This window comes from Podarcis vaucheri (genome assembly GCF_965113315.1).
Source record: "Podarcis vaucheri genome assembly, chromosome: 13".
Lineage (NCBI taxonomy): Eukaryota > Metazoa > Chordata > Lepidosauria > Squamata > Lacertidae > Podarcis > Podarcis vaucheri.
In genome coordinates, this window is record NC_138751.1 from 1,228,938 (window position 1) to 1,298,488 (window position 69,551).

Sequence of the window (69,551 nt, forward strand, 5' to 3'; positions counted from 1 at the left end):
TCCGAGCAGAAGCGCTGCAGGACCCCGGCCACCCCTTTCCCTCGCTCCCAGGGGGCCACGCGGAGCCCCTCCACCAAAGCCGTCTCCCCAGCGTCAATGATGTAGACCGACTGGAGACCAATCTGGTTGTTGGGTTGGGGGACGGGGACGGGAGGGGAGGGGGAGATATAGGGTGGGGGGAGGAGGAGGGGGAGGGGAGAGAGCAGAGAGTTTAACCCTGAGTGCGCTGCACCAAGTCACCTACAATCTTGAAAAAATCTGTAATTGGAAAAAAATGGTGGCGTTAATTAAACAAAGTTAGGTGAGGGAGGGGGGCAGGTGGGGGCGGGCGGGGGGGTTGGGCGAGGAGGGAGGCAGAGAGAGAGGTCTGGGGTGGGGGGAGACCACTGTTCAAATGCCAAGCGTTGGCATACATTTTTAAGCAATTACACGAAAAGAGAACAACAACAAAATATATATACAGGCATATAGAGGGGTTTATATATATAGATATATATTTATATATAGGGAAGATCACAGAGTAAGCTGATCATACTAGTACCATTGGACGGGGCCCTTTACGCTACGGGGGTCTCAAGAGCAGAGACACAGAAAGAGGGAGACATTTATTTTGGAAACTTGGGTCCTGAGGCCGAACTGTAAGGATTTAGGATCCGCGCTGCAGCAGCCCCTCCACGGTTCCTCCGAGGGAGCCCCCGCCACCTTCCTGGACGGGGGGCCTGATCCCCCACACACCTACGTGAATAAAATCCAGCGAAAATCATTCGGTTTTTATCCATTTTTTTTTCTTTTTATTAAAATTATTTTTAAAAATAGAGAGAAAGAGAGAAAGAGATAGGGAGGCAGAGAGAGAGAGCGAGAGAAAGGAAAAGTCCAGAATGAAGCTGGAAACAGAATCCCATTAAATCATCAGTAGACGGGAGAGAGAGAAAGAGAGAAAGAGGGTGAGGAACGCCCAGGCACCGGAACTGGAGGAATTGCAGTCAGGAGGGGTCCCCCAAAGGTCATCCAGCCCAGCCCGGGAGTCACCGTTACGCGGCCTGCGGGTTGGGGCCGAGGGAGGGGCGATGGAAGGCGTGCCAACTTCTTTCCATCTGCAGGTGACCCCAGCAAGCGAGCACTTTAATGCCCAACCCTTGCCTTGGAGGGATACAGCCTCCTCAGGACCTAATAATAATAATAATAATAATAATAATAATAATAGGATCATCTAACAGCCCACAGAGAGAAAGGCTATAAGCCTACAGTTCTCCCCCAAACAGTCCAGACTAAGACTTTATGTAGGATGACCCATATGCGTTTGAGATTTGCAGATTTTGGGAAACATCCCATAATTTTTGGGGGGTGCCCCCCCACCACGCACACACACTGTCCTTACCAAATGCAATTAAGGCTGGGGGGGGGGGTCCAATCGCATCCATCCTGTAGGATTTAGGCTCCCACTTAAATTGGCAGAATCGGCTGGTAGCAGATTTTGAATGGAGTTTGGCTCCATTTCTCAACCATTCCTCCCCCCTTTCCTGGAAATCTCCCCCCCCCAGACGAGGAGGGGGCGAGTGCGAAAACCACGTCCAGTTGCGGTGCCAGCGTTACACACGCGTGTGCAACAGACTTACCCATAAGCTCCAGGCTCCCCCAACTTCCCCACCCCAAACCCGCCGTGTGTGAAGAGTGCGATCTGGGGGGTGGGCCACAAAGGACCCCTTTTCTCTCCCCCCCCCTGAAGCTGGCACCAGGGGCACAGAAGTGGGAGGGGGCGCCAGGAGGTCTCGGGCTGCTGAGGACCCTGCTATGGAGCAAAAGGCGCGGAAGATCGCGGGAGCAAGCGCTTCCTCGGACGATCTGCCTGGATCGGGGACGTGGAAATGCAGTTTGCCTCCCCCAGGCGCAAGGAGGCCAGGAGACCCCTGAGGAAGCTGGGTCAGGCCAGGGGGGCCCGACTGGTCCAGCAGCTGGGGGCCAAACAGGTGCCACAAAAGGAAACCCACAATCAGGATTCGAACACAGGATCCGAATGCCCTCTTGCAGATTCCAGGAACTGGGATCCAGAAGGCATGAATTTCTTTTAAAGCCATCCAAGTTGGAGGCCATAGTTTCTCTGTGCCCTGTATGAAAAACGGCTTCCTTCTCTCTGCCCTGAATCGCCAGCACCAGATCCCCTGGGTGATCACGAGTTCCTGCGTTGGGAGAGAGGGAGGAAGGCCTTTTCCGCTCCACTTTCTCCTCGCCCTGCATAATTTCACAAACTCCCTCACCTGCTCTCTAAAGTCCCAAACACAGCAACCTTCCCTCTACAGGGGAGTCGCTCCATCTCCCTCAGTTGCTTTGGCTGCTCTCTTCTGAACCTTCTCCAACTCAGCGATATCCATTTCGGGATGAGGCAGCCAGAACGCCACACCGTATTATTTCAAATGTGGTTGCACAATGGCTCTTTTCCTATTGATCCCGAGCTTGCGAGAGATACTATATCATTTGAATCGCCTCCATGGTGGTTTTGTGGTTATAGATCACCTTTTTCCTTTTTTTTTTTGCAGAATCGCAGAGTTGAGAGGGACCCCTAAAGGTCATCCAGCCCAACCCTGGCAGTGCAGGAGCTGAAGCTCCTGGCCTCTCCTTAAAAACCTGCAATGAATCGTGGGAACCAAAGAATTGGAAGGGGACCCCCAAAGGTCATCTAGCTCAACCCCACCCTGCAACACAGGAGCCGAAGCTAAATTTCATTTGCAGGCTCCGAGGGTTTTTGCTTCTGCTTACTGCCGTTCCTATTCCCTTGCAGGAAAACAACAACGGCAAGGCTAGAAGCGTAAGAGTTGCAAGGGGACCCCATGTGGTCATCCAGCCCAACCCGCTGTCAGGCAGTGACTTGACTGGGCCCTCCTTAGTCCCAGTTGCTCCATAGCAGCACCCACCAAGACAACCCTCCCCCCCCGTCCATTTCAGCCCCCCAGGTGGCAGAGGTCCTCTCCCCCCAGCCTCCCAGGGACCACCGTGGGGGCCCTGGGAGGGGGGAGAGGATGCATCCGGCCGGCCCGGCCCCCCCACCGCTCTCACCACAGCTCCGTTCTTCTTGGCCAGCACGACGGTGCGGTTGGGCTCCCGGATCCAGGCATGGTAGCGGCTGGGGAGGTAGTCCAGCCCCCCGTAGATGCCCTTCGACATGGCCAGGATCTCCTCGAACTCCTTCTCGGTGGCCACCACAAACTCCAGCTGCGAGTCGGCGCTGGGGCTCTCCAGCTTCATGTCTACACGCGAGGCTACAGACTTGTGCGGCTGCAGGGAGATAAACCTCCATGAAAACCACCCTGGGGGGGTCTCTGCGCTGGCCGGGGGTCCCCAAGCGCCAGGGGCCTCTGAAAACAAGCCGGTTAGACAGACACAGAAGGGCAAGGAGAGGGGGGGCACCCCAGGCGCTTTGCTGCCTGGGCAGGGAGGGGCAGACGTGCCCCCCACCCACCGCAACCCACAAGTCCCAAATCCAAAAGGGGACCGGCCTGGCAGTGGCCTGGAGGGGGCTGGGATGGATGACCCTCGGGGTCCCTTCCGCCTCCACAGTTCTGAGATCCCTGATGGATCAGGCGAACGGCCCATCTAGAATTGGAGAGTCGGAAGGGACCCCGAGGGTCATCTAGCGCAACCCCCTGCGAGGCAGGAATTGTCCAGCCTCCTGTTCTCTCGGGTTATGGGATCCGAGTGCGAGAGCTGAGCTCGCCCCTCTCCAGAGACTGGCATTTGCTGCCTCTGACTGTGGAGGGAGACCGTTGAGCCCATGGTGGGCTTCTCCTCCTCCTCTATGAATTTGTCTGATCCTCTTTCCAAGTTGGTGGCTCTTGTGAGAGGGAGTTCCATAGTCAAATTAGTGCTGCGTGAGGAATCTTCCTGGTATCTGTCCTAAATCTGCCCCCTTGGGAGATCAAGCGGGGGGGATGTGGGGCAGGCCATGTTTAGCACTGCACCCATCCCAGGCTCTGGGCTTCTGCCCCCCACTGCCTGGGGTTGGTCAGTCGGTCAGTCAGTCTGTCTGTCTGTCTCTCACACACACTGCAAAAATATTTGGCTTTTGGAGGTGATGGGGAGGGTTAGCTTCTAGACTATGTTTCCTCCCCATCCACCCAAAAAAATCTTGTTTTCTCTTCCCTGCTTACAGTTCCTCTCTGTGGCTCTTCTCTTATTTCTACCTGGTTGTTTTGAGACGTGCCCCCCCCCCCGAGAGCCACACCTTAAGATGCCATTCCGGACCGGAATGTTTTTTAGGATGCATACAAAATACAAACAAGCAGACGTCTTATTATGGGCTGCCTTTGTTCCTTAAGGCCGGTGTGTCAAAGCCAAACCCTTCGCTGTTGCCGCTTCATCCAAATCGTGTTTGCAGGAAAAACAAACGTTTCAAAGGCAAAAAAGTAAAGTAAAAGGAAAGGGGGGAAAGTGTGTTTTTCCGAAAGGTGAGGTCAGCAAAGGTAAGGTCTCTTCACGGAGGTATAATGTTCATCCATTGACACCCACCCACTCCAGAAACTGGGATTACTGGGGAAACTAAGATGGGACATCACATGTTTCTGATTTTCCAACTCTGTGCAGAATAACGAGACTCAAACCGTGTGAACAGGACTCAGCTGGGATATGGAGATGTGGTCTTCCTGGTCCTTCTCACCCTCCCCACAAACTCTCCCTGCCAATTGTCCCGTCAGGTGAAAAATCGAGGTAACCCTGGAAGCACCGCCAGGGCAACAAGCGTGGGGGGTGCAGGGGGGGCCGGCCGCACCAGGCGCAACATCTGGGGGTTAGCGTTAGGGGGCGCAAATCCATGGGTTAGGGGGTGCAAATTACTTGCCTTGCCCCGGGTGCTGACAACCCATGCTATGCCACTGGCAACAAGATCCATTTTACCTGAAGTGTCACGACAGAAAACCCTCCCCTCCCCAAATCAGATGTGCTGAGCCTGCGTCCCACATGGAGCCCCCCCCCCAATAACCTGGGGGCCACTCTCCTGATCTAACCAGTGCAGAACTAGCCTCTCTGCGTTCCTGCAAGCTTCCCACCCCCAGGGAGAGGCAGGGAAGGGTACCTTCAGAAGAAGGTCAACACAACCTGCTGGATCAGGCCCAAAGCAGCCCATCTAGTCCGGCATCCTGCCCTCACAGGGGACAACTCAATGCCTCAACTGGGAAGCCCCCAAGCCAGGACCCGAGTGCAAGAGTCGCACTCTCCGCCCCTCCCAAGGTGGTTTTCAGCCACTGGTATTCAGAATCATTTACCGCCTCCGACTGTGGAGACAGGAAACAGCCCTTTCCTCCTCCATAAATTTGCTTCCTCCTCTTTCGCAGCCATCCAAGTTGGCGGTGCCCATTGCCTCTTGTGGCAGGGAGTTCCGCAGTTGCGTGGAAAAGGGCTTGCTTTTCTCTGTCCTGAATCATCCAACATTGGACGTCCACAATAATAATAATAATTTATTATTTATACCCCGCCCATCTGGCTGGGTTTCCCAGGCCACTCTGGGCGGCTTCCAACAAAACACTAAAATAAAGTAACCTATTAAACATTAAAAACTTCCCTAAAGAGGGCTGCCTTCAGATGTCTTCTAAAAGTCTGGTAGTTGTTTTTCTCTTTGACATCTGGTGGGAGGGCGTTCCACAGGGCGGGTGCCACCACCGAGAAGGCCCTCCGCCTGGTTCCCTGTAACTTGGCTTCTTGCAGGGAGGGAACTGCCAGAAGGCCCTGGGAGCTGGACCTCAGCGTCCGGGCAGAATGATAGGGGTGGAGATGCTCTTTCAGGTATTCTGGGCCTTTGAGGCCGTTTAGGGCTTTCAAGGTCAGCACCAACCCTTTGAATTATGCTCAGAAACTTACTGGGAGCCACAAGTTCTAAATGACAACACTTTCTCTTCCGTTGGCCTGCCAGCTATGCCGAAACATAGTTCGGCTACATGCTGCCTGAACCTTTTCCCCGCCCTGAATCTTCTAATGTTCTCACACACCGGCTGGTTAAGTGGGCAGCTGTAACTGCAGCCAGACCAGAGGAAGCGAGAATGTTCTAATCTGAAGGGTTCTGTGTTATATGAAAGGGGGCGAAGGCTGCAGAGGCCAGAGGTGGGTGGGCAGAGTGAGTTTTCGGACTGTCCTGAGTGGGTGTGGGAAGGAGAAAAGACCCAGCTTGTTGATTTAGGCAGCCTTCCCCCTTGTTTGGGGAGTTGAAGCAATGCCCCCAGCCCTTGTTCCACCACAAAATGAGCATCGATCCACAGGAAAAAATCGGGGGAGCCTTTTCTCACCCAGGAAAGGACTAGCCTGCTCTGCACCCCAGTTTTCTGGTGGAAGCAGTATTAAGTCAAGGGAACAAACAGCTCCTATCCTATCGTGTCCCGGCCACAGCCCGACCCCCCCTTGCTTAACTCCAGTGGGTTTACTCAGAAGTAGGTGCGCTGTCAGCTGCAGCTTAGGAACTTGCTCCCCCAACCCCACCCCACATTTGCCAAGCGTGGGAACTTAAGAGAAATTGAAAAATGCCTTCAGAGCCCTCCAGCCCCCCATCAAAGAAGTGCTTAGGAAGGGGGCGCCAACTATAGCACACCCACAAAACTTTGGTGCCACCCGAAGCCGGGTTCTGAGGCTGTGGGGCGTATGACATCATGATCCCCATAACCTGGGGACCAAGTTGGAGCTCCTGCACTTAGGCGAGGGTCCCCCACCCCATTTATTCCAGACAGTACCCAAGTCCTATCAAACCACCCATTTTGCCGCTGGCACCTCAAAAATGAAGGTGCCCAGTGGGCAAAATCCATGATAACTGCCGGGGGATGGTTCCATTCCATGTTGTGCATTAAGAAAGCGGGGTGCCCCCAGGCTTCCCTTTTCCCAGAAGGGGCTTACAACTAGACAGTTTGCCCCCCAGGTATGTTATTAGGAAGCAAAACATGCAGTCAGGGGAAATGTCCCCCCCCCCACAGGGGAGACTCTTCTTCAAGGCACAGCAAATTACAATCCTGACTCTTGCAGAAAAAAGCCCCATTGATGTGGCCCTAGTGCTGTTCGCTGTCCCTCCCCCAAAATCCAGAACTGGCCCCCCTGCCCTTCCCCACAGCCCCCCCTCCCAGAGTCAGCCGCTGTGCCTTGAACCCCCTGTTCCCGCCGCTGCTACAGCCACTTGTGAGAAGTTCGACACCAGATGGAAACAAAAACAAAGGAAACCTCTGCTTTACGGGTCGTTGTTACTTGGCTGATCTGCTCCCAGGGACGCTCTCACTGGTGGGGAACTGGTGGTACTGGTTGTACTGGTGGTGGTGACGGTGCTCCTGGCTCTGGCAGCCTCTGGCCTCAACCCAGGCGCTTTGGAGACAAAATCAGGACAACGAGGGAAGGGATTTTGATTCAGTCTGCCTTGGGGTGGGTGGGATGGGGAGCAAACAGTGCTCCCAGCTGACTTTAAAAACACAAAAAAGGTCTATGCTTCCATAAGGCCAACCTCTCTCTCTCTCTCTCTCACTCACTCACACACACACACACACACACACAAAATTTCACCACTCTGCCATGGAATGATGCCTTGGGGGCATGTAAGCTCCCCACTCCCCTCATATAGTTGATTGTACAGTTGGGACACCCCAAGGGTCATCTAGTCCAACCCCCACACAATGCAGAAATCCTCACCAAAGAATCCCTCCCAGCTGGCCCTCCAACCTCTGCTTAGAAACTTCCAAGGAAGGAGTGTCCACCACCTTCCAAGGGAGACCGTTCCACTGTCAAAACGGGTCTTAATGTCTTCCAAGTTCTTCCAGACGTTGAGTCAGAATCGCCTTTCTTGTAACACCGAAGTCCTACAGTCCAGAGCAGGAGAAAGCAAGCTGGCTCCTTTTTCCATGTGCCATCCCTTCAGATGACCTCTCTGTGGGAATGTTCAGGGATGCAGGAGAGGATATATTGCCTGATTATAGCCTTTCCAACTTGTGTAAACAAGTTCACAATTTAGCAGAGTAACATTCCCCCTTTTTAAACTCACAGCGGATGCGTTTGCTCAGGCTCACTAAAGCCTCTGTAATAACTGTTCTGGTATTTCCCCCTTATTCCCTCCTAAAAGATAAGACATGACACTGTCTTTTATAAAAGTATAAAAAGAGTTTACTCACTCACATTCTGTTCACAATTGTATCCCAGAAGGCAGACTTATCTTAGAAAAGTAACATACACCTGGAAACTATCTCATAAGGAGACAGTCCCTTTGTACTCTCTTGGCTGGAGGCCAAGAGAGCATCTTTGGCTGAGCTTCTTGGATACATGTATGGCTACCCTGCCCTGTGCTTTTGTCATTACCTGTACAGGTGAGGCCACGCCCACCTCTAGTCACATGCAGAGGAAGTCTGTCCCAGCCCAGAAGGAAACAGAAAGTTTACCTGCTGGCTGGACAAACATTCCTCCCCATGTGTAAACATGTTCACTCTAGGAACGTAGTACTTGACTGCTCTTGTGTTTCACATCCCACACTCTCCGTCTTCTCTTCTCCAAGTTAAACACCCCCAGCTCCTTCAACCATTCCGCACAAAGCTTGGTTTCCAGACCTTCCATCGTCTTGCTTGTCCTTTTCTGCGCTCCTTCCAGCTTGTCAACATCCTTCAACTGGGGTGCCCAGGACCAGACACAAGACTCCAGGTGGGGTCCCACCGAGGCAGAAGAGAGCAGCACTATGACTTCCCTTACTGATGGACACCATCCTCTCTCTGCCAGAGGAACTCGGAGAATCTCCCACGCCTGAAGAGGAACGGTTGAGGGAGTTGGGTCTGTTTAGGCTGGAGAAGAGAAGACTAAGAGGTGATATGAGAGCCATCCTCAATCATCTGAAGGACTTTCTCGTGGAAGATGGAGCAAGATTGTTTGCTGCTGCTTCAGGAACCCCCGAACCAAGGGGTTCAAACTAGAAGAAGGCAGATTCCGACTAAACATCAGGAAGAACTTTCTGATGGTAAGAACCCCCCAACAATCAAATGGACTCCCTTGGAAGATGGTGGACTTCCTTGGAGGTTTGGAAGCAGAGAGGTTGTGGGGGCACCTGTCACAGACCCTTCCAGCTTTACAATTTGTCATTCTAATAAGAACTGCAGCTTCGCTGTCTCCTCAAATTGTGACCTCTGGGGCTGGCAGGGGGGTGGTGAGTGAAGAGGTCAAGGAGGAAGACACCAGGACCTCAGCAAGCAGAAGAGGGGCTGATTTTGTGGGGTTGTGGCAAGGACAGACACACGCCCTGTGACCACAAGGAACACTGGAAACCCAAGCTCAGCCTTGGCTTGCAGGACCTGATCTCCGGAAGCCCTTGACCCAGGTAAGGACTCGCACCTGAGACGCCGGGATCGCGTTTCCTCAGCAACTGATCATGAATATTCCATGCTGCGGAACTCGAGGCCTCTTCAGCCGGGAGAGGAAAGAGGCCCCGGGAGAAACGAGGCCTGGAATATAAAACCGGGCGGAAAGACTCGAAAGACCGATATTTTCCATCTCCCTGCAGGTGGGTCAGAGGGATCCGTTTGCTCCTGCAGCAGGAGGGGCTTCACGTGAGGGAGATCTCAGGTTCTCCCCCCCCCTCCCCAATGCTCTCATCTCCAACACCACCAGCCAAAGAACCGCGTTCATTGCCAGGTCTTGGCCTTGGAAGGAATCATGTGACACACGGCAAGAAGGAAGGATTTCTGTTCGCCTGCAAAGGGCACACAAAGGAGGTGCCTCTCTGCAATTCTGGGCATCAGGGGCAAAGCTGTCTGCTTTGGGAATGGGCTACTTATAGGGGCACTTGCACCCATGCAAGCCTGCCCCCACTGCACCCCTGGAGAGCTGCATCACAGGCCTGCTTAAGTGCCCCCCGCCAGTGAAGGAGATTCAGCAGACAGGCCAGCCTCGCAGCAGGGCCTTCTCAGCAATGGCCCCACAGGGACTAATAATAAGCTAAGCAAACGAATTCAGTTCCTGAGGAGGAGCCTGTCTACCTCTTCTCCCCTGAGCCCCACGGGGACACCTCCGCTGCCAGACTCTGAGGTCCACAGAGGCTCCTTTGCGCTGATAAGATCGAGAGAGCGCTGAGAGTGGCATCTCCACAGCTGGGAACCCCTTTGCCCCTAAGGAGACAACGGCTGCCAAAGGTGGACCTGGCCTTTTAACAGCCAGGAGGCAGTCAATGAATGTCCAGGCCTCTTATGAAACTCAGCCAGTCTCTCTGCAGAATCTTCTGAGGGCAACTTGGCTGTTTGCCCTCTGCTGGTGGTCCTGAACCCACGCAGAGACCGCCCCTTTGTTGCTGACCCTGGCCTGGCCTGAGTCATCACCCCCCCCCCCAGTGGCACAACACTGGGGCTTGGATTTTGACCATTGTCGGCACCCGTCTGTCTGGAGAGACAATGGAGTTTGCCTCCAGGGGTGAAGTCAAACGGCTGCATTAGCAGCCCCAAAATGACCTCTCTGGGGCAAAAGGTGTGTCGTGTGTCTGGGGGTCCTGGGCTGCCCAGATGACAAGACCCCCCCCTCTCAGCCTCACTAGTGTGGTCCAAAGGAAAAGTGACCAAAACATTGGGCACCGATTTGGCCGCAGGGGCTGCTAGGAGGCGAACAAGGAACAAGGAACATTCCAACCATCACTGTGGATTTGTCCAGGGTTTACTCCCGAGTAGTTTCTTCTCCTGAAGATATCCCACAAGGCAGCGGAGGTTGAGGATCAGAGTTTTCCTCCTAGGATCAGGCCTACTGGCCCCTCACTTCCCTCTACAGCAGATCCAGAAACCACCTTCTTGGTCTCATGGACCGAAGGTGGACAAACTACCCCCCAGAATGATGTCCCTCAGCAGAGGCCTTTCCTCTGGCCTAACACCCCACACCCCCCACTTTGATTATATGTGTGCGCACACAGCTATAGACCCACTTTGTGGCGCTCTGTCCTCAAAAGGCGTCTAGGAGATCCGCTTTCCATGAACAAATAAATAAATAGAGCTTCGCCGCTGGACTGGCCAAAGGGCTCCCGTCTGGCCCAGCAGCTCAGGATGGCCAGCTACCCGCCCCCTCGGGCGCTCCCCCCCCCCCCACCCCTTGCGATTCCTAGAAACTGCCCTGGCGCAGAGACTTTCGCTGCGTTATCTGATTCCGGCAACAGAGGGAGAAGCAGGAAACACGGCCGCCTCTTCCCTGAATTCGCCTGGTCCTCTTTCGCAGCCGGCGAGGGCGCTTCCTGCCGGAGGGAGTTCCGCAGTTTATCTGAAGAACTGCCGCCTTTTGTGCGTCCTGGCCATCGGGTGACCCTGTGGGGTTGCGCTGCGATGGGGCAGAGATATGTGTGGGGAGGACGTGGGGAGAGGGGAAGCTGCGCCCCCCATACCCTTGGCGTGACCTCTGGCGCCGCGCTCCCCAACCCCCCACCAATCAATCCCTATCGATCTTCACGGGGATTAATCAGGAACTGCCAAGACTGACGGGAATGGAAATTAACCAGGGGGGCCAATTAAAACGATCACCTCACCAGACTCCGCCCCCGCCCCCGATTCCCCAGCATTGAACCAGTTCCATATAAAGCAGATGGTGCTGGAGGGGGGGGGGCGCGGGGAGGGAGCAAGGAGCTTTGCAGCAACGCAGAGAGATCCTCATCGCCCTCCCCACCCCCCAAAGATCTGACGTGGGCTGGGGGGGTAGCAATGAGGCCCCGCTCCTCCTCCTTCATCTTTCCTGACCACCCTCCCTCCATCTCCCATCCCTCCCTCCCTCGCCCCCCCTCTGGGCTCCATCTGTGCCGATGACGCCCCCCCTTCCCCGTCACATGCCCAGCCCTATAAATAGCAGGCACGAAGAAAGGAAATGTAACACCACCCCTCCCCTGGAAGTGGGGCGGGAGGGTGGGGGGGAGAGAAAGCGGAGCGGGAGGGGGGCACCTGAGAATTCAATGGGGATCCACGCCGCCGCCAAGCATCCCTGGGCGAGCCGGCTGTTCGCCGCCTCCCCCCACCCCCCACAGGCCCCCTCCCCAGGCAAAGCCACAGGCCCCCTGCGGGGAGGGGCTTCTCTCTGAGGAGATGGGAGGCGGTGACCGGAAGTGGACCCCCTCTTATCTCGGACCATTCCCGGGAGGGGCATTAATTGGCAGAAGAGGGGCGGGGGAGGGCATAGCCAGGAGCGGCTCCCCAAGAGATTTTGCAGTGGGGAAGTGATGGGGGCGCCTGACGCGTCTCCCTCCCAGCTCACTTCGACCGGGGGGGGTGGGATCTCCCATCGGCAGCCGGGAAGAAGACAATGCCGGGAGGGTCCTGCAAGACTGGGGGGTGGGGGAGAGAAATATGGAAGGAAGTCCTCGCTCAGCCCCCCTCCCTCTCAAAGATCAGGGCGGCTCCCAGGCCCCCTCCCATCTATTCTCCCCAGGCGACCCCTTTCGCGCACCTTCCCGCAAATCCTCCCTGAGACCGATCTCCGTAAAAATGGGTGGCCCCATAGAAACTCCTTCCCCCTCCCGGAATGAAAAAGGACGCGGAGATTCTGGGCTGGTGGAGGTGAGCTGCGCCCCCCCCCCCAACCCAATCCGCAGTACCTGCTGCGCGCAAGGAGAGAAGGAGAGCCGGGCGGACGCCGGGAGCCGAGGCTGGGTCGGTGTGTCTTCCTCCTCCTTTTCTTCCTCCTCCTCTTCTTCCTCGGTCCCTTTTCGCCCAGGCTGCGCGCGGAGAAGCCTTCTCCGCCTCCCCCTATAAAGATGGAGAGAAGCCCCGCCCACCGCCGGGAAGCCCCGCCCTCTCCTGGCCTCCGGGGCGGCGGGGGGTTCATCACTCCGGCGCGGTGGGGGGGGACTCTCTCCCTCCTCTCCCGACGTCAGAGACGAGGATGGAGGAGGCGAAAGTGGGGAGAGAGGGCATTTGGGGACAAGGGCGCAGGGCGGGGGGAGGACCCAGAAAGGAGACGGAGCTCACGACCCTCTTCCCCCCCCCATGCTCCCGCGCAGGCTTCGCTGGAAGGACGGCGCCCCCCCCCCACCCGAATTAGCGCCGGAGACAGAAGACCCCCCCATGGCACCTGTTATGCGCCCCCCCTCCAGAGCGCACCTGGCAGGTCGCGCAAGAGAGGAGTCCCCCAACAGCAACAAGCAGGCGCGCAGCCGCGACGGAATCGCGGGACTGTAGCGTTGGAAGGGACCCCCAGGGGTCATCCAGACCAACCCGCTGCAATGCAGGAGGGAGAGGCCGCTTTGGACCGGCCACCCAGCGAGGGCGTCGCCTTCAGAAGCTTCTCCTGAGCCTCTCAGACCCCGCAGCTGAAAACTCGCTCTGTTCCCTGTCCGGTCTGGGTGCGGATTTTTTTCTCGCCTCTGCTTTTTCTTTTAAATTAAAAGTGAGGTTCACTGTACAACCTTTAGGCGCCAGGCGGAAAAGTTCCTCTTCTTCCAAGCCTTTGACATCCCTTTTAAATGATGGGGAGGGGTTTTGAAGGGGGGGGGTATTGCATTTTGTGTGGGTTTTTCATCTTGCATTCTTATGTTGTAAACCGCCCTGAGATCTGCGGAGGGAGGGCGCTATACAAATTGAATAAATTATTTTTTTCAAACCGTTAGTCTTAGACAAACTCGCGGGAGGCGCAGGACTCGAAACCCGCAGATCCCAGCGCGCTCCCAGGCAGTGGCGTAGCGTGGGGGGTGCAGGGGGGGCCTGCCGCACCGGGCGCAACATCTGGGGGTTAGGGTTAGGGGGCGCAAATCCACGGGTTAGGGGGCGCAAATTACTTGCCTTGCCCCGGGTGCTGACAACCCACGCTACGCCACTGCTCCCAGGTGACTTGTAGGTTCACACACGCGCGCGCGTTTCTGCACGCGCACCCTCTCTTGCAAGACCTGCGCTGCCTCTGGGTCAGGCCAGGACTGGCGCGGTGCGGTGGCCGAAGGCATCATCCCGAAGCCCTCCCGCTAGCAACTTCCAGACCAGCCTCTAGGGGCGCCCCTTTCCCGACTCCCCCACGATCCCAAGTGGGCCCTTCTCCAGCCAGCACCACACGGGACCCCCGGGTGACGGGGGATTCCTAGACCTCCTTTCTGCTTCCCCTTCCACTCCTCTGCCCTCCGCTTCTGCCTTTCCTCATCTGCTTGAGCCTGATTCCGCCCTCACCTGGCGTATCATTCCTCTACGGGCTCTTATTTCCTCTCTTTTTTCCTGCTCTTCCTTCCTCGCTCGGTGACTTTGGCCCTTTGTCGTGCCGGCCGTGTGCTCTTCCTCCCTCCCTCCCTTCCTTCCTTCCTTCCTTTACTTCCTTCCTTTACTTCCTTCCTTCCTTCCTTCCTTCCTTCCTTCCTCTCTTTCTTTCTTCTTTTCTTTCCTTCCTTCCTTCCTTCCTTCCCGGTCACTGCCACATGGCAGGGGTTGGACTAGATGGCCCTTGCGGGTCCCTTCCCTCTCCACCTCGAGACTTGCTCTCCTTCAGAGTCTGTTCTCTACGCATCCACGTTCCCTCTCTCCTCTCCTGTTCCCCCCACGGTCCGCGAGCAGGTACCTGTTCCGGGAAGCCCCTGAGCAAAACCTCGTTCTCCTCTTTATCTACTCAGTGAAAGCAGATTTTAGCGTGGATAAAAAGATTGTTTATAAATATGCAACCTTTAATAACGATATAAAAGTATGGAATTAATAAAGACAGCCACACAGAGCATTCATAGGGGAATCACAGCTATATTATAATCCTACCCTATATTCAAAGTTCTTTCGAGCTCTTTTGGATGCAGACTTATCAATTATTTCATTAAATTCAGTCTATCATTTTCTATGCAGAGAAGGCTTAGATCAGAAAACTGATCTTGATGAGGCCGCAGATCATTTTTTTAAAAAAAAAAATCCTTTTTTAGTCTGCTACAAAACAGTCTGTCACCAGCACACAGGAACAATATGTCAATTCCACATTTGGAAACGCCACCCGAATTTTCTCCAGGAATATTATTGGATACACCTCTTGGTGGCTGAAATTTTCTTTCTCAAGGTGAGCTTGTTTGACGCGCAGGCGGAAGTGCAAAAGTTCTTCGACTAGACTAGGGTCAACAGGCTTTGGATATTCTTGCATTAACGTCTTGACGCCATTGTGAATCCGATCCTTGGTTGCTCGCAGGTTCACCAAAAATGGAAAATTGCCAGCTTCCCTCCTCCACACCGTTGCACGTCTGTCTCGGTTGGACACAAGAGCATCCATGACAGGGATAAATGGATTTACCCTAAACTTGCCTCTTGCAGAAAGTTCGTCTGAGGCTTCAAAGCTTGTCTCAGCTTTCTTTTGATATTTTTTTCGTACTCTCTGCCTTCTTTTGACAGTTTTTGTATTCTGCATCCGGTAGAGTAAATGTCGCTTGCTGTTCGACTTCATCAAAATCAGCCTGTCTGATACGAACTGCAAGAGTGAGCTGTAAATATTTGCACATGTGCTCCGTGAAATTTGCAAAATGGGCCTTGCTAACTTTATGAAATCTGAAGCATGGAAATGAATTCAAATTCTCCCATTTTTTTGCAGAAGATTTTCCGCCTCCCATCTAGTAGCTCCTTTCTCAATTTCATCACAGCAAATATGCTTGAGGGCTTCCACAATAATAGAAACCATACAATTTCAGAGTTGGCTTGAACCTCCCATCTTGTGTCTGATTAAATGTTTAGGAACTTATAACTCAACAAGCAAATTTTTTCCCCAGCTGAGAAAAAAAACAATAAAGCTCATGTATTGTTGCAAATCAATCAATCAATCAATCAATCAATCACTGCATCCAGGCATGGGTCAACTGCGGTTGGTCCAACTAGATCTAGGGGGATTGTCCAGAACATGGAATAAACTTGGCAAGCTTGTTCCTTCCCCGATTTTTGTTGTTGAATGCCCTTATATTTTCCAATCAAAATATTGTACTCTACATTTACTGAAATCTATTTCAAGTTCACGGAAGTCGTGTTAGCTGCTCAGCCATACTTTCCCTGGTGTGATCTTCCAGCTCGATGAACCTCAGAAAGCATTCAACTGGTAATCCATCATCGCCAGGAGAAACAGATCTAACAATGGCAGGAAGTTGATCGATATTGGAAACATATCAGGGGTTGGATCGACTGATAAACTAAAAGAGTCTGCCTGTCGGATACATCCCTCTGGAAGGATCGTTTTGCCTTGACCAGATTTAGAGTCCTGTGTCCTGTTCTGGGCACCACATTTTAAGAAGGATATTGACAAGCTGGGAGGGGGGCAAACAAGGTGACCCAGGGTCTGTGAACCAAGCCTGATGAGGAACGGTTGAAGGAGCTGGGGGTGTTTAGCCCGAGAAAGAGGAGACTGAGAGGAGAGATAAGAGCCATCTTAAGTTATCTAAAGGGAGCAAACTCGTTTTTCCCCTGTTGGGGGAGAACCAGAACCAATGGAGTCAAAGTACAAGGAATGCGACGTGCGAGCTGTTCGACGGTGGAACAGACTGCCACAAGAGGCGCTGGACTCTCCTTCCTTGGAGGCTGCATGGCCACCTGTCATGTATGATCTAGCTGAGATTCCTGCATTGGAAGGGGGCTGGACTAGATGACCCTCGGGGTCCCTTCCGACTCCGCAGCTCTCTTCTTCTCTCTGCCTCTTGCCGCCTCAAGGAAGGAGAGCCCAGCTCCGGAGGAGGAGGAGGAGAGAGGCTGGGAAGAGAAGCGCCGCCGCCGCCGCCGCCGCCTTGCAAGGGCCTGCCCGGAGCGCCTGGCATGGCTGACCTCGTGGCGCAACGGTAGCGCGTCTGACTCCAGATCAGAAGGCTGCGTGTTCGAATCACGTCGGGGTCAGGAGCAACGGGCGCCCAGCGGGGGCTCCTTTTGCGCGGCTGGGGGGGGGGGACACGCAGCCGAGGCGCTGCTCCTTTTCAGCCCGGGAGCGCCGCCTGCCTCGAAGCCTTGGCGCGAGAGAGGAGGACGTCTCTGCACATGGTCAGAGGCGCCCCTTCTCTGCTGGGAGCTGAGAAGGAAACGCAGGAGTTCGGCGCCCTTCGGAGCTGCCTCGAAGCCTATGCATGGAAAGGGAGCACTCTGCACATGGTCAGAGGCGCTCCTTCTCCTCTCGAAGCCTATGCGTGGAAAGGGAGCACTCTGCACATGGTCAGAGGCTCTCCTTCTCTGCTGGGAGCTGAGAAGGAAACGCAGGAGTTCGGCGCCCTTCGCAGCTGCCTCCAAGCCTATGCATGGAAAGGGAGCACTCTGCACATGGTCAGAGGCGCTCCTTCTCCTCCACGCCTATGCGTGGAAAGGGAGCACTCTGCACGTGGTCAGAGGCGCTCCTTCTCCTCTCGAAGCCTATGCGTGGAAAGGGAGCACTCTGCACATGGTCAGAGGCGCTCCTTCTCCTCCACGCCTATGCGTGGAAAGGGAGCACTCTGCACGTGGTCAGAGGCGCTCCTTCTCCTCTCGAAGCCTATGCGTGGAAAGGGAGCACTCTGCACGTGGTCAGAGGCGCTCCTTCTCCTCTCGAAGCCTATGCGTGGAAAGGGAGCACTCTGCACGTGGTCAGAGGCGCTCCTTCTCCTCTCGAAGCCTATGCATAGAAAGGGAGCACTCTGCACATGGTCAGAGGCGCTCCTTCTCCTCTCGAAGCCTATGCGTGGAAAGGGAGCACTCTGCACATGGTCAGAGGCGCTCCTTCTCCTCTCGAAGCCTATGCGTGGAAAGGGAGCACTCTGCACATGGTCAGAGGCGCTCCTTCTCCTCTCGAAGCCTATGCGTGGAAAGGGAGCACTCTGCACATGGTCAGAGGCGCTCCTTCTCCTCTCGAAGCCTATGCGTGGAAAGGGAGCACTCTGCACGTGGTCAGAGGCGCTCCTACTCCTCTCGAAGCCTATGCATAGAAAGGGAGCACTCTGCACATGGTCAGAGGCGCTCCTTCTCCTCTCGAAGCCTATGCGTGGAAAGGGAGCACTCTGCACGTGGTCAGAGGCGCTCCTTCTCCTCTCGAAGCCTATGCGTGGAAAGGGAGCACTCTGCACATGGTCAGAGGCGCTCCTTCTCCTCTCGAAGCCTATGCGTGGAAAGGGAGCACTCTGCACATGGTCAGAGGCGCTCCTTCTCCTCTCGAAGCCTATGCGTGGAAAGGGAGCACTCTGCACATGGTCAGAGGCGCTCCTCCTCCTCTCGAAGCCTATGCGTGGAAAGGGAGCACTCTGCACATGGTCAGAGGCGCCCCTTCTCCTCTCGAAGCCTATGCATGGAAAGGGAGCACTCTGCACATGGTCAGAGGCGCTCCTTCTCCTCTCCAAGCCTATGCGTGGAAAGGGAGCACTCTGCACATGGTCAGAGGCGCTCTCGCTCTCTCCTTTGCAGCTTGCAACCTTGCGGAGCTGAGAAGGAACAGAACCGCAAAAGATCTTCCACCCCGCAGCTTCCTTCGGGGCTCGGACTCCCAGACCCCGCCCTGCGTGTGATGTGCAGGATGGCAACCGACTGGAGTTTGGGTGCTGGCAGCCGGCGCGCCCCCCACCCCGCGCCCTGTGGGTGGCCCCTTAACCAACCCTTGGCAGGCGATGGCAGGCAGGTCATTAGCGGGGGGGGGGGGACCCAAGAGCAGCCAGGAACATTCCTCACCCCCCTCACCCCCCTGCGCGCACACAAAGCATCCCTCCACGACAAGCGCCCCATTGCATCACCCCGTGTGGCCTGGCAGGGGGCCTCCCGCTCGTTAAAATGATGCAACGGAGTGGAAGGAGGAGGACGGGGCTGGGGGGGCTGGCAAGGGGGGGGGGAGGAGAGGGGAAGAAGGGGGGCGTCAATTAACCCAGCGGGCAGCATCCCCCCCCCCACCTCGCAGCCCCGCGGCGAATCGCAAAAGGGACCCCCAAAGGTCATCCAGCCCAACCCCCGGCAGGACAGGGGGCGCAGCTAAAGGATCCCTTTGAGATTGCTCCACAGCGAAGCAAAAGGCAGGCCGGGGTGTATGGGGGGGAGGTGAGGGGAGGTCTGGCATTTCCCCTGCATTCCCTCCGTTGCCCCCAATATTCCGATTGCAGCCTCATCGGGGCAGGCACTCCTTTGGACATCTCATCTATTGCTTGTATTACAGTATTTTAATATTTTTTTGGAAGCCGCCCAGAGTGGCTGGGGAAGCTCAGCCAGATGGGCGGGGTATAAATAATAAATTATTATTATTATTATTATTATTATTATTATTATTATTATTATTTTGTAGCTGGGTTTGGAGCCGGGAGTGGGGTCCCTCTCGCCTCTGCACCCCCCTCCCGCCATTCCCGGTATTGATCCTCTCTCTCTCTCTCTCTCTCTCTCTCTCTCCTGCGCAAAACAGAACAGCAAGAAAGTACTCCAGTCCGGGATTTCGTTCTCCCGCCTTCCGCTCCGCCCGGATGCGACCCGCGCCGGGTCTTGCGGCTCTCCCTCCGCCCTTGCCATGAACAGCTCCGGCCGCCGAGGGGGAAGGCAACGCGCGGCGCCGTGGCTTAGTTGGTTAAAGCGCCTGTCTAGTAAACAGGAGATCCTGGGTTCGAATCCCAGCGGTGCCTGATGCTGCTGCCCTTGAGCGAGAGGAAGCGCCCCACCTTTTCCCCCCGGAGCGAAGCAGCCTCGCCTCTTTTAACCGCGTCGTCTCGCTTTTGCACGCCGGAGAGGGAAGGAAGGAAGGAAGGAAGGCGGCTCTCGCATCCTAACCCTCCAGAAATCCTGCGCAGGGGCTGAGCGCCTCCTGCAAAGCCGGCCGAGAGCGCGTGGATCTGCGTGGCAGGGCCGCGCAATGCAGCTCACCACCACAATACACGTGTCTCCCCGTTCACACACACTCTAGACCCATTTCAGCGCCCTCTGCTGCCTTGTGCATGCATCGCGGGTGGGGTGGTTAGGGGCTCCACGTGGGTCTCGTTCCAGCCACGGAACCAAAGCAACTGTTCAGGCAAGAGTTTGGGAGTAACCTTCGACGCCTCCCTTTCCATAGAGGTGCAGGGTGCAGCCACAGCCAAGGTGGCATTTTTCCGTCGCCGCCGTATTCAGCAGTTGGCTCCTTACCTTTCTCGCCCGGATCTGGCCACAGTGATCCATGCGATCCACCTGCGATCCAGGCTTGACTACTGTAATTCGCTCTATGTGGGGCTGCCCTTGAAGCTGTCCCAGAAACTCCAGTGGGTGCAGAATGCTGCAGCGAGGCTCCTCACGGGGTCTCTGCCAGGGGAGCATATTCACCCGGTGCTTTTCAAGCTGCACTGGCTCCCGGTGGAGTACAGGGTCAGGTTCAAGGTGCTGGTTTGGACCTTTAAAGCCCTTCACGGCCTAGGACCCTCGTACCTACAGGACCGCCTCTCCTGGTCTGCCCCATGGAGGACCTTAAGGTCCACAAATGACAACACCTTGGAGGTCTCAAGTAGCAAGGTGGTTAGATTGGTCTCAACTAGGGCCAGGGCCTTTTCAGTACTGGTCCCGACTTGGTGGAAGTCTCTGTCACAAGAGACCAGGGCCCTGCGGGACTTGACATCTTTCCGCAGGGCCTGCAAGACAGAGCTGTTCCGCCTGGCCTTTGGTTTGGACTCTGTCTGACCCTTATGTTTCCTTCCCCTTATGGTCTTGATTTATCGGCTACTTTAAAATGAGGCTGCATTTTAAATCGCATTTTAACCTGTATTTTAAATTGGTCCCCCCCCCCTCCTCATTATGTTTTTACTGTAATTTTACTGGTGTTAGCCGCCCTGAGCCCTGATCTGGCAGGGGAGGGTGGGGTATACATAAAAATTATTATTATTATTATTATTATTATTATTATTATTATTATTATTATTATTTGTTGTTGTTGTTGTTGTTGTTGTTGTTGTTGTTGTTGTTGTTATTATGCAAGCCCAGAAGGTGATTGCTTCGGGGCATGCACAGAGTGCACACGACACCCACGGATGGGCAAAATGCTGAACCACAGACTGGCTCCCCCATGCCCTTTCAGCCAGAAGCTCTGGCACACCCCTCACCCCGTTGCCCACCCATATTTACGTCCCCACCAACGCAGAGCTTTTTCCCTTGCAAGACTTGACCTCACGCCACCCGCAACCCTGCAAGGAATATTTCTGCAAACTCCACACCCGGAAAGGCATCATCTTTGTTGTGGCCCAAGGCAGATGGAAACCATTGCACGTGCTTTATTACCCTGCTCTTTTCACACGGTAAATACCGGTATCTAAACCCCGTGCAGAAAGAAAAAGGTCAAATTGCTCTGACTTCTCTGCGGTTTCCTTTCTATGGAACAGCCTTAGGCGAAAGTATAAAGGTAGCAAAATTTCTGAGAGATGCTATGAAACTCCGTCGCTATAAAGGAGAGACACTTTTTAACCTTATTGCCTTGTGGTTGTTGTTTAGTCGTTTAGTCGTGTCCGCCTCTTCGTGACCCCCTGGACCAGAGCAGGCCAGGCCCTCCTGTCTTCCACTGCCTCCCGCAGTTTGGTCAAACTCTGGCTGGTTGCTTCGAGAACACTGTCCAACCACCTCGTCCTCTGTCGTCCCCTTCTCCTTGTGCCCTCCATCTTTCCCAGCATCAGGGTCTTTTCCAGGGAGTCTTCTCTTCTCCTGAGGTGGCCAAAGTCTTGGAGCCTCGGCTTCAGGATCTGTCCTTCCAGTGAGCACTCAGGGCTGATTTCCTTCAGAATGGAGAGGTTTGGTCTTCTTGCAGTCCATGGGACTCTCCAGAGTCTCCTCCAGCACCAGAATTCAAAAGCATCCATTCTTCGGCGATCAGCCTTCTTGATGGTCCAGTTCTCACTTCCACACATCACGACTGGGAAAACCAGAGCTTGAAGTAGAAGGACCTTTGTCGGCAAGGTGATGTCTCTTGTTGCCTTAGTTTTATCTTAAAGAATATCGTTTTATAAGCAGCCCCCTATTTTATGCTTTTACTTATATACTTTTGTGGACTCTCTGCATCCCAGTTAAGTAGACTGATTGATTGATTGATTGATTGATTATTGGAAACTGTGTGTACAGATGGGGATGGGGGGGCAAAGACTCCCGTGTGTCTCCCCCCATCACAACCTTGTGTCCCCTGATGCTGCTTCGGGTCAAGTCTGGGTCCCTCTAGGTGATGAGGAGCTGCTGGGAGGCCGGGAGGCCGCAAGATTCTTTATGGGCGTCAAAGAGCTCCTTCAGGGCCTCGACGTAGAGAGCGTGGAAGCTGTTCACCTCGTCCTCGGTGGGGCGCGGGCGGAGCGGGACTGGGATAGGCTTCCCCACTGCAGGAGGGAGAGAAAGAGGGGTGGTTTGGAGGGGTCTGCTCTGCCCCTCGCCCCCACCCATGGCATCCAGGGCCTCCCCACCCCAGCAGCTTTGCACCCTGGCTTGGGATTCAGGGGTGGCTTAGGTGCAGGAATGGAAGGGACCCCAAGGGTCATCCAGCCCAACCCTCTGCAATGCAGGAATTCTTGATTGGTGGCCAGCCAACCTTTGCTTAGAAACCTCCAAGGAAGGGGAGAAGGAAGACGGGGTGTGTGCGCGCGCACAGGGCCTTGCAGAGCCAGGCAGAGGCCCGGGCCAGGTAGATAATGTGCCCCCCTTTTTTACCCTGGGGACAACTGAAGTCTTTTAAATAAGTAAGTATATAAATAATTTTCACAAAAGCTATGCTGACAAATAATTTTATTTCAAGGCTTTATATCTGCATATAAAGACAAAATGGAAAATATAGATATACAATAGTGTTCTTTAAAAAATACATACGGAAAAGGATTATTTTAAGTATTTACATTTAAAAATGCTTTCCTAGCGATTGTGAATACGCTGACCGAGGCCCCCTTTGGAATCGGAGGCCCGGGCCAAGTGGCCCATATCCCCCCCCCCCCTGTGTGGGGGTGCAATCGCAGCTCCCTCCATAGCAAGCCCCATAAAACGAGGCGGCTCGTTTGATTCCTGCCTCGCAGGGGGGTTGGGCTAGATGACCCTCGGGGGGCCCTTCCAAGTCCACGGGTCTCCCGTTCAGTTGCAGGGGGCTTTGCGCAGGCAGCGCGCGAGAGAGAGGCGCGCCAGAAGGTGCGCTTTGCCCGGGGCTGGAGAGTTGGCGGCTCTGCAAGCAGGTGGGTGAGTCGGGGCGGCAGACAAGAAGCTGAGGAAGGGATGGGGAGCCTGGCGGGTCCTTGCCCCGCATCGTGATGGGGCCGACATGGGCCACGATCCACCAGCAGTAGCTGGAGAAGATGAAGCGGACCTGGCCAGTGCTGCGGATGAAGCTGCTGTCGCGGAAGCAGAGAGGCGAGTAAGTTCTCTCCGAAGGCGTAAACGGGCGCCAGGTCAGCCCTGCGCGGAGGGAAAGGGAGAAAGAAACAGCGTCGCTTGTCGCAAGTGAAAATGTTGTCCTGCCTGGGGTTGGGGCTGCCTCTGCCGCCTCCCTCCCTGACCAGCCTCCTGGGGTGGGGGGAGTTGGGGGGCAGCAGGGTCTTTGCAACGGGGCTCCAGCCAAGAGCTGCGCCTGCAGGTGTGTCCAGCACAAGTGACCTCTGACCTGCGCCCCAAAGCCCACCTGCTCCCCTTCAGCCCATCCCTCCTGGGGAGGGAAGCAGCAGTTGGGGTGACTTGCCGCATTTATTTATTTATACCCCGCCCATCTGGCTGGTTTTCCCCGTCCCCTCTGGGCGGCTCCCATCAGAATATTAAAATGCAATAACCTATTAAACATTAAAAGCTTCCCTGAACAAAATGTTGTCCTGCCAGCGGCTCCAGCGCAGATGTCTCCCTCTGCCGCCTGCACTTTGGTCCCCAGGTGAGTCTGCGATAAGGAGGCTGCTGTCAGGCAGGTGAGGCAAGGGGTACCTGTCTGAGCTCTCCTCCGAAAGGAGACAAGGCGTGTTATTTCATTCCCGGTCTCTTTCCACCCTGGCTCTCCTCCGGGGAGCTTAAGAAGGTCAAAGTTAGCATCTCCCTGCCTTGCCCTACAGAATAGCTTATTTCCTTAAGTCGGAGTGTGTGACCCACTAAGGAAGACAACAGTCTGATAAAATTCAGAACAGCAGAAATTAATTGCACGACTATTCAAAACCATTGTGCTGACCCATTGCCCTCTGCCAACCTTGCCCCAGCCTTTGCGGCTCCCACAGTTTCTCTTGCCAGTGCCAGTCCAGGGCGCTGATGGGAGTTGTAGTCCAAAAATTCCGGAGGGCGCCAGCTTGGGGAACACTGGTCTCTGTAACCTGCCAGAGCACATGTCTGGCTTCTGCCCTCGCGGGGCGCACTGCAACCAGGGATGCCCAGATTTCAAGTCACCTTGGCAACAGTGAAAGGACGTTCGGGCTGAATAGCTGCTTTTTGCTGGCATTTATTTCTCTGACCGGCAGGAGGACCTCTGGGGATAACTTGCTCACTGCAACCAGCAATACCCAGATTTCCATTCCTCGAGGAACCAAAGCTATTCTTCACGACAATAGGGTGCAAGCTGGGGGTTGCCTCAGGGCATGCACAGAAGGCACACAATGAGTGTACGTCTACGGGTGGGCAAAGGGGACCCTCTCTCCCCTCCCTCTTTGGCTTGAGACTCCTGGCACACACACACCCCCTGCCTCCACCCGACCCGACCCAGGCATGTCCTGAGTTGCTCCTGCAGTCAGAGAAGGGTCCTCTCGGGCAAACAGATCCCCAAGCCCAGCTCCCCCTCCTTCTTTTTCCTGGCCCATAAGAACAGGGCGAGGAGACTGTTGAGAGTCCCATGGACTGCAAGAAGATCAAACCTCTCCATTCTGAAGGAAATCAGCCCTGAGTGCTCACTGGAAGGACAGATCCTGAAGCTGAGGCTCCAAGACTTTGGCCACCTCATGAGAAGAGAAGACTCCCTGGAAAAGACCCTGATGTTGGGAAAAATGGAGGGCCCAAGGAGAAGGGGACAACAGAGGACGAGATGGTGGGACAGTGTTCTCGAAGCTACCAGCATGAGTTTGACCAAACTGCAGGAGGCAGTGGAAGACAGGAGGGCCTGGCGTGCTCTGGTCCAGGGGGTCACAAAGAGGCGGACACGACTAAACGACTAAACGACTCAACAACAACAACAAGAGCAGGGTCCCCGTTTTCCAAGTAAGAATTTGGCCTGCATGTCCGAATGATCTTTTTTCTTGCAGGCAGGCAAGCTCCTGGCCGCTCACCCGGAGGGCTTGTGAGCAGCCCCCTCAAGCCAGCGCCAAGGCCTGCTTCTCTGGCTGCCGGGCTCTGCCAACCTCACCTTAATAATGCACGTGTGAATGAGACAACCAGCCTTGGGCTCCGCAGGCGGGCACAAAAAGGGAGTTCGGGCACCAAGGACCCAAAATCAGACATCAGGCACGGCGCCTTTTATTGGAAACGGTGAACAAAGACTCTCGTGTGTCTCCCCCCATCACAACCTCGCGTCCCCTGATGCTGCTTCGGGTCAAGCCTGGGTCCCTCAGTCTAGGTGATGAGGAGCTGCTGGGAGGCCGGGAGGCCGCAGGATTCTTTATGGGCGTCAAAGAGCTCCTTCAGGGCCTCGACGTAGAGAGCGTGGAAGCTGTTCACCTCGTCCTCGGTGGGGCGCGGGCGGAGCGGGACCGGGATAGGCTTCCCCACTGCAGGAGGGAGAGAAAGAGGGGTGGTTTGGAGGGGTCTGCTCTGCCCCTCGCCCCCACCCATGGCAGCCAGGGCCTCCACTCCCCGGCAGCTTTGCACCCTGGCTTGGGATTCAGGGGTGGGTTAAGTGCAGGAACCCAAGGGACCCCTGAGGGTCATCCAGCCCAACGCTCTGTAATGCAGGAATTCGTGATTAGTGGCCAACCAACCTCTGCTTAGAAACCTCCAAAGATGAGGAGAAGTGTGTGTGTGTGTGTGTGTGTGTGCAATCTCCGCTCCCTCCATAGCAAGCCCCATAAAACGAGCCTGCTCATTTGATTCCTGCAGAGGGGTTGGGCTCGATGACCCTTGGGGGTCCCATTCAACTCCACAGGTCTCAGATTCAGTTCGAAGAGAGGGCGAAAGCACCACAACCTGCCGCTTTGTACGATGCTGAAGAGTTTATGGCTCTTTGCAAGCAAGTTGGTGAGTTGGAGGCGATTTTAGGGTGCAAGGAAGGGACGGGGAGCCTTTTGGGTCCTTACCCACCACCGTGAGGGGGGCAGCCATGGGCTGGATCCCCCAAGAGGTGCTGGAGAAGAGGCCCCTCCCGCTGAAGAGGCAAGGGGCGAAGCCGATCAGCTGCTTGAAACCGAGCTGGAAGCGGCGAACAAAGCTGCCCTCGGGGAAGCGGATCTGTCGGTAAATGTCGTTCTCCCCGAAGGTGTAAACGGGCACCAGGTCAGCCCTGCGAGGAAGAAGAGGAGGAAGAAGGAATGTCGGGTCAGGGAGAGCCTTTCACCCAACCAAGAACCTTGCGAGGGAGCCTAGGCTGGGGGAAGGCAGGGACCTTAGCATATGGAATTCACGGCCTCTTATACATTAAGAGAAAACTATCTTAAAATGCTGTACAGGTGATATTTAATGGCAGATAAACTGACCAAGATTTATAAAAACGTGTCAAGTAAATGCTAGAAATAGTTAGATGGGTCTTTCTTCCATATGTGGTGGAGACCTAGGAAAGCGAAAGGCTTTTGGGGAAAGATATATAATGAAATGGAGAAAATGTTTAAGTGGTCTGTTCCCAAAAGACCAGGAGCTTTTCTTATGGGCATAATAGGGAGAAATGTAGCATAGAAGATGACTAAACTATTTATTTTCGTGACAACAGCAGCTAGAATATTATATTCATAGAATTATATTAAATTATAATAATTATTATAATGTAATAAATAATAATAATTGTGGGAATGAGAAGGTCCCAGCGAAGGAGGAGTGGCTTTTGAAGGAAATGGACTAGGCAGAAATGGAAAAGCTCACAGCAAAATTAAGAGATCAGAATGATGAACTTTCTACAGAAGGATGGAGGCCGTTTGTGGATTACTTAAAAAATATTACAGTCAAATGAAATCGCAAAAACGATTCAAGATAAAAGCAGAAGAAGAAAAATGACAAAATAATTGTAATTTTTTTTGTAATAGATAAAGATACAACGCAGTAGAAAAGGTTTGAGTAAAAACACAGTGGGGTGGAGAGTCCACTTATGGAACAGTGGAATTATTTGTTAGGGAGGTTACTGTGAAAATGTATGAAAGATGTAATAAAAAATTACACAGCAAGGAAGGGCAGGGACCTTCCATTCTCGCAAATTGCTTCATTGGGGCAAAATCCACCAGGAAGCACTGCCATGCTCACTAGGCCGAGATATTGCTGACCTTCACCCAATGCCCCCCCCCACATCCCCTTGCCCCCTCGGTGCCCCTACCCGTGTTGCAGCGCCAAGCGCACGAAGCCCTTCCTCCCGTGAAGGCGGACGCGCTGCTCTCCGGGGGCGCTGTCCAGGGACTCGGAGGCGCCCCCCACCACGATGACCACCGCGTGCCCGGGGGGGCCACTCAGGAGGAAGTCCAGGGACCTTTTGTTGACCGGGACACCCCCTGGAAGTGGGAGGAAGCAAAGGTTCCTTGCTTTTCAGGGGGTTGGACTCGAGGACCCTCGCAATTCTCCTCCAACTCTGAAATTATGTGAGTATTAAAGGGCAGAAGGGTCTCTGGCAAAGGATCAGCGCGTCTGGAAGCGGTGGATGGCAGCTAACAGATTGAGGTTGAATCCTGACCAGACAGAAGTACTGTTTTGGGGAAACAGGGGGCGGGCAGGTGTGGGGGACTCCCTGGTCCTGAATGGGGCAACTGTGCCCCTGAAGGACCAGGTGCGCAGCCTGGGAGTCATTCTGGACTCACAGCTGTCCATGGAGGCGCAGGTCAATTCTGTATCCAGGGCAGGTGTCTACCAACTCCACCTGGTACGCAGGATGAGACCCTACCTGCCCACGGACTGTCTCGCCAGAGTGGTGCATGCTCTAGTTATCTCCCGCTTGGACTACTGCAATGCGCTCTACGTGGGGCTACCTTTGAAGGTGTATTATTTGCGCAACCAAACGCCCCTTTTCATTTGCACAGGAGCGAAGAATGGGAGGGAAAACAGACATTCTTGCTGGGGAATTCTATTCCCAGGGGCTCAGGGAGAGCATTCCTGAGACTGGGGTGGTTCCCCCCATTGGATGGGCCAGGCAGGTTCTTGAAGGTGGTCCTTAGGGGAGGGGCCACCCCACTTCCCCACCCCCGACCGGCTAGAAGCTCAAGAGGACGTCTCAGCCGCCTGTGGACTCCATGGGTCATGTTCCTAAGGACTTCCCTTGCCCCCTTCCTTCTCCATTCCTCGCCCCGTTGGCCTCACCTAAGCTCATCAGGTAGTCCCGGTAGACGGGAATGCGGAAGAGCCCTGCGAGGGCGGCCAGGCTGGGGCGGAGGCCGGGGAAGGCGCGGGGGAAGCCCGTGGCCTCGGTGCAGAAGGCGGAAAAGGCCCCCGCGCAGATGATCCCGTGGGGGTGGGAGCCCAGGACGTAGTTCCGCGTCGGGGGCAGCTCGGCCGTCTTAACCAGCTGCAAGGCAAGAGGGGCAAGTCCTTTGGCATTTGGACCCCCACCTGAATGCCACATTCAAAGGCATGCCCTGCTTTCCATTGGTGGGCATGCGCAGATTCCATGGCCAGCAGCCTTTGACAGCCACCACCTCCTGCTTGTCCGTGATCTGGTCTCCGGGGGTTCCAGAGACCCTGCCAGCCCCCTTCTAATACCTTGATGGGGAAATAATCCCGGTGGAGCTCCCAGACTCTCCAGCGCCTCATCCAGTCACAGCGGCGCCCACCTGCGAAGACAAGAGTCAGAGAATTGTGGGGTTGGAAGGGGACCCCCGGGGGTCATCCAGCCCAACCCCCTGCAATGTAGGAATCGCAGCTGAGGAATCCCTGGCAGGTGACCACCCGACCTCTGCTTAAAAACCTCCCAAGAAGGAGAGCCTGCCGCCTTCCGAGGGAGTCCGACCCACTGAGGAACAGCCCTAACCCTCAAAAACTACTTCCTGATGTGGAGTCGGAATCTCCTTTCTTGCCATGTGAAGTCATGGGTTCAGATCCTGCCCTCTGGAGCCGCAGGAGACCTGCTAGCTCCACCTTCCACGTGACAGCCCTTTGGTGGTCCGGTTTGTACACCGCTTGGTCACGGAGACATTTTTGTATTTCAAATACTTGATATATTATTATTAATTGATTCATTAATAATGAGGAGCAAGATGCTCCTCGGGGTCCCTTCCAACTCTGATTCTATGTTATATTTTGGGGAGGGTTCTTTTGATTCGTGTCCATTACAGGATTCTGTGTGTTTTTTATAGTAAAATTTAATAAATAATTATAAATACAGTGGTACCTCGGGTTAAGAACTTAATTCGTTCCAGAGGTCCGTTCTTAACCTGAAACTGTTCTTAACCTGAAGCACCACTTTAGCTAATGGGGCCTCCTGCTGCTGCCGGAGCACGATTCTGTTCTCATCCTGAAGCAAAGTTCTTAACCTAATGTACTAATTTCTGGGTTAGCGGAGTCTGTAACCTGAAGCGTCTGTAACCCGAGGTACCACTGTACATAAGTAAATGCAGCTGATTTTTCTGCCCTCCATACAGAGAGAGAGAGAGAGAGAGATTAAATGCCTTCTGCCATTGTGTTGTGTTCCATTTTATTGGAAGCTGTCTTGGAAAATAGATAACAGTAAATAGCAGTGAGGAAAACAGGTTTGGGATGGTCGCAAGCTGCCCCAGGGGAAGGGGGTGAGTTGGAGGAAGAGGGGCAGGGCGAGGCAGCAGCTCCAATTGTGTGGGTCTGGGTGTGGGGCTCAGCACCCTTCTCAGACAAGGAGAGGCGCCTTCCACCTGGCCTCTGGGTAGGGTTGGGGGGAATCGAACTCACCTCTCTCTGTTGTATCCCAGTCGTAGATCCACCAGGCGAAATACAGAACACTGATAGACCAGTAGGAGGTGAAGAGCAGGTAGACCAGGAGAATGGAGAAGAAGGCACCTGGGGGGGGGCCAGAGGCAGGTGAGGGGCAGGCCGGCCCTCCAGGCTGAGTGGTGGGGAGGGGTCTTAAGGGGTCCATCTAAGACAGGCTTCCTCAACCTCGGCCCCCCAGGCCCCAGGAGGAGGAGGAGGCATAGCTGTTGACGTTTCCCTTTTTTAAAGGGAAATTCCCTTATTCCGAAAAGGATTCCTCGCAAGAAAAGGGAAAAGCTGTGGGAGGAGGCCAAGCTGCCCCTCTTCCCTGAGCACCCCCTGCCCCTCCCTCCCTCCCACCCCAGCTCCCAACTTACCAAAGAAGAGGTAGCTGAGGACCCACTGGAAGACGCTAAGAGCCTCCAGGTGTTTCTGCAGAGCCATCTTGGTCGCAGGAAGTGGAAGAGGAAGAGGAAGAGATCCTGGGGAGAAAATCCACGGGGGGGGAGTTGGGGGGCCCCTGCCTTGGCAGAAGGGAGAGCGTGAAGACGCAGGTGTGTTCAGCACAGGTGGCCTCTGACCTGCATCCCCAAGCCCAGCTGCTCCCCTTCAGCCGTGCCCTCAGGAAGGGGGCATCATGTGGGGCAGGAGGAGGAGGAGGAAAGAGGCTCACTTGTCCAGGAGAAGACGTTGTCTTGCCCGCGGCTGCAATGCACAAGTCTCTCTCTGCCACCTGCCCTTTGGTCCCCAGGTGAGTTGGCAATAAGGACGCTGCTGGCACCCAGGTGAGGCAAAGGGGACCTGGCTGAGCTCTCCTCCTCCGGGCTCCAGGAAACTTAAAGAGTCAAGCCCAGCGGCTCCCAAACTCTGCGTGCCCAGAGGCACCCTCAGATTCATTTATTCTGACCCCCAGCCAGGGCACTGGAGCCAGTCGCTCCATCCCCAACAACCAGTAGCTGCCTTGCTGGCCCTCGGTTCCTTCCCCTTGGCCCTCGTCCCAGTTCTGCCCCGCCCTCTTGGCCCACGAGACAAAGGTTGGGGTGCCAGGATCGATTGGCCTGTCTGCCCGCCCCCCTTCTCCAAGCTGCCTCAGACGGAGACCTTTGCCCATCCACCTTGTGCCTGGCAGCGGCATCAGTGCCTCTCCAGGGAGGAATTCCCTGCCTCGATGGGAGATGCTGCCCTGGGGGCTTGGCAGCTGGGCCTTTCTGTGTGCCAGGTAGGTACCCCTACCTGCTATGGTCCTTCGGTAGCCGTGAGCCCAGGGGGAGGGCTGGCTGGGCAGATTTATGGGCCCCCAGCTGACAGTGGGACGCGAGTGGCGCTGTGGGTTAAACCACAGAGCCTAGGACTTGCCGATCAGAAGGTCGGCGGTTCGAATCCCCACGACGGAGTGAGCTCCCGTTGCTTGGACCCAGCTCCTGCCAACCTAGCAGTTCGAAAGCACGTCAAAGTGCAAGTAGATAAATAGGTACCGCTCCAGCGGGAAGGTAAACGGCATCTCCGTGCGCTGCTCTGGTTCGCCAGAAGCGGCTTCGTCTTGCTGGCCACATGACCCGGAAGCTGTATGCTGGCTCCCTCGGCCAATAAAGTGGGATGAGCACCGAAACCCCAGAGTCAGTCATGACTGGACCTAACGGTCAGGGGTCCCTTTACCTTTACCTAGGTCACAGTGGGGCTGGAGAACCTTTGAGGTTCCATTCCAACTCTGCAATTCTGTTGTTCTATTATTTGTTCTGTCAGTGCAAGCATTTCTGTGTGCCCACCGGAAGAATCTCCCCTCCCCTCCTTCTGCATGTTATTCTGGGGGTTCCTCTGATGTCCTGGAGTGGATTGGGGGGGTCCCATTATGCCAGGAGGAGTCCCTGCACTGGCTTCTGCTAGCACTCCAGATTATAACACTGGTCCTGAGAGATCTGCATTGGCTCCCAGTACATTTCCGAGTACAATTCAAAGTGTTGGTGCTGACCTTGAAAGCCCTAAATGGCCTCAAAGGGCCAGTAGACCTGAAGGAGCGTCTCCACCCCCATCTTTCTGCCCGGACACTGAGGTCCAGCGCCGAGGGCCTTCTGGTGGTTCCCTCATTGCGAGAAGTCAAGTTGCAGGGAACCAGGCGGAGGGCCTTCTCGGTGGTGGCGCCCGTCCTGTGGAATGCCCTCCCACCAGATGTCAAAGAGAACAACTACCACCAGACTTTTAGAAGACATCTGAAGGCAGCCCTCTGTATGGAAGCTTTTAATGTTTAATAAGTTATTGTATTTTAGTGTTCTGTTGGAAGCCGCCCAGAGTGGCTGGGAAACCCTGCCAGATGGGCAGGGTATAAATAAATTATTATTATTATTATTATTATTATTATTATTATTATTATTATTATCCAGGTTGGCACCTGTCTGTCTCGGGAGACAATAGAGGAGGGTGCCTTTGAGGGTTAGGCCAAACTCTAGGAAGTTCACAGCACCTGCTGTGGCTTTAGAGACCGATGCAGGAGAGAGATGTTTTGTTGCAGCCGGGGCAGGTGAAGCCGTCTGTTTGTTCTGCGCTTCTTTGCTCTGCTCCCCAAAGCAGTCATTCCTCCTCTGGTCACTGTCTGTCTCCAGGCCCCACAGCTGCCGGCAAGGGACTTGCACCCGCCAGGGTTGAGATGACTGCCAGCCGTCATGGTCACGTTAGCGGACATCTTTGTAATTCAGAGTTGGCCCCGTTCCATCATGATAATGATTAATAAATTAATCTCCTTCCATGCACATGGTTCAAGGAGATGCACAAAATGCAGCAAAAAGCAGCTCAGAACCATTTTAGAAACAGGTGATTTTTTAAGACACTACAATGTCGACAGAGCACAGAGCGGCAGAGACCATGACGCTCACTGTAGAGTCATAAAACAGAAGAGTTGGAAGGGACCCAAAGGGACCCCTTTGGTTGGCATCTGTCCGCCTGGAGAGACAATGGAGTGTGCTTCCCGGGGTGAAGTGAAACAACTGTGTTAGCAGCACCAAAGTGGCCTCTCTGGGGCGCAAGTGTGCCTGGAGATTCAAGACCCCCCCTTTTAGCCTCGCTGAAATGCAGTTAATGCAGCTTTGGTGACATGGTAGCTCTAGGGAAGAGAAAGAGTGCCTCTGAGCAGGTGAAGAGTGCTCTGAGGATCCGCAGTTGCAGCTGCCTTCCTTTCAAAGGGATCAAGCGCAGCTCTTCCTGATGGCCTTGAGGTGTCCCTGGAAGAAAGACACCAAGGTTTCGGAAGCACCCTGTGGGTGGGGATGTTGGGTGCTGTTCAAAGGTTGCCCCCTCCTCCGTCTCCTGCCAGGCAGGGCAGTGAGGTCCAAGCTGACCTGACCCAGGAGGGGGCAAAGGTAGAAATTACACAAACCTTTTTCTGGCAATAACATTGCATCCTGCCTCAGGGCAGGGCAGCCGCTCCCTATTTTGGGGGAGGGGTTGTGCCCTCCGTGGAGCCTGGGAGGGGCTCGCCACCCAGCCTTGCTACTTTTAGCCATATCTCAGTGGAAGGCCCTCCCTCCACATGGAATTGTAAATTTAGGAGGGAGCCCTAGGGAGATCTAGTCCAACCCCGCTCCCCTCCCCAAACCAGGTGCACATGAACATAAGTTCAACCCCCTATACCTAGACAGGTGCATTCACAACATTCTGCCAAAATATGGCGAGAAACCTCCATTTCCCTTGTAACCTGAAAATTGACCAATCAGGCGCCACTTCGTTTGACAGCCGCCCAATCAGAAACAGCGCTGGCAGCCCCTTAAACTTTAAATCCCCTTAATGGACAATGGCTTTCATAAGAAGAGCTGCGTAAATAGCTGACAAACGCTGCAGCACCCTCTGCAAAGAGCAGGTCAACACCCATCAAACAGCAGGGCTTAAAACAGAACCATAAAATTATAGGATTGCAGAGCTGGAAGGGACCACGAGGGTCATCTAGTCCAACCCGGTGTAACACGGGAATCTTTTGCTTTACAGAAAAGCTCAAGATACACGTTGATCTGCCCACACTGAGTTGTTATCTCTGAGAAACATAGAAAATAACAGGATATATTTACACGAATTCTTCAAACTTAGGCGACCCTTTAAAAATTAGCTGATGAAGATGAATACGTCGAAACAGGGCCCTGTCCTGGTCTCTGATCCATAATTGACTTCTGACTTCTGCTCAGTGATTGAAACTCAGACCTTCCCGTCAAATTTGACTATGGACTAACATGAACTTTTCTCTACTCATGAACTCTTATCTCTAATACTGTAACGAATCATTGTATTATACATATCCTTATGAGTTTGTAATCTTTGTTTCAGTTTGTAATCTCTATTTGAGTTTGTAATCCTTGTCAGAATACATACTTTTGAACGGATTAGTTTTTGTTACAAGTGACTATTGATTTGCGAGTAGGGACCCCTCCCACTACTGAAACTTATACTGGCCAGAGTTCTTGGTGCGCTTTTTTCTTGGTGTATTTAATAACAAGAACTCCAACTTATTTAACGACATTCTCTCCCGACTGATCTTTCTGAGGTTTGTGGAAATCATCAGTTAAGTCAATAAAACCCTATTATATGAATGGAAAGCAATGGAAAAACACTGTAAATATCCAAACTGTTTTATTTTGTACAGGAGGGTAAAACAAGAAATACAAAAGCATAAATAAAGTGTTTCTGAGCCGCAGTGCTGGGCAGAGAAGGGGTGGCCATGATCCCAGAAGCAGAAGAGCACCAACTCGGACCTTTTCCTCTCAGCTGTCAATGGGCAACACCTGATAAAGGGAAAGACAGAAAATCATACTGTATACTCACAATATTGGCGCAAGAGACTGGATGAGCAGAACTGAGCTGACATAACTGTAATGCCAAAAGGAAGGTAAAATATTTGCTCCGAGAGGAAAAGGCAGGCAATACACTGACACCTTGACTGACAGCTGACAGGTCATGGACTCAAATGTCTGTCACTCCACCTGTTTTATGGCAGAGCATGAAGTTTGAATGAAGCTTCTCTGAAATTAATTGTAGGGGGGAAATGTAACTTCTGAAAGGAGTTGCACGCCTTTGCTTTGGGGCTTACTCTTTCCTGGCTTAGAGGTTGAAATCTTATTGCAACAATAAAGACAAGGCTTAATAGCTGCTTCTTGCTTTCCTGTACCTGGGTGTGGTCTCTTGATTTATCCTGACTGGTGCACTGCAAGCAGGGATACCCAGACTTCAAGTCACCTTGGCAACCACAAAAGGACGATCGGGCTGAACAGCCGCTTTTTGCTGGCATTTATTTCTCTGACCTGCATGAGGACCTCTGGGAATAACAGTACCCAGATTTCCACTCAAAACTAGGGTGCAAACAGGGAGTTGCCTTGGGGCATGCACAGAGTGCACACGATGGGTGGGCAAAGGGGAATGCTGAACCGCGGCCCCTCTCTCCCATCCCCCTTTGGCCTGAGACTCCTGGAACCCCCCCCCCGCCCTTCCTCCACCTGACCCGGTCATGTCCTGAGTTGCTCCTGCAGCCAGAGAAGGGTCCTTGAGCCCCTCGGGCAAACAGATCCCCAAGCCCAGCTTAAAGGTAAAGGGACCCCTGACCATTAGGTCCAGTCGTGGCCGACTCTGGGGTTGCGGCTCTCATCTCGCTTATTGGCCAAGGGATCTGGTGTTTGTCTGCAGACAGTTTTTCTGGGTCATGACTAAACCGCTTCTGGCGAACCAGAGCAGTGCACAGAAATGCCGTTTACCTTCCTGCTGGAGTGGTACCTATTTATCTACTTGCACTTTGACGTGCTTTCGAACTGCTAGGTTGGCAGTAAGCCCAGCTTACCCTCCCTCTTTTTCCTGGCCAAAGAGCAGGGCCCCTGTTAAGGAAAAATCTGGGTGTGAGGCTGCTCAGTCCCCCAGCTCGTCGGGCAGAGCCCGCGGGTCCCTGCGGAATAAAGGAAGGAGTCCAGCCAACCAGAGCAAATAGCTGTAGACCAAAGTTTATTGCACAGTAGTTTCAAGGAGCAAATTTTGAACCCTGAGGATGGGGTGACAAAGACTTTTAAAACTTTCCCACCATATCCCAGAATACAGTTCGTACAGCATCATTGCTACATCACTGACATGTCACAAAAGGGGAGGGGTTAACCTTGGCAAACATGTCCAAACAAGTCCTTGGTACAAGATTAGCATAAGCAGACATGGCGGGCAAGACTCAGGTATAAGATTAACATAGACAAATATGTCTTAAGTACCCACCACCCAAAAGTACAATAGAAGTTCCTTTGCATGTCTGGAGCCTGAGGCGAGTCAGGTGATGAGATTTGGCTTCCCTTGGCTAACAATGAGCCCAGCAATTGTCATCTCTGAGAACTTCCTGGAGTCCTTTTGCAAGGGGAAAAATAGCTTTGGAATGGAGGAAACTGGGAAAGGAGATGATTTTATATTATTTTAAAGCTAGGTGATATCCCTGACGGGACGCAGGTGGCGCTGTGGGTAAAACCTTAGCGCCTAGGACTTGCCGATCGCATGGTCGGCGGTTCGAATCCCCGCGGCGGGGTGCGCTCCCGTCGTTCGGCCCCAGTGCCTGCCAACCTAGCAGTTCAAAAGCACCCCTGGGTGCAAGTAGATAAATAGGGACCGCTTACCAGCGGGAAAGTAAACGGCGTTCCGTGTGCTGCGCTGGCTCGCCAGATGCAGCTTGTCACACTGGCCACGTGACCCGGAAGTGTCTGCAGACAGCGCACAACCCTAGAGTCTGGCAAGACTGGCCCGTACGGGCAGGGGTACCTTTACCTTTACCTAACTTTCCTGAGCTATCAAGTTGAAAGGATACATTCAGGCATAATATTTGTAATATTTAACTTTAAAGATGTGCCCCCCCCCGTAATTTCCGTAACAGCCCCCATTTTCCGAGTAAGAGCTAGGCCTGCATGTCCAAATGAACTTTTCTCTTGCAGACGGGCAAGCTCCTAGCTGCTCACCCGGAGGGCATGTGGACAGCCCCCTCAAGCCGGCACCATGGATCCAGGGCCTGTCAGGAGCTCGGCCTACACCCGAGTAGGACCCAGGCAGAGAAACATGCCCGACTGGCATGTTCTCTCCCTCCTGATCGATCGTTCGGGAGCTTCAAAAGCTTTCTTCAGGACTTCCGGGTTAGCGCGATCGGCTAATGGCGGATTCCCTCTGAGCTCCGGAGGGAATCGGCTCTGCTGGAGACGGGTCTTGCCGCGACGGCGACGCGGACAGTGGCGTAGCGTGGGTTGTCAGCACCCAGGGCAAGGCAAGTAATTTGCGCCCCCTAACCCATGGATTTTAGCACTTGAGTGTGAGCGCGCCCCCCCAAGATGTTGCGCCCGGCCACCCCTGCACCCCCACGCTACGCCGCTGCTTCAGGCCCAATAAAACATTTGAGGGGGCCAGTCCCCCAGTTGATGGGCATTGCCAATGTGATCAACTATGCAGGGCGGGGCTTACTTGCCCCCCCATATCATACTGTATTCACGTTGGCACCCCTGATGAACTCAGCGGGGCTTACTTCTGCCCCGTAAGCCTTTGCACCTCCGCGTCTCCTTTCCTCTCTATATGTAAGAGGGTGAAGGTCAGGCTGGCAGCGCAAATAAGGGCCCCGCTGCTGAAGGCCTCTCCCGCCACGACCTCCTGGTCCACGGGCAGGGCAAGAAAGTGCCTTTTCCTTGGGGGGGGGAGTCTTAAATTTCAAACCATTATTATTATTATTACTACTACTATTATTATTATTATTATTTCTCTACCTCCACCGACGACTCACCCCGTGCGAGGAGGGAGGCAGCGGGCTCCCTTCACCTCCCCGTCCCCTCAAGGGAAAGGGAAAACGATGTGAGGAAAAGCGACGCAGGACAGCGAGCGAGCTTCTCCTCAGAGCCTTTTCCCGCCGCCCCCTCGCAAGACAGCCCTGAAGCCGAGCGCGGAGTGAGGGGCGGGGCCCGGCGGAGTCTCGCTGTCCCCCAACGCCTCTCGAGGGGGCATGAGGGGCGCCGCGTCAAGGGCGCCCGCGGGTGCAGCAACGGCTCCTGTCAGGGCACGAGGCAGGCCCGGCGCCTCTCCCCCACCCACCCCGTCCACCCACCCATATCCCGCTCAGGAGGGGCCGGTGGGCTGGCGAGCGCCTCACGCCAGCAGCACCAGAGAGGGAGAGAAGTCCGCCTCCCGCCGCCGCCGCCGCCTCTTCATCCCCAGCAGCAACTTCCCTGCCCGGCTCCCCGCCGCCGCCGCCTCCTTCTCTCCCTGCTTTGCAGTAGCAGCCGCCGCCGCTGCCACCGCTCCTCCTCTCCTCCCGGGGACGATGCTCTGGCTCCTCAGCGGCAGCTCCCGAGCCGTGTCCCCGCAGCGCCTCCGCTCCCCCGGGCTCCCCTTGGCTCCCCTTCGCCGCCTAGCTCCTGCTGCACCACCTGGGGGCAGCGCCCATGGCCGGGGCTTCCTCCTTCTCGAGACATGGGGCTCTGCTATAGCCTGCGCCCGAGGCTCTTCGGCGACTCCGGAGGCGGCGAGCGCCCCCCCAGATGTTGCGCCCGGTGCGGCCGGCACCCCTGGCACCCCCCACGCTACGCCACTGGACGCGGAGACTCTCAGAAACCACAGGCGCTGAAGCCTGCTGACTTGGTGACTCGGTGGGCATCTTAAGCGCCCCCTCCGACCCACGAAGAGCCTTTTTAAAGGCTTCGGAGAGGGTACGGAGAGTGGCGTGGTGCTGGGAGTAGACCGCTACTCCAGTGGAGCGAAGCCGTGTGCCATGGCCGGAGAGCACTGACTTTTTCCCCTAAATTTGGACCTGAAAAGAAACAACCCGTGAGTAGAACGGAATTCGGACTTTAAAATGCTTATTTTTGAATTCGGTACGACCGGGGGATGTGTTAAAGGGAAGTCCGCACCCCCCCTCCTACAAATGATCTAAAGCAAGAACAGGAGAACTAAGGTAGAGAGTCTACCTTTCTCGGTGCAAGCTAAAAGATATTAAATTCCACGATTTGATAAAAGAAGTTTTGGGCTGGAGTGTGAGAGTGGAACTTTAGAAGTTTTTCTCTTTGTTTTGTGCAACCCCCCCCCCCTCCCGGATCCGGGAGCGCCCTGTGTCTGAGTCTGTTGAAGAGGAATAAGGAGTTTGACAGCTGTCAAAGCTGTCAAACGGGCAGTTTAAAGTTAAAAAACTTGTTACTTAAGATCTCTCTGGACTAAATGTGTCATAATTGAATTAAAGTTGTTGGAAACAAAGAAACAAACAACGAGGTAAAGGACTGTTGGAAAAAGACTACTAAGTAACCAGAATCCCTCTAGGGGGAATTCTGAGACATTACAATGGCTGCAGATGGAAAATTACTAGCAGAGATAGAAAGAATGTCTTTCCTCGTGGGAATTTTACAAGAGCAGAGTCTGGCTATGAACAAACAACTTACGACCTTGACTTCTGGAACAAGTAGCTCTGCTGAATGCACTAAGGACTTGATTGAGAAAAAATCTGCAGCTGAACTAGAAGAGATATCTCAAGAACTGAAGGAGAGCGAGCAAGGAATAGAGAAAGTACAGATGGAAAGTACCAACCAGAAGCTTACACTAGTGGATTATAAGGAAGAAGACCCTTGGATTACATGGATTACAAATCTGCGAAAGATACGAAAGATGAAGGAGGAGGCCCCTGGAGTATTTGGAATACAGGAACTTAAAAGAAAGAAGAAATATGATTGGGGCCTCCACTCTGAATATGTAGGATTGGTGGAACTTTTGCAGCAGCTGTCTTCAAGTATTCTTGTGGGAAGAAAACCTGGTTTGATTGGGATAGAACCCCTTCGAGACGCGATGACCAACACAAAGGACTACCAACAAAATCGGCAGAGAGGGACTGAAAGAGACTTGAAGGCCTCGGACGTGAGGAATCCAGGCTAAGAACTGTTATTGTGGACACGTACTTGGGAAGGGACGGAAACCGGGGATGGGAGGGAGGGGAAAACAGAATTTTAAAAATGTTTATGACTTTTGGGTTTAGTTAGTATGATCCATATTTAATATAAAAATGGGAAATCGATGGAAGGGAATTTGGGTCCACCTTAGGAAAAAACTTAATTTTCATGAGAGATGTAATATTAAGATGGTAAGGAGGAGAAATAACAACTTGCTGACTTAATTATGGGAATTCGGATGTATGAAGGGGGGTGGGGGGGAGTCAAGGAACAAGGTTAAGAAAGTAAGGTTTTGAAATTATACATGTTTTTGTCTTTGTCTTTTTTGTGTGTGGGATGTCTTTATAAAATGTGAAAATCTAATAAAAATTTATTTAAAAAAATCAAAAGCTTTCTTCAGCCCGGACCGATGCCAACCGACACCGGCACACTTAGGGATCCGCAGAGTATGCACATCATGCGTAACAGAACTCAGCATTTTGGCTAATCTACTTTATTTACATATAAACACACACGGAGCACTGCAACATGGGCTCCCTCTCTCTCTAGCATCAGACAGCAAAGAGGAAGAACAAAGGACAATAGTTCCACTTCACAGAACACAAACATCCTGTCTCCGTCACTTCCCACTCTGTGGAGTCAAAACATACACCATCATGTAAAACAATCCCATGACTGCAATCATGGGTCAGGTATTCTAACAGGGTCACGGCCTGCTTCTCTGGCTGCCGGGCCCTGCAGACCTTGCCTTCATAATGCATGTGTGAATGAGACAACCAGCCTTGGGCTCCGCAGGCAAGCACAAAAAGGGGGGTTCGGGCAGCAAGGACCCAAAATTAGACATCAGGCACGGCGCCTTTTATTGGAAATGGTGTTCTTACGGTAAAATCTGGGTGCGAGGCTGCTCTGCCACCCAGCTCGTCGGACTAAGTCCTCAGGTCCCAGCGGAGGAAAATAAGCACAGCCAGAGACAGGAGCAAGCTGCAGAAGATCCAAGTTTATAGCGCAACAGTTTCAAGGCGAGATTGCACAGCGAGAAAAGGGTGACATGAACTTTTAAAACTTCCCTCCATGTCCCAGAATACAGTGCAAAATACATCAGTTACATCATGAATGCATTAAGAAGAGGTTGGGTTACACTGGATTAACATATGGAGGAGTACCGGTGATGAGAAGACAATGGTCCATGTATGCATAGTCTGCCACCTGGCATTGCCCGGAGGAAAGGCTTGGCAGAGTGATTTGACAGGATTAGGGTCTTCCTGAGAGTACATGGCACCTCGCTTGAGGGATTATGGAGGACAGTGGAGGTGTCATGGAGTTCTAGAGAAATTGAGCCGATTGGCACCAAAAGCAAGAAAATCGGTGTTGTGGTTGATTCTATATGATTTTTTAAAGATTTTAGCCCGTTTTATATTGACAATTGAAGTCGGAAACAAAATGGATACATTGTAGCGAGATTTGACACTTTTATGGGTTCACAAGTTTCGATTCCATTGTTCTCCCAGCGGGGAGCTGTCAGCAGCTTGTCAAGAGGTTAAATGAGGCATTGAGGAGCTCGCTGAGCTAGCTCTGCAAAGCGAATGCACGGTTCTGATTGGATAGAACGCAGCCATTGAAACAAATGGGGAATACAGCTTTGTACGGTCAACCCACAGTAAAGATAGAGCGGGAGGCAAGGCATAAGACGTTTGGGCTTATTTCGCCCGTAATAGCGGATCAGTGTAGGAAAGGGGGAAAAGGCACTTTATTTATGGGGCTTGGGGTAAAGTATGGTGCTTGTGCAACGGTGTGGGGGCTGAGGGGTCCGTGTGGGGATGGGTGCCGTTGAGGTCATCGCCTCGGACCCTCTGGTGACCGGCGGAAGGGTGAAGAAGACATGCCCCCGCTTCTGTATCAGTGTGTACAGATGGGGATGAGGGGGCAAAGACTCCCGTGTGTCTCCCCCCATCACAACCTGGTGTCTGCTGATGCTGCTTCGGGTCAAGTCTGGGTCCCTCAGTCTAGGTGATGAGGAGCTGCTGGGAGGCCGGGAGGCCGCAGGATTCTTTATGGGCGTCAAAGAGCTCCTTCAGGGCCTCGATGTAGAGAGCGTGGAAGCTGTTCACCTCGTCCTCGGTGGGGCGCGGGCGGAGCGGGACCGGGATAGGCTTCCCCACTGCAGGAGGGAGAGAAAGAGGGGTGGTTTGGAGGGGTCTGCTCTGCCCCTCGCCCCCACCCCATGGCAGCCAGGGCCTCCGCACTCCAGCAGCTTTGCACCCTGGCCTTGGGTTTCAGGGTGGCTTAGGTGCAGGAATGGAGGGGACCCCAAGGGTCATTTAGCCCAACCCCATGATTTGTGGCCACCCAACCTCTGCTTAGAAACCTCCAAGGAAGGGGAGAAGTTGGTGTGTATGTGCACGCACACACGCAATTGCAGCTCCCTCCATAACAAGCCCCATAATACGAGCCTGCTCATTTGATTTCTGCATTGCAGAGGGGTTGGGCTAGATGACCCTTGGGGGTCCCATTCAACTCCACAGGTCTCGGATTCAGTTCGAAGAGAGGGCGAAAGCACCACAACCTGCCGTTTTGTACGATGCAGAAGAGTTTGTGGCTCTTTGCAAGCAGGTTGGTGGGTTGGGATTTTGGGGTGCAGGGAGAAAGCTATGGAAGGGATGGGGAGCCTGCTGGGTCCTTACCCACCACCGTGAGGGGGACAGCCATGGGCAGGAGCCCCCAAGAGGTGTTGGAGAAGAGGCCCCTCCCGCTGAAGAGGCAAGGGGCGATGCCGATCAGCTGCTTGAAACCGAGCTGGAGGCGGCGAACAAAGCTGCCCTCGGGGAAGCGGATCTGTCGGAAAATGTCGTTCTCCCCAAAGGTGTAAACGGGCACCAGGTCAGCCCTGCGAGGAGGAAGAGGAGGAAGAATTTACTTTCTGTTTTGAGAGAGGGAGAGACAGCATGTCGGTGCCCTCTCCCAGGTCGTTGATTTATTTTGCTGCTGTACAATAAATCCCTTCTAAGAAGAAGAAGAAGAGTTTGGTTTTGATATCCCGCCTTTCACTCCCTTTAAGGAGTCTCAAAGCAGCTAACATTCTCCTTTCCCTTCCTCCCCCACAACAAACACTCCTTGAGGTGAGTGGGGCTAAGAGGTCACCCAGCAGTTGCACCTAATCTGGTTGCCCGGGGCAATGGCCTTGGTCCAACCACATCATTTGGCGGTTTCCATGGCAACGGTGAAGGACAGGGACCAGAGCAATGTACAGTGCTGGGTGATCGACAGCGGAGCCAGTCATCATCTGCTGCCATCTGGTGGCCAAATGCGGAACTGCAGAGCTGTTTCTGAAGGAAAAACGGTCACGCTTGCCGGTGGATCCAAGAGACAGCTGACAACTGTTGGCTCTGTTTTTGTTCCTTTTTTGCAGGCTGAACTGGAAGCATTTGTGGTCCCAGGGATGTAATGCTGTCTATTGTCTGTGTCTTCTTTAGTTAGAGATGGGTTTAAGGTTTGCTTTGAGAATAATGCACGCTCTATTTCCAGGGGCGGGACTGGAACACTGAACAGCATTCAGTGTTGAATGTCAGAACAGGCTATTCTGGAAACATCTCAAGCAGGTAAGGGAAACACTGGGTCAGCACAGGCACAGTGTGCAAATGTTCCCACTCACTATATGTGTCATCATTTGTGGAACAGGAGGATGTCCAATTGGGGATATGTGAGAAAAATATCAGGGTGCACTGAGGGATGCAAAATGAAGTCATGTGCCAAGTTCCTGGATTGCAGAGCATGCAAGGAGGCAAAGGTAAAAACGAGCAGTTATCCTAGGTCTGACAGCGTAACCAAGAAACCTTGGTTCATGTAGATATTTGTGGCCCTATGCCTGTTGCAAGTCTGGGTGGGGCTAAATATGTTTTAACCTTGACAGATGATTACTCCAGAAACAGCTGGGTGATACCTCTGAAGGACAAGGGTGAAGCTGCCACCATGCTGAGGGAGTGGGTCACTGCAGTGGAACTCCAATTCTCATTGAGGGTTTCCAGTTTCCAGTCAGACCACAGTGGGGAGTTCACTGCGTTGCAGAATTACTTTCGCCAGAAAGGGATACAGTTCTGCACTCACCACAGGAAAACGGGGTGGCAGAAAGGCGGAACAGAACGCTCCAGGAAGCGGTGGAAGCGATGCTTTTTGACTCGGGCTTACCACACCTCTTCTGGGCGGAAGCTTGGGAAATGGCGAATTTCACTCTGAATCGTTCCTACAATGTTTCCTACACACACACTATCTGTTATACTCTGCTGAAGCCGGGAGGAGCAGAGTTGCGCATCAGAAGAGTGCAGGATGCCAAAGCACTCAGCTGTTCACAGTCGAAATAGATGTTCAGCAGAACAGCTTATGGCTCATAACTCACAGAAGGAATGTCGGGTCAGGGAGAGCATTTAATCCAGCTAAGAGCCTTGCGAGGGAGGATAGGCTGTGGGAAGTCAGGGACTTTAGCATATGGAATTCATGGCCTGTTATACATTAAGAGAAAACTTAATTGGGGAAAAGAGAAGGTCCCAACGAAGGAGGAGTGGCTTTTGAAAGACGTGGACTAGGCAGAAATAGCAAAGCTCACAGCAAAATTAAGAGATCAGAATGATGAACTTTTTACAGAAGGATGGAGGCCGTTTGTGGATTACTTAAAAAATATTACAGTCAAATGAAATCGCAGACAGGATTCAAGATAAAAGCAGCAGGAAAAAATGACAAAATAATTGTACTAATCTTTTTGTAATAGGTGAAGATACAGCACAGTAGAAAAAGTTTGAGTAAAAACACTGTGTAGGTGGAAAGTCCACTTATGGAACAGTGGAATTATTTGTTGGGAAGGTTACTGTGAAAATGTATGAAAAACGTAATGAGAAGTTATACAGCAAGGAAGGGCAGGGACCTTCCGTTCTCGCAATTGCTTTATTGGGGCAGAATCCACCAGGAAGCACTGCCATGCTCACGAGGCCCAAGATATTGCTGACCTGCGCCTAACACGCTCCCCGGACCCTCCCTTGCCCCCTCGGTGCCCCTACCCGTGTTGCAGCGCCAAGCGCACGAAGCCCTTCCTCCTGTGAAGGCGGACGCGCTGCTCTCCGGGGACACTGTCCAGCGACTCGGACGTGCCCCCCACCACAATGACCACTGCGTGCCCGGGGGGGCCACTCAGGAGGAAGTCCAGGGACCTTTTGTTGACTGGGACCATCCCTGGAAGTGGGAGAAAGCAAAGGTGCTTGTGGGTGTGAAACATTTCCTGGGGTTCCCTGCTTTGCAGAGGGTTGGACTAGAGGACCCTCGCGATTCTCCTCCAACTCTGAAAGTCTGTGAGTCTATTGAAGGGCAAAAGGGTCGTTGGCAAAGGATCAGCGTGTCTAGAAGTGGTTGGAGGAGAGACGGTGGCTATCAGATTGAGGTTGAATCCTGACAAGACAGAAGTTTTGGGGGGCAAAGGCGGCGGACAGGTGTGGAGGACTCCCTGGTCCTGAATGGGACAACTGTGGCCCTGAAGGACCAGGTGCGCAGCCTGGGAGTTGTTTTGGACTCACAGCTGTCCATGGAGGCACAGGTCAATTCTGTATCCAGGGCAGGTGTCTACCAACTCCACCTGGTACGCAGGCTGAGACCCTACCTGCCCACGGACTGTCTCGCCAGAGTGGTGCATGCTCTAGTTATCTCCCGCTTGGACTACTGCAATGCGCTCTACGTGGGGCTACCTTTGAAGGTAACCCGGAAACTACAACTAATGCAAAATGCAGCAGGCAGACTGGTGACTGGGAGACCACATACCACCTTTCCTGAAAGACCTACATTGGCTCCCAGTATTTTTCTGAGCACAATTCAAAGTGTTGGTGCTGACCTTGAAAGCCCTAAACGGCCTCGGCCCAGTAGACCTGAAGGAGCGTCTCCACCCCCATCGATCAGCCTGGACACTGAGGTCCAGCACCAAGTGCCTTCTGGCGGTTCCCTCCCTACGAGAAGTGAAGCTGCAGGGCAGAGGGCCTTCTCAGTAGTGGTGCCTGCCCTGTGGAACGACCTCCCATCAGATGTCACAGAGAAAAACAATTACCGTAGATTACGTCGTATTAGGGAACTGGGCGTATAAGATGACCCCCTAAATTGGCCACTCCACACCGGGAGGAAGCCGCCCGGCAAAACCGGCTTAGCGTCGCTGGGCAGCTTCCTCCCGGCGCAGAGACCGCTGCCCACTGCCGCTGCCCAGCGAACCCATACCCAGCGTATAAGATGACCTCTGACATTTTAGAGAATTTTCTGGTGTTAAAAAGTCCTCTTATATGCCAGAATCGGCAGTATCTGACTTTTAGGAGACATCTGAAGGTTTAGGGAAGTTTTTAATGTTTGGTGTTTTATCGTGTCTTTAATATTCTGTTGGAAGCCACCCAGAGTGGCTGGGAAAACTCAGCCAGATGAGCGGGGTATAAATAATAATTATCATCATTTGCACAAACAAATGCCCCTTTTCATTTGCACAGGAGCGAAGAATGGGAGGAAAAACAGACATTCTTGCTGGGGAATTCTATTCCCAGGGGCTCTGGGAGGGCATTCCTGAGACTGGGGTGGTTCCCCCCATTGGATGGGTCAGGCAGGGTTCTTGAAGATGGTCCTTAGGGGTGGGGCCACCCCACTTCCCCACCCCCTCCATTCCTCGCCCCGTTGGCCTCACCTGAGCTCATCATGTACTCCCGGTAGACGGGCATGCGGAAGAGCCCTGCGAGGGTGGCCAGGCTGGGGCGGAGGCCAGGGAAGGCGCGGGAGAAGCCCGTGGCCTCGGTGCAGAAGACAGAAAAAGCCCCCGTGCACATGATCCCGTGGGGGTGGGAGCCCAGGACGTAGTTCCGCGTCGGGGGCAGCTCAGCCGTCTTCACCAGCTGCAAGGCAAGAGGGGCAAGTCCTTTGGCATTTGGACCCCCACCTGAATGTCAGAGGCAGTGCGCAGATTCCATGGCCAGCAGCCTTTGACGGCCGCCACCTCCTCCTTCTCTGTGATCTGGTCTCGAGGGGTTCCAGAGACCCTGGGCATCCTTCGGAGGAAGGCAGACCCTCTGTTGCCCTGCCAGCCCCCTTCTCACACCTGAATGCCACATTCAGAGGCGTGCCCCGCTTTCCATTGGTGGGCATGCGCAGATTCCATGGCCAGCAGCTTTTGACAGCCACCACATCCTCCTTCTCCGTGATCTGGTCTCCAGGGGTTCCAGAGACCCCGGGCATCCTTCTGAGGAAGACGGACCCTCCTTCGCCCTGCCAGCCCCCTTCTCATACCTTGATGGGGAAATAATCCCGGTGGAGCTCCCAGACTCTCCAGCGCCTCATCCAGTCACAGCGGCGCCCACCTGCGAAGACAAGGGTTCAGGCAGGGGATGGAGTCAGAGAACTGTGGGGTTGGAAGGGGACCCCCAGGGGTCATCCAGCCCAACCCCCTGCAATTCAGGAATCACAGCTGAGGAATCCCTGGCAGGTGACCACCCAACCTCTGCTTAAAAAATCATTTAATTATGACGTGCTGATGTTCAATTTTAGTGTTTATTATTGGATTCCAATGGATTATTGCATATTGTTTTACTTGGTATAAATTATTTTAAAATTATTGTGACTTTTTATTTAGGATCTGATTGTTACTATTAATACTTGATGTTTTATTATTATTGTGTGTGTGTGTTGGATGCCGCCCAGAGTGGCTGGGGCAGCCCACCCAGATGGGCAGGGTATAAATAAAATTATAATCAATCAATCAATAACGAGGAGCAAGATGATGCTTGGGGTCCCTTCCAACTCTGATTCTATGCTCCTGAAGGTAGGAGTCTATCAATTGATGAAGATGATCATCCAAATGTCATAGACCAAATGGAGCAAACAGCACGCAGACCTAGTGGTGGGAGGAAAAAATCCTTAAATAAGAGACACGGGGGAATGATTAATGGACTTCAATGTCTGTACACTAATGCGCAAAGCATGGGAAATAAACAAGATGAGCTTGAGCTCTTGGTACAGCAAACTAAATATGACATAATAGGCATCACTGAAACCTGGTGGGATAAGTCCCACGATTGGAATGTAATAATGGGGGGATACAATCTATTTCAGAGAAACAGACCAGACAAGAAAGGAGGAGGAGTGGCGTTATATGTCAGGGATGTGCATACCTGTGAAGAGATCCAAGATTTAGAACCTCAAAGCCAGAGTGAGAGCATTTGGGTCAAAATTAAGGGAGAGAAGAATAACAGAGACCTCATTGTGGGAGTTTACTATAGATCCCCAAGCCAAACGGAGGACATAGATGATGCCTTCCTGGAACAGATGGCCAAGCATGCAAAAGGAAGGGAGATAGCAGTAATGGGGGACTTCAATTACCCGGACATTTGTTGGACGTCAAACTCAGCCAAGAGCATAAGGTCAAACAGATTCCTCACTGGCCTTGCAGACAACTTCATTGTCCAGAAAGTGGGAGAAGCAACAAGAGGAACAGCCATTTTAGATCTGGTCCTAACCAATGTTGATGACCTGGTTAGTGGGGTAGAAGTGGAAGGATCATTAGGCACGAGTGATCATGCTCTTCTGAAGTTTACTATACAGCGGAAAGGAGCAGCCAAGCATACTAGGACTCAATTTTCTTGACTTTAAGAAAGCCGACTTCATAAAACTTAGGGAAGTGCTGGGTGAGATCCCATGGACAGTAATACTAAAAGGAAAGGGAGTTCATGATGGCTGGGAGTTTGTTAAGAGGGAGATAGTAAAAGCACAACATCATGCAATACCAATGAGACGGAAACATGGAAGGTGCCTAAAGAAGCCAGGGTGGCTATCTAAAGAACTTGTCCATTAAACTTTAATTAGTTTAATGTTAAGTAAATGTCCAGTGCGCTTCCAACGCCATAAATCTTATCTCAGCAGAGAATTTCGTGCAGCGGTTGAAGAAGGCAGGAGAGTCAGTACCTTTCAATGAAGAATCCTGGAGCAAGCACTTTGGAACTCAGGAAAACAAACTTTATTTACAAAAGAAAAACCCTGGCGATAAAGCACACATGCTTTCATCTCCGGCATAAAGAAAACTTTACTCTAAACTTAACTCATATTAGCAGACACGCCCACGGCCACAAACTGAGTCTGCGAGTCAGGTCAAGGGGGGGGGGAGGAGAGAGAGAAAACATACGGGTGAACTGACTATTTATACAAACTAACTCACATTCCTGGATGCTTAATGACTTCCAGCTGCTCAGTGATTAGAGCGACTTGTTACCTCTTAACCCTTTAGTACCAACAGAACTTTTAACTGAGTTAAGATTAAAAAAGGATGTGTACAAAAAATGGAAAAGGGGGGAAACCACCAAAGAGGAATTCAAACAAATAGCCAGCACGTGTAGACACAAAGTCAGAAAAGCTAAAGCACAGAATGAACTCAGGCTTGCTAGAGAGGTTAAAAGCAACAAAAAAGGCTTTTATGGGTATGTTCGTAGCAAAAGGAAGAACAAAGAAACAGTGGGGTCACTCAGAGGAGAAGATGGTGAAATGCAAACAGGGGAGACAGAAAGGGCTGAAGTCCTCAATGCCTTCTTTGCCTCAGTCTTCTCCGATAAAGAAAACAATGCCCGACCTGAAGAATTTGGAGCAAATGATTCAGCAGAGGAAACACAGCCCAGAATAACTAAGGAGATAGTACAAGAATACTTGGCTAGTTTAGATGTATTCAAGTCTCCAGGGCCAGATGAACTGCATCCAAGAGTATTAAAAGAACTGGCAGATGTGATCTCAGAACCACTGGCAGTCATCTTTGAGAATTCCTGGAGAACAGGCGAAGTCCCGGCAGACTGGAGGAGGGCAAATGTTGTCCCTATTTTCAAAAAGGGGAAAAGAGAGGACCCAAATAATTACTGCCCAGTCAGTCTGACATCAATACCAGGGAAGATTCTGGAGCAGATCATTAAGCAAACAGTCTGTGAGCACCTAGAAAGGAATGCTGTGATCACCAATAGTCAGCATGGATTTCTGAAAAATAAGTCAGACTAACCTGATCTCATTTTTTGACAGAATTACAAGCCTGGTAGATGAAGGGAACGCAGTGGATGTAGCCTACCTTGATTTCAGCAAGGCATTTGACAAGGTGCCCCATGATATTCTTGTAAAGAAGCTGGTAAAATGCGGTCTTGACTATGCTACCACTCAGTGGATTTGTAACTGGCTGGCTGACCGAACCCAAAGGGTGCTCATCAATGGTTCCTCTTCATCCTGGAGAAGAGTGACTAGTGGGGTGCCACAGGGTTCTGTCTTGGGCCCGGTTTTATTCAACATCTTTATCAACGACTTGGATGATGGACTCAAGGGCATCCTGATCAAATTTGCAGATGACACCTGTCAGGGGTTCAGGAGCAGAGGCACAGGAAAGGGAGGAAACAGAGAGCGAGGGGGAGGAATCCGAAGGAAATATGAGCGATGACAGCGGCCCGAGATCTCTGAGTCTTTCCAGTGAATCGGAAGATTCACAGAAAGGAGCGCCAGTGGTCAAAGCAAGGGGGGCGCCTAGGGGGACACCCCAGGAAGAAGGGACCAGAGGGGACTCAGAGAGCAGCAGTTGGAAATCGGGGCCAGCTTCCCCACCAGAGCGCAGTAGGGAGGAGGGGTCCCAGGTATCGGGATCAGGCGGCTCGCCGCAAGTGGGAGGGCATGAGTCAGGATTGGCCACACCTCCATCAGGGAGCGATGAAACGGTCAAGAGGAAGGTTGAAGGTTGGGCGCGCGCGCCAAGTTCAAATGCACAGGAAGGCGGCACAGTAAGCAGCCCGGATAGGGAGCCAGGTCCTAAAGCCCGCCGCAAGGAGGGAGAAGAGTCCGGGGGGTCAGCGTCAGAAGAGTCCAGGAAGGAAGAAACCACGGGGGGCAGAGGGACCCAGAGAAGGAAGGAAAGACGGAAGAGGTGGAGTAAGGCTAGAGTATTAAGTTGGTGTACAGGAGGCGGAGACTCAGACGGAGCTTCGCCAGTCTAGCTTCTAAGACGTAGAGCTGCGCGCTGCGGCTTGAAAATGGAAACTGTAACTCAATAAAGACTTTTGTACAGTGTTGCCGGCTAGCGTGGTCCTCTGTGAGCTGGGATCTGGAAGCAGCTCTGACAGTAAGCTCCGTCCCCTGGTCTGGCACCAAAAGCCTCGCAGCGTGAGTGGGCGCAGCGAGGGGTGAAGATTGGTGCTTCTTCGTGAGCTCACGAAAGTCGGACGAGATGAATACTGAACAGCAGATAGCAGCCCTGCAAAATGCAGTGACACAACTAAACGCCGAGATACTCGCATCCAGGAAGAGGGAGGAGGAAGCAGCTGCCGCCTACAAGGATCTCCAGATCAGGTTGGAGGTGCTTACAAAGCAGGGGCAACCGGGACCCAAATCGGAGGGAATTGGGCTGGGGAGAAGAGGAGGCAGTCTCGTATCTCATTTTGATGGGAATTTACAGCAGTACCCCAACTTCCGAGCAGATGTGCAGTTTGCGCTGCAACTGCTGGACAAAGACTTTAGAGATGAGCAAGAGAAGGTGGGGTTTATCCTATCCCATTTGCATGGAGACGCTAAAGCGTGGCTGCGCAATCTGTGGAGAGATAAGGATCCGGCGCTCCGAAGTGCGGATGCCTTCATTAAAGCGATGGATGCGTGTTTTTTATCAAATATAGACGTTGATATCGCCAGAAAAGAGATACATGGGCTGAAACAAGGGAGGGCCAGTGTGAGGCAGTATCATTCCCGCTTTTTTGCACTGGTCAGTGCCCTGGAATGGGACAGAGATTCAGCTCCGGTCAGAGACCTTTTCTGGGAAGGATTGAGCAGTGCGGTAAAAGACGAAATTGCGAGGGGGGAGAGACCCCGGAGCACTCAGGAGATCGTTCAGAGGGCGCTGACGATTGGGGTACGTCTAGAAGAACGTCCATGGAGCAGGGACGAAGGGCGTGGAGGACGCGAGTCGGCAAGAGTGCCTTCCTTCTTTCCCAGGGATGCAGCGCGTGTGCGCAATCCACGCCTCCGCCAGGAGGAGGAGGGGAACCTATGGAGGTTGGAGGTGCCAGGGCTCAGTCAGCAACCAGAGCCCTAGCACCGGGAGCAGTCAAAGCGAAGCCTCCTAGAGGGAACAGGAAGTGTTATATCTGCGAGGATCCACAGCATATGGCGAAAGAGTGTCCCCAGAGGCTCCACAAGCACACTGCAGCCTCCGCGACGGTAACAGAAGCAACTCAGCACAGAGAACCACAGCAGGGAAACGACGGAGTCTGGTTGGAAACAGAGGCACTGGGGCCCAGCCAGACGAGTCAGTGAAGCAGTCCCCAGAGATTTTGCAGCCCACAGACCCCCTCCCGCCCAAACCAGTAGTGCAGCTCACCGCATCGCTCCAGCTACCCAACAGACTCACAATGGACGTGCCAATTACCATTGACTCTGGCAGCAACGCGGACTTTATAGGGCAGGATTTCATCGAGCGGCACAATATAACGTTACTGCCTGCCACTCTGCCCCTGCAAGTCGTCACAGTGGATGGCAGAGAGTTGCTGGGGGGGCAGGTGGTGAAGCAAACGCCACCGATGGTGATGCGAATTGGAAATCACAGGGAAGTCATCAGCTTCAACGTCACTCAACTGTCGGACACGCCTGTAGTATTGGGCATGAGTTGGCTGGACAGGCACAGCCCGGCGCTGGCTTGGTACCAGAGGCAGCTGACCTTCGGCTCTTCCTTTTGTGCTGAACACTGCATCGTGCCCCGGCAGGAAGGGGAGGAAGAGGAGTCACAGGTGCAGCTAGGCACGCTGCAAGCGATTCCCCACAAGTACGCAGAATTTTTGGAGGTTTTCTGCGAGAAGGAGGCGGACAAGCTACCTCCCCACAGGCCATATGACTGCAAGATTGACCTGCTGCCAGGGGCGACGCTGCCGACAGGGAAACTGTATTCCATGTCTGAAGATGAACTACAGGAACTCAGGGAGTTCATAGATAATAATTTGGAGCGCGGGTTCATCCGCGAGTCCAAGGCAGTGGGGGGCAGTCCCGTATTCTTTGTGAAGAAAAAGGACACGCCCCCAAAAAGACTTGTGGTGGACTATAGGATTTTGAACTCGAAAACCAAGCCCACGGCTTTCCCCATGCCCAAGATCGATGACCTCCTCGCGACGGTGCGCAAAGGACGCGTGTTCACCAAGTTGGACCTGCGAGGGGCATACAACCTTATTCGCATACGGGAGGGTGACGAGTGGAAGACGGCCATGTTCACGCCCCTGGGCACCTACGAATACAGAGTTATGCCATTTGGATTACAAAATGGCTCCCACTGTTTTCAAGCTTTCATGCATCACGTGTTAGCGGGGCTCCTCTACAAGAAGTGTGTCTGCTTCCTGGACGACATCCTGATATTTTCTGAATCGCAGCAGGCCCACGACAGAGACGTCAAGGAAGTGCTGAGAAGACTACAGGAGCATAGACTGTACGCCAAGCTGGAGAAGTGCCAGTTCGACATGACGGAGGTGGATTTCCTGGGATACAAATTGTCGGACAAGGGGCTCGCCATGGACAGCGCCAAGGTTCGCGCAGTGTTGGACTGGAAGAGCCCGCGCAACCGGAAGGAGGTCCAGCGGTTTGTCGGCTTTGCTAACTTCTATCGCAAGTTCATCAAGGGGTTCGCGATGCAGACGGCGGCCATTACCGACACGCTCAGCTCCAAGAAGAAGAAGTTCATCTGGATGGAGCAGGTGGAGCAGTCCTTTCAGAAACTCAAGCGTCTCTTCTCATCCGAAGAGCAGCTACTGCATGTAAATCCCAGCAAACCGATGAGGGTTGAAACGGACGCCTCAGACAGGGCCGTGGGAGCAGTCCTGTTGCAGCAAGACCCGCATGGGGATTGGAGGCCGTGCGCCTTCTACTCCAGGAAGCTCAGCAAGTCGGAGCAGAACTACACCATCTGGGACAGGGAGTTGCTTGCCATTCATACAGCATTCAAGGCGTGGAGGCACTTCCTGATCGGAGCCAAACACACAGTGCAGGTCCGCACGGACCATAAGAATCTGGAGTACTGGCGCACGGCGAGGTTCCTGAACCAGAGGCACATACGTTGGGTGGAGTTCTTTGCGGACTTTGACTTCAGGATAGAGTACGTCCCAGGTGACAACAACGTCATGGCGGATGCACTGTCCAGGAAGCCGCAATACCTCGAGGAGGCGACGCCAGCGGCGGCCAAGCACATTTTCGCACCAGAAGCGTGGGCATGCGCTTCGGCAACCGTAGACCTGGATGCTGTACGTCGTGCGTTGCAGGACGACTCCTTCGCACGAGCAAAGATGGAAGAGGTGCACAGGGGCACGGCGAAGAGAGACGGGTTCCAAGTGCGCGACGGGTTGCTCATTCGCAAAGGGGCCATCTACGTGCTGGGAGACGAACTTCGCACTAAGGTACTGCAGCAGTTGCACAACACACCCACAGCTGGGCACTTTGGCACAGAGAAGACGATAGAATTAGTCGCTAGAGACTTCTGGTGGCCCAAGATGCGGGGGGAAGTCGCGGACTACGTTGCGAGGTGCGACACCTGCCAGAGGGCTAAGCCAGTGCATAAACCGCCGGCGGGACTGCTGGAACCGCTGCAAACTCCGCTCGAACCGTGGGAGAGAGTGGCCCTGGACTTTGTCACGGATCTGCCCAGCTCGAGGGGCAAGACAGCAGTGCTAGTGGTAGTGGACTTGTTAACCAAAATGGCACATTTCATTTCATGTGCGAAGGTGGCCACGGCGGAACAGACCGCCAAACTGTTCATAGATCACGTGTTCAAGGTTCACGGTCTGCCACGGTCTATACTGTCCGACCAGGGGCGACAGTTCATCTCGAACTTCTGGCAGAAGCTGATGGGCATCCTGAACGTCAAGATCAACCTAGCGTCGGCGAGACACCCGCAGACCAACGGACAAGCGGAGCGGGTCAACGCCATCATGCAGCAGTACCTGAGATGTTACGCAAATCAGCAGCCTGCAACGTGGGTGGACTACCTGCCACTCGCCGAGTTCGCCTACAACAACACGAAGCACGTGTCCACGGGGGTGACGCCGTTCTTCGCCAACAATGGGAGGCATCCCAGAACCTTCCCGGGATTAGAGAGGGTAGGGGAGGGGGAGCCAAAGGCAGCGGACACATTCGCGTCAGAGTTGCAGGAGGTCCACGAACAGCTTCGAAGGCAGTTAGAGCTAGCTAAGCACGCATACAAAATGCAGGCTGACAGACACAGGAGGGTTGGGGAAGAAATACAGGTGGGAGACTGGGTTTGGTTGGCAGCCCAAGCAGTGCCGGCAAGATCGTTAGCTAAGAAGAAGCTCGGGCATAAGCAGCTAGGGCCCTACCAAGTCGAGGCACAGGTCAATCCGGTGGCTTTCCGGCTGACACTTCCGGAGGGATCCAGGATGCATCCGGTATTCCATAGATCAGTGCTCACTCCCTACAAGGCACCTCACAGATTTCAGGAGCCAGGGACGGCACCGAGCCCGCTCGGGGAAAGGACCACGCAGGGGGGGTCGCCAGAGGGGGAGCCCATCAACGAGGTCACAGAGATTTTAGACTCAAGATGGGGGGAAGAGGGAGTAGAATACCTTCTCGCCAGAGAGGGCACCCCAGCCAGTGCCAACAGCTGGGTGCAGGGCTACGCTTTGGAGGAACCTCTGCTCAAAGACGAGTTTCATGCCCTCTTCCCACACAGGCCCATGCCGGCCGAGTTTTTCGACGACTGGCTTTTCACACCCACGCTTTCAGCCAGCACGTTCCAGGGGTTCGACTCGGACGAGGAACCTACACTGGGCACACGTTCCCCGGAGGGGTCGACAGCGGGATCTGCATCAGAACCCTCGTATTGGTGGGATGATCGACCAGAGGAGCAGTGGCGCAGGAAGTGGCTGGAGGGTCCCGGGCGAGCGACGTACCCAGAGGAGACCGAGGGAGAGACAGACTTGGACGTGTTCGGGGAGGACCTTGGGTTTGAGCATGGCGGCACAGAGATGGAAGCGGAGGTGATCGACGTCGGCGAGCGCAAGGAGGAAGAGCCGGACTTATCCAGTTGGATGCACGCCACGGGAAACGAACTGTATCCGGCATTCACCCCCATAACAACGGAGCACCCAGCACCCACACCTGAAGGAGGGGAGGGGGGAAGGGGGGCTTCGAGGGGGGTGGATGTCAGGGGTTCAGGAGCAGAGGCACAGGAAAGGGAGGAAACAGAGAGCGAGGGGGAGGAATCCGAAGGAAATATGAGCGATGACAGCGGCCCGAGATCTCTGAGTCTTTCCAGTGAATCGGAAGATTCACAGAAAGGAGCGCCAGTGGTCAGAGCAAGGGGGGCGCCTAGGGGGACACCCCAGGAAGAAGGGACCAGAGGGGACTCAGAGAGCAGCAGTTGGAAATCGGGGCCAGCTTCCCCACCAGAGCGCAGTAGGGAGGAGGGGTCCCAGGTATCGGGATCAGGCGGCTCGCCGCAAGCGGGAGGGCATGAGTCAGGATTGGCCACACCTCCATCGGGGAGCGAGGAAACGGTCAAGAGGAAGGTTGAAGGTTGGGCGCGCGCGCCAAGTTCAAATGCACAGGAAGGCGGCACAGTAAGCAGCCCGGATAGGGAGCCAGGTCCTAAAGCCCGCCGCAAGGAGGGAGAAGAGTCCGGGGGGTCAGCGTCAGAAGAGTCCAGGAAGGAAGAGACCACGGGGGGCAGAGGGACCCAGAGAAGGAAGGAAAGACGGAAGAGGTGGAGTAAGGCTAGAGTATTAAGTTGGTGTACTCTGACAACACCAAACTGGGAGGGGTGGCTAACACCCCAGAGGACAGGATCACACTTCAAAACGACCTTGACAGATTAGAGAACTGGGCCAAAACAAACAAGATGAATTTTAACAGGGAGAAATGTAAAGTATTGCACTTGGGCAAAAAAAAGGAGAGGCACAAATGCAATATGGGTGACACCTGGCTTGAGAGCAGTACATGTGAAAAGGATCTAGGAGTCTTGGTTGACCACAAACTTGACATGAGCCAACAGTGTGACGCGGCAGCTAAAAAAGCCAATGCAATTCTGGGCTGCATCAATAGGAGTATAGCATCTAGATCAAGGGAAGTAATAGTGCCACTGTATTCTGCTCTGGTCAGACCTCACCTGGAGTACTGTGTCCAGTTCTGGGCACCACAATTCAAGAAGGACACTGACCAACTGGAACGTGTCCAGAGGAGGGCAACCAAAATGGTCAAAGGCCTGGAAACGATGCCTTATGAGGAACGGCTAAGGGAGCTGGGCATGTTTAGTCTGGAGAAGAGGAGGTTAAGGGGTGATATGATAGCCATGTTCAACTATATAAAAGGATGTCACATAGAGGAGGGAGAAAGGTTGTTTTCTGCTGCTCCAGAGAAGCGGACACGGAGCAATGGATCCAAACTACAAGAAAGAAGATTCCACCTAAACATTAGGAAGAACTTCCTGACAGTAAGAGCTGTTTGACAGTGGAATTTGCTGCCAAGGAGTGTGGTGGAGTCTCCTACTTTGGAGGTCTTTAAGCAGAGGCTTGACAACCATATGTCAGGAGTGCTCTGATGGTGTTTCCTGCTTGGCAGGGGGTTGGACTCGATGGCCCTTGTGGTCTCTTCCAACTCTATGATTCTATGATTCTATGTTATATTTTGGGGAGGATTCCTGTCAATTACAGGATTTCGTGTGTGTTTTTATAGCAAAATTTAGTAAATAATGATAAATACATAAATAAATGCAGCTGATTTTTCTGCCCTCCATAGAGAGAGAGAGAGAGAAATGAAATACCTTCTGCCATTGTGTCATATATTGGAGGCTGTCTTGGAAAATAGATAATAGTAAATAGCAGTGAGGAAAACAGGTTTGGGATGGTCGCAAGCTGCCCCAGGGGAAGGGGGTGAGTTGGAGGAAGAGGGGCAGGGCGAGGCAGCAGCTCCAGCTGTGTGGGTCTGGGTGTGGGGCTCAGCACCCTTCTCAGACAAGGAGAGGCGCCTTTCACCTGACCTCCGGGTAGGGTTGGGGGCAGTGCCAGATTTACCTATAAGCTAAACAGGCTATAGTTTAGGGCCCCACTCCCTTGGGGGCCCCAAAAAAAATTAAAGGAAAAAAACCTGGATGCATATATCTGAAATACAAGATAAAAAACAAATAAAATAAAACCTACCTACAGGAACAGTGTTTTGTGTTGTGTAGGCTCCTGTGATGTAAGTCATGGGCCCCACCTGCTAGCCTGTTCCCTTAATTATCCCTGGCTTGCTCATTTCTATATATAGGGTACCTATGATCTGCATCTGGGACGCGGGTGGCACTGGGGGTTAAACCACTGAGCCTCTTGGGCTTGCCGATCAGAAGGTCGGCAGTTCGAATCCCCGCGATGGGGTGAGCTCCCGTTGCTCAGTCCCAGCTCCTGCCCACCTAGCAGTTCGAAAGCACGTCAAAGTGCAAGTAGATAAATAGGTACCGCTCCGGCGGGAAGGTAAATGGCGTTTCCGTGCGCTGCTCTGGTTTGCCAGAAGCGGCTTCGTCATGCTGGCCACATGACCCGGAAGCTGATTGCCGGCTCCCTTGGCCAGTAAAGCGAGATGAGCGCAGCAACCCCAGAGTCGGCCATGACTGGACCTAACGGTCAGGGGTCCCTTTACCTTACGATCTGCATGGACTGCTTGCATGGCTTTAGATACTTATTAGGTCCATCAATTACCATATAGCATATATTCAACTCAAAAAACAGTGACAGTTTGTTGTGGACAAAGGACAGCTGGACATATAAAGGGCCCCATCACCTTCAGTAGCTTAGGGCCTCATCAAACCCCAGTCCGGCCCTGGTTGGGGAGAATCGAACTCACCTCTCTCTGGCGTGTCCCAGTCGAAGATCCACCAGGCGAAATACAGAACGCTGATAGGCCAGTAGGAGGTGAAGAGCAGGTAGACCAGGAGAACGGAGAAGAAGGCACCTGGGGGGGGGGAGGGAAGGAGATTCTGTGGAATCTTGTTTTTATGTTGTATGCTGCATATCTGATTGCAAAATTCTGATTTGAAAAACCAAATAAATATTTTTTTAAAAAAATGAAACCAATATCACAATGTGGACTTCAAACTGGTTGTGGATGATATATCAATATATTGCCCAACACTACCCACAAGCAGCGCTGGGATTCAGAGCCCTGCCTGGGACCACAACCCCGATTTCACGGGACCCCCCGAGGATGTGATCTGAAGTCCCCCTAAACCCAGAAGGACATTTTAGGTTGGAAGGGGCACCCCAGGGTCATCTAGCCCAACCCCCTGCGGTGCTGACTCCCTAGCCCTGGAACCATTTTGGCTCCCAAACTGACCAAACGATTTCTCTGCAAGGTCGAAGGTAAATGGAAAAGCCTCCCCATTGTCTTTTCCTTCACAAATCCTGTCTGAAGGGTATGTCTGTGTATGAATAGGGTGAGCCTGTGACCTGGCTCAGGAACTAAGTATTTATCATTACAAAAGACTGGCCAGGCTCCCCAGGGTATCCAATCAAGTAAGCATTAACGGGTAACCTTCCAGACAGGAGGTAAACAATGCACTCAGATTTCTGTTGTAGACCACCTTTTCTGTGATGTAGGCATGATGTTTCTGGGGGTGGTCTTGGACTCCAGGGCTGGCAATTTAAAATGTCTATATGAGGGCGGGCACATCTGGGTTCAGGGTCCTCCTCCTTTCCTGTGTGTGAAGGGGGCACCCTGTTGCAACAGTTCAATCAAGATCAGACTAGCTGCTTTGCTTCTCAATATTCTCTGCTTGGCCTCTCTTCTTTTCTCTGACCGATGGACAACCTGCAAAGGACTCTATAAGGGCTCTTGTGTCCCCCATAAGGGAATAAGGGCAGATTTACGTTTCTTACAGGGGCCTGGCCTGCCAGAGGACCTCCCAAGGGCCATGGCCCCAGGAAGAGGAGGAGGCCAAGCTGCCCCTCTTCCCTGAGCACCCCCTGCCCCTCCCTCCCTCCCACCCCAGCTCCCAACTTACCAAAGAAGAGGAAGGTAAGGACCAACTGGAAGACGCTAAGAGCCTCCAGGTGTTTCTTCAGAGCCATCTTCTGACCCTGGGTCTCAGGAAAAGATCCGGGGGGGGGAATCCACGGGAGTGGGGGCTGCAGCAGGACTCCAGCCAGGAGGGGCCCCTGCCTTGGCAGAAGGGAGAGCGTGAAGACGCAGGTGTGCTCAGCACAGGTGGCCTCTGACCTGCATCCCAAAGCCCAGCTGCTCCCCTTCAGCCGTGCCCTCAGGAAGGGGGCGGCATGTGGGGCAGGAGGAGGAGGGGGAGGAAAGAGGCTCACTTGTCCAGGAGAAGATGTTGTCTTGCCTGCGGCTGCAATGCACAAGTCTCTCTCTGCCACCTGCACTTTGGTAGCCAGGTAGGCCTGCGATAAGGACGCTGCTGTCACCCAGGTGAGGCAAAGCTCTCCTTCTCCGAAAGGAGACAAGGCATGTCAGATTCGTTTCTTTTGACTCGCAGCCCTGCCTGGCACCTGCCCTGCTGGCCCTCGGCTCCCTCCCCTTGGCCCTCATCCCAGGGCCGCCCCGCCCTCTTGGCCCACAAGACAAAGGTTGGGGTGCCAGGATCGATTGCCCCATCTGCCTGCCTCCCTTCTCCAAACCACGGAGGAAACTGCGCTTTAGGAGATCATCATTATCATCATCATCAAATTTTATTTATATCCCCCCCTCCCCAGCCAAAGCCGGCGTCAGAGCAGCATAAAATGCCATAAAAAGCAGGGAAGAACCGTTTTCAAAACAACAGATTTATTTCAAAAACAGTGGGACTTCTGGTAGAACCATAAAGCGGTATAGTTGGAAGGGACCCCCAGGGGTCATCCAGCCCAACCCCTTGCAAGGCAGGAATCGCAGCTTTGGTGGCACAGTAGCTCTAGGGAAGCAAGAGTGCCTCTGAGCAGGTGAAGAGTGCTCTGAGGATCCGCAGCTGCAGCTGCCTCCCTTTCAAAGGGACCAAGCGCAGCTCCTCCTGATGGCCTTTAGGTGCCCCTGGAAGAAAGACAGGGTGAGAAATCACTCGGGTTTCTGAAGCACCCTGTGGGTGGGGGTGTTGGGGGCAGTTCAAAGGTTGCCCCCTCCTCCGTCTCCTGCCAGGCAGGGCAGTGAGGTCCAATATGACTTGACGGGGGGGGGCAAAGGTAGAAATTACGCAAACCTTTTTCTGGCAACGACATTGCTTCCTGCCTCAGGCCAGCGCAGCCTCTCTACAAATTAGCATTTATATATCCCAATACCTTCATCCAGAAATCTGTAAGCATCAGACATTGCATAAGCAGATGCTTCAAAGAGGCATTCTCATTTTGGCACCTCCAGCAAGAAGTCGTTGTACATCATCCCTTTCTATACTGATGTATCGGAGCCCAGTATTACTTTTTGGTTGTATAAGACGTACCGTATTTTTCGCCCTATAGGGAGCACTGGCCCATAGGACGCACCTTGGGTTTTTTTTGGGAAATGAATTTTAAAAATATATCTCCCCCCCCCCACGGCCGCGGGGCTGGGGAAGCCCGAGCTTCTCCCGACCTCAGCCCCCGGAACAGGCTGCTATCCGCAAGCCTTGCGAGTCCGTGGGAACTCCTGCCGGGCTTGCAAGGCTTGCGGAGAGCTTCCTGAAGCCTGGAGAGTGAGAGGGGTCGCTGCGCACCGATGCCTCTCTCTCTCCAGGCTTCAGCGAAAGCCTGCATTTGCCCCACAGGACGCACACACATTTCCACTTTATTTTTGGAGGGGAAAAAGTGCGTCTTATAGGGAGAAAAATACGGTAGTTTATAATCTAATGGCACATTAGCCACAGAAGATAAAACACTGGTTTACCAAAATATATATCAAGAAATCAAAACAATCCAATGAAAACATGAACACCCACAATTAAAATTCACAAATAAACATCAGAAGCTTGGAGGGCCTTCGGAATTCTGGGCCTGTCCCTGGAAAATCAAGACACTAGGAGGGTATGGCAGGAAACTCTTAATCTCAAGGTCGTGGGTTCAAGCCCATTCTGGGCCAAAGGTTCCTCTTCTTCATTTTCAATTTTACAAAGAATCAAAATACAAACATCATATTTCCTTTGACTCTCCCCCCCCCTTTGTGGACCCTTAGGTTACAATTTTTGTCCTGCATCTCCTCCCTGACTCCAGTTATTATAAGTCCTTACTCCAATCCATGATTCGAATTTTTACTACATGTTTTCTGTCAAACCTACGAGGGATTGTTGTTGTTTACAATGATTTTTTTCAAATGCATTTTAAACTCTCCCCATTCTTTATTGAAATTTGATTCTTCCTGGCTCCTGATTCTTCCGACGAATCCTGCATTGCGGGGGGAGGGGTGGACTAGATGACCCCCAGGGTTCCCTTCCAGCTCTACAATCCTATCAGTGTTCATAAGTTGCCCATATATACAATAATAGAATAGCAGAGCTGGAAGGGGAGGGTCATTAGTCTACTCTCTCCGTGCAACGCAGGAATATTTGGCCCAGCGTGGGGCCGGAACCCATAACCCAGGAATGGGGGGGGGGTTGGCTGGGGGTGGGGAGAGAGAGGAAAGAGACCCCAGCCAGGAAGAGCAGGGTTTTTAAGGAAGGGGCGGGAGGAGAGGAGAGGGGGAAGACTGATTCCCACCTACCGTATTTTTCGCTCCATAAGACGCACTTTTTTCTTCCTAAAAAGTAAGGGGAAATGTCTGTGCGTCTTACGGAGCAAATGTGTGGTCCCTGGAGTCGAATTGCCCAGGGGAGAAAAGCAGATCATGCTCCTTTTTTTTAAAGAGGGAAGGGGGTGTTGAAAGGAAGCAGCTGATCAGAAAGCGATCGGGGAGAGAGATAAGGGAGGCTAGAGGTAAAGGAGGCTGCCTGGGAGGGGGGAGGTAAAAGCCCATGGATCCTCAGGATTTTAGCATTGGGTCACCCCAAATTCACCATCAGATCACATAGCATGTCCGTGACTACAGCCTGCACCAAAAAAATCAGGCACCCACTGTTTTGTGGGGCCGCAATGGTGCAAAAACGTGGTTACAAAGCACAGATCCACATGGATCCTCAGGATTTTTGCATTGGGTTGTATCCTTTCAGGCCTTTCCCACGGGTCGGGTGTGTATTGCTCCTGTCAGCGAGCCAAGAAAGTTGCGAGAAGGCTGATCAGCTGGATGCGCTGATGGCGGCTAGGTCAACTTTTCCTGAGAAGAGGAGAAAGCTTTGTTCCTTTCAGCTACTTTGTGTTATACAGCAGAGCTAATGCATTTCAGGTTTGCATCCTCAGAGAAAGAATTTGGGAAGTGTTGAGGCCTATTGGGGTGACTACACACTAATTGGGGTGACCACACAGTCAGGATTTGGGTATCCTGTCCCTTCATCCCCCCCCCCATTATTTTGGACAGCCTTCCGGCTCGTCCCAAGGAGGCACTGGCTGATATTCTCGGACTAGTGCTATAATCTGGGGCCGAACCATTCGTGACACCATTTTATGCATCATATTTTGCAAGCATTGCAAGAAGCAAGGTACACTGGAGCAGAAAAGAAGCAAAATTATCAATGGGCCTAGTAACATCATTAAAAGTCCTCTAGGTTTGGAAGTCAATCAGTCCACCAGGACATGTCCCATCCGTTCCAAGTAGGGACAGGGACATGGGCCACTTTTTCAATTTCTGCTGCCAAATTTCGAATAGCTTCAGCATGGTCAGAGATGTTAAAGCAACAGGCCCCTCCTGTCAAATTTAACGCAACACAAAATCCACCCTGTCGCGCCAGGAGAAAATCCATCCCTAAGCGGAGTTGAAGGACTGCTGTGTGCGTCTCATCTAATTGGGTGGCGATTAACCGAAGGGCTGTGGCTGTGGCATTGGCGACCATCTCTACTACCGCTTGAAGTCTTATCATGCAGTTTAAATTATAAATTGGCCCCCTTGCCCCTGTGATTTTTTCTCCCCCATTCCGTGAGGCCGGATCGTAATGGGCCACTATCCTTTCTGGAGGCCACTGATCCTTACCCCAATTTTGGGAGCTGCCTCCTGCAACTGCTACTAGTTCAACCGAGCGTCTCCTCCGATGGGGTGCAGTGGCAATCGGCTCATAAATCCACATGGGAGGAATTAAAGAGGCTGGAAGCACACTCCATACCATCCCTTTGGCAGGATATGATAAGCCAGCTTTCCACACACCCAATACACATCATGTTCTTGATCAGAGATACCACCTCCCCCTTCTGAAGCCCTTGCCAAGTGTGTCAGGCGCGTAGTTAGATTACAGCCAGAAAGAGTTCCTAGTGCGGACTCAGACACGGTTGTCTGGGCTGGGAAGGTGCGATTGCAACGGGAGGTCCCCACATACGTCAGATTGCTACTGGCGCCCTCAGACTGGTTCACACACAGCCATCCAGGAATTCGGTGAACCTGGAAAGGGATAGAATGGTTCCATAAAAAAGAATTGTTTCCCAGAGGGCGGAAGCCAAAAATTGGGGCCGTAATTGAGGACTCATTCCGAGGCACAGGGAGGCAGGGCATTCCTCCCAAAGCATCTGTAGGTCCCAGAGTGCAGACCGTGCAATTGGTTCGGTTTGCAGAATAAGCCACCATTTCAGCCATTTGCAGCTGTTTATTATTCGTGTTGTGGGCACCCCACTCCCACATTAGCTGCTTGGTCACCTGAAGTGGCGTGGGCACGCAGACGGCCAGAGGCAGTAAAAATACCCTCATGGCCAAAACCATAGTCACCCACAGCCCTGTCTGCACCACTTGGGCTCAGGGATCTAGTTATCTATTACCTAGTAGGTGCTTACCTAGCAGGTGCTTAAGCAGTATGTGGACCAAGAACTCCCAGAAGTGCAAGCTGGATTTTGAAGGGGCAGAGGAACCAGAGACCAAATTGCAAACATGTGCTGGATTATGGAGAAAGCTAGAGAGTTCCAGAAAGACATCTACTTCTGCTTCATTGACTATGCAAAAGCCTTTGACTGTGTCGACCACAGCAAACTATGGCAAGTTCTTAAAGAAATGGGAGTGCCTGATCACCTCATCTGTCTCCTGAGAAATCTCTATGTGGGACAAGAAGCTACAGTTAGAACTGGATATGGAACAACTGATTGGTTCCAAATTGGGAAAGGAGTACGGCAAGGCTGTATATTGTCTCCCTGCTTATTTAACTTATATGCAGAATTCATCATGCGAAAGGCTGGGTTGGATGAATCCCAAACTGGAATTAAGATTGCCGGAAGAAATATCAACAACCTCAGATATGCAGATGACACAACCTTGATGGCAGAAAGTGAGGAGGAATTAAAGAACCTTTTAATGAGGGTGAAAGAGGAGAGCGCAAAATATGGTCTGAAGCTCAACATCAAAAAAAGGAAGATCATGGCCACTGGTCCCATCACCTCCTGGCAAATAGAAGGGGAAGAAATGGAGACAGGGAGAGATTTTACTTTCTTGGGCTCCGTGATCACTGCAGATGGTGACAGCAGTCACAAAATTAAAAGATGCCTGCTCCTTAGGAGAAAGGCGATGGCAAACCCAAACAGCATATTAAAAAGCAGAGACATCACCTTGCCAACAAAGGTCCATATAGTTAAAGCCATGGTTTTCCCAGTAGTGATGTATGGAAGTGAGAGCTGTACCATCAAGAAGGCTGATCGCCAAAGAATTGATGCTTTTGAATTGTGGTGCTGGAGGAGACTCTTGAGGGTCCCATGGACTGCAAGAAGATCAAACCTCTCCATTCTGAAGGAAATCAGCCCTGAGTGCTCACTGGAAGGACAGATCCTGAAGCTGAGGCTCCAAGACTTTGGCCACCTCATGAGAAGAGAAGACTCCCTGGAATAGACCCTGATGTTGGGAAAGATGGAGGGCACAAGGAGAAGGGGACAGCAGAGGACGAGATGGTGGGACAGTGTTCTCGAAGCTACCAGCATGAGTTTGACCAAACTGCGGGAGGCAGTGGAAGACAGGCGTGCCTGGCGTGCTCTGGTCCAGGGGGTCACAAAGAGTCGGACACGACTAAACGACTAACTTATTATTATTACTACTACTACTACTACTACTACTACTATTATTATTATTATTAAACAAGCAGGTTCTTTGGGCCAGGGGGAGGCTTTAGGTAATTCCTGGAGGCTCCGGGTGGAGCTCTACCAGGTGGCAAGATAACGAATCGGGCTGGGGCACGATTCCCTGATTGAATGTGCCACACAAATACCCTCCCCTGAAAGAGTGGCATAAGTCTCGTTCTTGCAGGAGCAACTGGGTGTTCCATTGTGTGGCAAGGTTTCAAAATCTCATGTTGGAGCAGCTTTTTGATGTGAGCGTGCCGCGTCCCTTCCAGAGTGAAACAGCACCTGAAAAAAAAACTTTGACAAAGTTCCCAGAAAACTTCCACTTGCTTTTAAGAAGTTACTCTTGAGGTCCTTGCTTAGAGCATGGGGTGGGTAAAGTTTGGCCTTCTGGGTTTATGTTGTGGGACTGTAGCTCCTAATTATGGAATGTGGTTTGTTTGGTTGTTGTTGTTGTCTTGCTTTTGTTGTTTTAAGGGATGGCATCCAATTTCGTTGCACTTTGTGCAATGTTGCACTTGTGTAATGACAATAAAGAATCTATCTATCTATCTAATTAGCTCCAGGCAGTATGACCAGCAGTTCAGGATGATGACATAGCAGCCAAGAGATAAGCATGCAAAACTGATGTCCTACTACTTGCATGAATCTGTACTGCCTTTAGATCCAAGCCATAATGTGCTGTTGCTGCAACAGCCTTTAGCAAGAACAGATGAGATTGAATCATTTGTCAAAACCTTATTCCGTATGCTGAACAACCATTCTTGGATCAGGGCCGTAGTCTTCCCACACAAAATTATTACTTGAGACAAAGTATTACCAACCATTCAGCAAAGGATTATCCAGTTTCTGGGACAGTGGCGGGGGCACTGTGTTTGTTTGTTAACGAAGGGGAAAGCAAAGAAGAATCTGGAACCAGACCCCTTCTGCCACTAGGCGTGGGATGGGATACTGTCTAGCAGCTATGGGATTAGCAGATGGTCATGGGGAGTATATTTCTAGCCATGCCTGGGGGGTTATCTTCAGCCCATACCTCAAGATTCATGAGGCGCCAGTGTTCCCTGTTGCAATGTTGACCATGGGCTCATGAGAACCTCTTTTTGTTGGGCCCAGTCTATCCTAGCAAGTCTCTTCCCCCCCTCTCAGGGGCATTGCCCCATATTCTCCCGACTGGTGAGGTGGGGTCCAGGCAGGTCCCCCGGGGGGGGTGTGTGCCATGGGTGCCGGTCACAAAATGGCTGCCATGGAGGGGGGGCGGAAATAGGAGAGGCTGAGCGGGGGAGGGGACAGCCTCCTGCCCTTTTTAGGGTTTCAAGGCGAGGGTATTCTTGTAAGAATTCTAAGGTCTCAAATATAAATTAAATGCTCATAAACGTACAAGGCAAACACCTACCTAAGTATATAAACCAGGTGTCTGAAATAGTACAGGAGAGCAATCCTGAAGCCATTTCGACTCTCCCAAATTGACCTCAAATATTCCTCCGCAAGGAGGAAGGAAATGGGGAAAGCCTAAAGGGAATATCTTGTGTGTGTGCTCTGTTTAACCAAAGTCAGCCAAACTGGCTTATTTTTCACATCCACTGACACCAACATGCTTTCTCTATTTTCTTCCTGCACCTTAGTAAGAAGAATGATACATTGAATAGCGACAGCTGTCTGGTTGTATTTCCTAAACATAAAACAAGCATTTCATTAATAAATGAAGTGGTCTGTTGTGAATTACTGTTAAGGAAAAATCTGGGTGTGAGGCTGCTCAGTCCCCCAGCTCATCGGACTAGGTCCGCGGGTCCCTGCGGAAGAAAATGAGCTCAGCCGGAGACAGGAGCAAACTGCATAAGATCCAAGTTTATTGTGCAACAGGTTCAAGGCGAGATTGAACCCCGAGAAAGGGGTGACATGAGCTTTTGAAACTTCACTCCATGTCCCAGAACACAGCGCAAAATACATCATAGTTACATCATGAATACATTAAAGAAAGGTTGGGTTACACGGATTACATCATGAATACATTAAAGGAGAGGTTGGGTTATACCAGATTAACATATGGAGGAGGGCGGGGGGAATATGCAGAGCCGGAGATATGCGCAGATAAGCACTTCCTGAGTGCCGGTGATGGGAAGAGAATGGTCCATATATGCACAGTCTGTCACCTGGCACCGCCCGGAGGAAGGGCTTGGCAGAGCGATTTGACTGGATTAGGGTCTTCCTGAGTACGTGACGCCTCGCTCGAGGGATCATGGAGGCAGGGGAGGTGTCATGGAGTCCCGAGGAGAGTGAGCCGACTGACACCAAAAGCAAGGAAATCGGAGTTGTGGTTGATTTTATACGAATTTCTAAAGATTTTAGTCCATTCGATATAGGTGATTGAAGTCGGAAACAAAATAAGATACATTGTAGCAAGATTTGACACTTTTATGAGTTCACAAGTTTCAATTCCATTGTTCTCACAGCGGGGAGCCGTCAGCAGCTTGTCAAGAGGTTAAATGAGGCGTGCAGGAGCTCGCTGAGCTAGCTCTGCAAAGCGAATGCACGGTTCTGATTGGATAGAACGCAGCCATTGAAACAAATGGGGGATACAGCTTTGTACGGTCAACCCACAGTAAAGATAGAGTGGGAAAGAGGCATGAGAATTTGGGCTTATTTTGCCCGTAATAGCGGATCGGTGTAGGAGAGGCACTTCATTTAAGGGGCTTGGGGTAGAGTGTGGTGCTTGTGTAACGGTGTGGGGCTGAGGGGTCCCCGTGGGATTGGGAGCCCTTGAGGTCATCGCCCCGGACCTTCTGGTGGTCGGTAGAGGGGTGAAAAAGCATGCCCCCCCTTTCCGTATCAAGGTTCAAAGAGCAAATTTGAACCCTGAGGATGGGGTGACAAAGACTTTTAAAACTTTCCGCGACCCTTCCCCTCTGCAGGGAGGCGGGACCGATTCAGATGGTCCGCCCCCGCCACTTAATGGATCCAAATGGTAGGGGATGCTTTATCCCATGTTGATGGCCTTTCAGCTGATTCCCTGGTGGCCCGCTGGAATGTGGAGTTAACCAGGGCTATTGACTGTTTGGCTCCGAAGCGCCCTCTCCGATTGCATGGAGCCCGGACAGCCCCGTGGTTTTCCACGGATCTGAGGGCAATGAAACAATCGTTGAGACGGCTAGCGCGCCGGTGGCGGATAACCCATTCTGAATCTGACCGGACACGGGTTAGAGCTCAATGTCGAGCCTACCAAGTGGCGATAGCGATGGCGAAGAAGACTTTCTTCACCGCCTCTATTGCATCTGCAGAAAACAGCAGCAGGAGACTCTTTCAGGTGGTTCGCAATTTAGCAGAACCACCTGCTCCATCAGGGCCCAGTAGGGGCAACATGATCTCCTGCAATGACTTTGCAAATTTTTTTGCAGATAAAGCCGCTCAGATTCGAGAAGAGGTAGACTCCACTGTGGGAGCAGGGCCGGGGCGGGAGAGTGCTAGAGTTCTGTCTAGTCAAGTTGTGTGGGATCAATTTCAATCCGTTACCCCCGAGGATGTGGACAGGCTGCTTGGACGAGTGAAACCAACTACTTGTCTCCTTGATCCTTGCCCATCCTGGCTTATAAAAGCTAGCTGGGAAGGACTGGGCGATGGGCTTCGTGGGGTGGTGAATGCTTCCCTCCGTGAGGGAGCCTTCCCAGACTCGCTGAAAGAGGCGGTTATTAAACTGCTTCTTAAAAAACCATCTTTAGATGCGGCCATGATAGCCAACTATCGCCCAGTCTCAAATCTTCCATTCTTGGGCAAGGTGATTGAGAGAGTGGTTG

At 52.8% G+C, this 69,551-nt stretch overlaps 3 protein-coding genes across 5 annotated transcripts in view; all 3 read right to left on the minus strand.

Annotated features, from left to right (window-relative positions):
• The window catches only part of NAT16 (N-acetyltransferase 16 (putative)), a 16,094-nt gene extending 3,403 nt beyond the window's left edge, over positions 1-12,691 (minus strand). The window contains exons 1-4 of one of the 3 annotated variants that reach the window (XM_082197841.1): positions 12,536-12,690; positions 7,183-7,320; positions 3,052-3,270; positions 1-122 (exon numbers count right to left, since the gene is read on the minus strand). The exon at positions 1-122 is cut by the window's left edge and continues 103 nt beyond it. In XM_082197841.1, coding sequence (XP_082053967.1) covers positions 1-122; positions 3,052-3,240 — 311 coding nt within the window. In that variant the 5' untranslated portion in view covers positions 3,241-3,270; positions 7,183-7,320; positions 12,536-12,690. Of the gene's footprint in view, positions 123-541; positions 736-3,051; positions 3,271-7,182; positions 7,321-12,535 lie in introns of those variants that run through there. The other 2 variants (XM_082197842.1, XM_082197843.1) reach the window with 2 other exon arrangements.
• Positions 12,692-25,211: 12,520 nt separating this feature from the next.
• LOC309518046 (2-acylglycerol O-acyltransferase 3-like) lies at positions 25,212-30,291 on the minus strand. Its single transcript, XM_082197839.1, has 7 exons — positions 30,161-30,291; positions 29,763-29,870; positions 28,602-28,672; positions 28,203-28,407; positions 27,232-27,403; positions 26,012-26,214; positions 25,212-25,486 (listed from the first exon to the last, which is right to left on the minus strand). Exons 1-7 carry the CDS (start codon positions 30,225-30,227, stop codon positions 25,332-25,334), a joined length of 981 nt encoding a protein of 326 aa, XP_082053965.1. The 5' UTR covers positions 30,228-30,291; the 3' UTR covers positions 25,212-25,331.
• An 11,071-nt stretch (positions 30,292-41,362) lies between these two features.
• LOC309518047 (2-acylglycerol O-acyltransferase 3-like) lies at positions 41,363-60,158 on the minus strand. The gene is made up of 7 exons (XM_082197840.1): positions 59,700-60,158; positions 58,544-58,651; positions 46,967-47,037; positions 46,371-46,575; positions 44,725-44,896; positions 42,361-42,563; positions 41,363-41,837 (listed from the first exon to the last, which is right to left on the minus strand). Exons 1-7 carry the CDS (start codon positions 59,764-59,766, stop codon positions 41,683-41,685), a joined length of 981 nt encoding a protein of 326 aa, XP_082053966.1. The 5' UTR covers positions 59,767-60,158; the 3' UTR covers positions 41,363-41,682.
• Positions 60,159-69,551: the final 9,393 nt, after the last annotated feature.

What these genes read in the sequence shown, in the direction of transcription:
- LOC309518046 (XM_082197839.1), bottom strand. Translation starts at nt 30,227, where the DNA reads ATGGCTCTGCAGAAACACCTGGAGGCTCTTAGCGTCTTCCAGTGGGTC. An exon ending in CTGGGATACAACAGAGAGAG is followed by an intron (nt 28,673 to 29,762) that starts GTGAGTTCGATT and finishes TTGTCTTCGCAG; the next exon opens with GTGGGCGCCGCTGTGACTGG. An exon ending in CGCTTGGCGCTGCAACACGG is followed by an intron (nt 26,215 to 27,231) that starts GTAGGGGCACCG and finishes TCTTCCTCGCAG; the next exon opens with GGCTGACCTGGTGCCCGTTT.
- LOC309518047 (XM_082197840.1), bottom strand. Translation starts at nt 59,766, where the DNA reads ATGGCTCTGAAGAAACACCTGGAGGCTCTTAGCGTCTTCCAGTTGGTC. An exon ending in CCTTACCTTCCTCTTCTTTG is followed by an intron (nt 58,652 to 59,699) that starts GTAAGTTGGGAG and finishes CCCCCCCCCCAG; the next exon opens with GTGCCTTCTTCTCCGTTCTC. An exon ending in GGAGTACATGATGAGCTCAG is followed by an intron (nt 44,897 to 46,370) that starts GTGAGGCCAACG and finishes TCCCACTTCCAG; the next exon opens with GGATGGTCCCAGTCAACAAA.